Source organism: Cupressus sempervirens, chromosome 1 (genome assembly GCF_028749045.1).
Source record: "Cupressus sempervirens isolate cs-2001-9-10 chromosome 1, ASM2874904v1, whole genome shotgun sequence".
NCBI classification, from domain to species: domain Eukaryota; kingdom Viridiplantae; phylum Streptophyta; class Pinopsida; order Cupressales; family Cupressaceae; genus Cupressus; species Cupressus sempervirens.
In genome coordinates this window covers 656,134,531-656,206,619 of record NC_143118.1, presented here as the reverse complement: position 1 = coordinate 656,206,619, position 72,089 = coordinate 656,134,531, and the positions used below count along the sequence as shown (strand labels likewise).

Genomic DNA, 72,089 nt, shown 5'->3' with positions numbered 1-72,089 from the left:
GTGTGGAGGTCTCAATTTTTGTTTTCCAATCTAGATATCAAGTGGAGAAATTGCACGTTTTACATAACCCATGTATTTGTTTGATAGATAAAAGTTTCTCCCCAAAACTATTAGACTCAATTTTCTAATTGATCTAATAATATTTTGTTTATATAAACATTGTTTGAAAAATGACCCTTATCGAATTCCAATAATCAATTATCATTCCCAATGAATCCAATATTATCAAACAAAATTTGCATATTTCAAAACTTTGATTTATAACATGTTCTAATAATTAACCTTAATTAAACTAAGTTTAATGAAGTTAATTATTAATATCTCTCCATTTTAATAATAACTGATAAGTTATTATTCATATTTTTAAATCATTTATCTTTTACAGAATGATCCATCTATACACATCATTTTAAATAAAATAATTATTTATGACTAATATACATATACTTATATACATATATATATACACAAAATATACATATATTATAATATACGATAATAACATTTTATAAAAATGAAATATAAAAAAATTGAATTATCAAAATCGATTTCCATCCACATAACCCCCAACGTCCATATTAAAAAAAAATATATATAAATATAATTTCCCCCCCCTGTCGTGGTACACAGTACCTGCGGCCGTAGGCACTGTGCCGATAGTGGTTACAGTGTACCCCTATCGTCACAATCCTGCGACTGCAGGCCTCTGTGACCCGCGGGGGGGTATGGGGTACCATACATGCCCCTCAATGTGATTTGCAATATTTTTTTTTTATATAATGTTTTTAATAAAATGTTTCTCATTGATGCAATTTGCCATTCAGAATTTTAATAAAATTTTATCACTGCGATTTAAAATATTCGATTCATATATATATATATATATATATATGTATGTATGTATGTATGTATGTATGTATGTATGTATGTATGTATGTATGTATATGTATATGTATATGTATATGTATATGTATATGTATATGTATATGTATATGTATATGTATATGTATATGTATATGTATATGTATATGTATATATATATATATATGTATATTTATATATATATACTTGCAGAGTTTAATCAAGTATCACAGCATAATATATATATATATGTATGCAGATTCAAAAATATAAACATGTATATTTTACAATGAGCATATACACAATTTTTTTAAAGGTTTCAATATTCAGAATTTTCCTATAAACTATTTGATCTCTAAATTTATCCAATAATTTTCTAATGGATTTGGCTACAATTTAAACCCTAGCCCCGTGTTCTCTTCAAATCTATGCATATAAGTTGTTTTCAAATAAATTTTAACCACCCATATTGAGAATGCAAACAACCAAAATAGGAAAATCCTCAGAAGACATATGGAAGACACGAAGACGACAGGAAGTGCAAGATGCGGAAATAACATAAGTAAAATCACAAGAGTCTACCCAGATTCTGATGCTAATTTGTTCTTCTTCAGAAAACCCGCAGAGCAAGCTCCTCCCTTCTCCAAAGTTTCTCGAGTCCTCTAAAGCTCCAAAACGCTCTCCAAATGCTATGTCTAAGCTTCTAGGAATGCCTAAATATAAAGAGTTCTTAGGAAGCACCTAGAATGTCTCTAGAAACAACTAGAAAGTGTCACCAACTAAGCATGTGTCTTTTCCCACCTTCTAGATGAGTCATAAGGCTGTAGACACCATGTGCTTAATTGGTGCACTAACCCCTATGTTGTTGACATATGAGAAATAAAATGGGTGCGTTAACTCCTAGGCAAACTTATAACTCTAAGTTAATTTTTATATAACTTCTATTTAAATTTTTATAACTTTCATTTTAATTTTTATAACTTTTATTATTATTATTATTTATTTATTACTTTATTATTATTTCATAATTATTATTAATTTCTAATTTCTAATTTTCTTTTATTTAATTCTTTTTTCTCAATTAATTTTTATTTAATTAATTATAATCAAAATATCAAAGATCATGTTATTATATTAATTTTCTCCAAATAATTAATTTATTAATTAAATCTATTTATTAAGACTTAATTAATAGAAAATTCACCATAAACCTCCAAGATAAAATATAAAAACCCATCATAGAACAATTCACACAAAATCAGTCTAAAGGGTTAAAAATCATGAAATATGTCATCCGACACATTCGATGGGTAAAATATCCAGATACTTGTCCTACCTCACTAGGACAAATGGTTTAAGGGTTTGGGATTTGGACTTGAGAATTTATCTCCCTTCTCTTATCATTGAGATAGTGTAATAAGGTACGCTCATCCTGACAATTCAGGGATGTCGATACTCGGTACCTGCAACCTACATAAAAACTATGCATGTACATACAATATATATATGATACTAAGCTAAACAAGAAATGGCAAGAAGTGGTGCATCATGTAGATCTTGACTAGCAGGTGACTACGACTCCCTTCTTTAACCATATTAAGAAAGCCATACAATAAGAGCAAACATGCACACCATACACATGCAAGTATGGGGTAAGTATCCATAATAAAGCACATGAGATAATAAACCATCTAACTAATCATCATCATAACTGAAAGCAATGTAATGATCATCATGCATACATGAAATGTAAAGTCTAAATGATCTCATCGTATATCCACTGAATCCATAACATAATGTCTAATAGTCTCAAAAAAATACTACTAATCCATCAACATAAAACTAGTCTAACATAGTCTAATAATAATAACAAAAATGTCCAAAAAAGATGTGAACAAGGGCAGGCACTACGAAAGACAACCCTGTTCAAGGTAATATCATTCCATGTATTTTGTTAATCCACACCAAAATCAATAATAGGACAATGAGAAAGAGAATATCATACTATTAATTTTAAAGATTACATTAGTTTTATATGTATCTCATTCACTCGGAAGACTTACTTGGAAAACCTGTGTCCTGCATAAAGTTTTGAAAAAGGAAGGGTCCCAATAGGCCATATCCAAATACATAATGATATCCAACAACTCTCAAAATATAGCCATGTATAAGAACTAAAAAAAGAGAATTGAACAAAAAGAGTACCCATGCTTACAAACCATTACCTTCAAATCACATTTCAATATGAAAGCACATTTACATATGTACCTCTTCTCACCCCTTGAAGAAAATTGCAAAGCAAGTTCAAGTAGATCACAAGGGCATGACATGACAATGAAATCATAGAGCAAGGACAAGACACGACAATGAAATCACAGAGAAAAGACACAACATGGTAATCAAATCATAGAGAAAGGGCACGACAACGAAATATAGAGATCATGAGGGTAGAATAACCAAATGCACTGTTCATAAGGGAATTAAAATGTTCATAGTACCCACCCTCATTTCAACATTGGCCAAAGTTTCTAAAAACATTCATTAGTGTTACAAATTCACTACAATCCCTATAAATATCTAAGAATTCAAAGTTTCAACATTGGCTAGAGTTTTAAAAACATTCATTAGTGTTACAACTCACCGAAGAAGAGAATCATTTCATAGTCCTGGGGAAAGGGGAATTTGTAATCAGCCAGCTAATTAGCAACTAGACCAATTTAACTAGGTTATGGCTTGTTTCTTTCTAGAAATATCTGGTATGATATGTTTTTGTAAAATTTCTTGTGAACTCTGCCCATTTTTCATGGTCTGTATTATTTTTGTGCAGGATCTTAAGGTAAGTCACTTAGCATAGGTTGAGTGAGTTTTATTGTTTTATTATTTGGATTCTAGAATATGTATGTAGCTAGATCATTTTTGGTAAAGTTGATTGTTTATTTTATTGTACCTAATCTAATGATAGTTCTATAGGAATTTGTAATCAACCCAGCTAATCAACAACTAGACCAATTTAACTACGTTATGGCTTGTTTCTTTCTAAAAATATTTGCTATGATATGTTTTTTTAAAATTTCTTACAAATTTTGCCCATTTTTCATGGTCTGCATTATTTTTGTACATGATCTTGAGGTAAGTCACTTAGCATGGGTTGAGTGAGTTTTATTGTTTTATTATTTGGATTCTGGAATATGTATGCAGCTGGATCATTTTTGGTAAAGTTGATTGTTCATTTTATTGTACCTAATTTGATGATGGTTCAACAAGAATTTGTAATCAACCTAACTAATCAACAACTAGACCAATTTAACTAGGTTATGGCTTGTTTCTTTCTAAAAATATTTGCTATGATATGTTTTTGTAAAATTTCTTGCAAACTCTGCCCATTTTTTGTGGTCAGCATTATTTTTGTGCAGGATCTTGAGGTAAGTCATTTAGCATGGGTTGAGTGAGTTTTATTGTTTTATTATTTGGATTCTAGAATATGTATGTAGCTGGATCATTTTGGTAAAGATGATTGTTCATTTTATTGTACCTGATATGATGACAGTTCTACAGGAATTTGTAATCAACCCAGCTAATTAGTAACTAGACCAATTTAACTAGGTTATGGCTTGTTTCTTTCTAAAAATATCTCCTATGATATGTTTTTGTAAAATTTCTTGTGAACTCTGCCCATTTTTCGTGGTATGTATTATTTTTGTGCATGATCTTGAGGTAAGTCACTTAGCACGAGTTGAGGGAGTTTTGTATTATTATTATTTGGATTTTGGAATATGTATGCAGCTAGATCATTTTTGGTAAAGACAATTGTTCATTTTATTGTACCTAATCTAATGACAGTTCTACATGAATTTGTAATCAACCCAGCTAATCAACAACTAGAACAATTTAACTAAGGTATGGCTTGTTTCTTTCTAAAAAGATCTACTATAATATGTTTTTATAAAATTTCTTGTGAACCCTGCCCATTTCTTATAGTCTGCATTATTTTTGTGCAAGATCTTGAGGTAAGTCACTTAGCACAGTTTGAGTGAGTTTTATTGTTTTATTATTTAGAATCTGGGATATGTATGCAGCTAGATCATTTTTTTGTTGTGAGATAATATGTAATAAGCACCTTAAAAGAAATCTCTCTGAATATATAAATAGATACATGTTTAGAAGGAAATATAAAGACATACATGTTTAAAAGGAAAATAAAAAAATATTTACATACGTAGCTCTTCTTGCCCCTTGAAGAAAATCATAGAGAAAGGGCACATTGATCACAAGGGCATGACAGGACAATGAAATCACAAAGAAAGGGCACGACATAACAATGAAATCACAAAGCAAGGGCACGACAACAAAATTTAGAGATCATGAGGGCACATCAACCAAATGCATTGATCACAAGGGGAAGACAATGTTCACATCTCTCCACCCTCATTCAGAGCTCCCCACCTCTTTCTCGCACAACTCTCCATAATCAAAACAAATGGAAAATGATTTATATCATTTTTATTTTTTTTGTTTATGCTCATGGGGGCATCATAATTGTGATGCAAATGTCAGTATTATGATGACGTCGGGGAGAATTGCAAAAAATACATTAAAATCACTACAAATTACACCATCGTCACAATTTGACCCCGAATGTTGTAGTGACAGAAATAATTAGGAGTGTTATTAAATTTGCAGAGATCCTTTCCCTCAACAAGTATCCAATAACATATGTTGATTTTATTGATATTTTTAATTAAAAAATCAATAATGCATTTTGGATAAATATCAGGTATCATAAATATTAATTTCCTTTACTTCAATAAATTATCAGAGATCTGTTGCAGGATTTATGTCTTCTTGGGAAGAAATTCACTTCATAGAAACCTTGAAATTCTTTTGTTTGTTATCTCTTATAGACTTTACACATACTCCAAAACCATTTTTGCCTCCTCTATTTGAACCCCTCCTACAAATTACTTCAATCCTTCATCAGGTAATTGCTTCAGTGCTTCTACTTCTTCTTCTACAACAATTTTATTATATAATTTGTATCATTATTAACAATTTTAATTAATACTTTTTTATTAAAAAATTTGATATAGTAAAACTTGTTTTCATTAAAAAGTCACAAAAATAATGAAATATAATTGTTCTTTGATTATTATTTTCATCTAATGTTTTGGATAATCATTATCATTAAAGGGACAGGCTAATCTCCAGACAAAATGCACTAAAGACAAAACAAAGTCAAACAATTTTTTTGCAAATTCACGAAAACCGTAGTGATTTTGTTTCCAATTTTTTTGTTGTGTTCAACTACAAACCACGCAGATCATGAAGATTAAATGCTGAAATTTTCAAAAAAAATCCATGATGTTTTCAATTTTTTGAAAATTGGTCAACTGTACAGTTTGTCTAGAGGATAGCCATGTTAATCATTAAATGACTTCCTGTCACTATTTAATTATATTTTAGAAATTATTAATATTAACTGTATTTTTTAGTTTTTAATTTTTTTTTTTCAAAATTTAATTATTAAAAGATATAAACATAGTTACAAGACAATAAATATGATATATAAATTGTTAAATCATAAGTTGATATTTTGTATTTTTAATCTATTTTAATAATTATTATGCTATATTATATAAATAATGAACTTGAATATATACAAAAAATTTAATATAAAATTATTTAATTTTTAAATATAAATAATTATGATAATTATATCTAATAAATAAGAATAATATGTATTATATATAATTAGTAAATTATGATTATATATAATAACAATAAAAAATTAGATAATATCACTATTTAATTTTTTAAAATAATATTAGTAGTAGTTGTTACAATATAAATAACTCGAATTAGAAAAATTAATAAACTGACAATTATTTCATTATATTATTAAACATTTCAAATCTATTATACAATTTAAGTTTTCATAGTAATTTAAGTTTAAATAAAATAATTTTATAGGAAGTATTTTGATATTAAGATTTAAAAAAATTAAATTATTTTTATGATCTTTACATGACCTTATGTATTGTGCACATATATACAAAAGATAAATTAGCATCGTCTTTAATTGACCTTATTTATAACTTTGATGAAATGTGTGAAATATTTTGGGTCATTTGTCTATTATTCTACATTTTTCATACATCTATGATTTCACATATTACATCTATGAATAGAAAAGCATTTCCAAGGGTAATATTTGAAAAAAAATGCATTCACTTATGCTTTCATGAATGTAAACAACTTTTTTTTCAAAACCTCCATTTGTGCCCAGGTAACAAGGACATTGGAAAAGAATTTAATTCTACACTTGCCGATTTCATTTTCTTGAAAGTTTCTAAAGCCTTTTCAACAAATTCATTCTCTACATATTCTACATCATTTCGTTCAATAGAATGACAACTTTTTGAGGCATTTTCTGAAACAATCCACATATGGAGTATACTGAACAAAAATCCACTTTCCATATTACTTATGTCCCAAAGCTCCCATTTTATCATTAGTAGGAATCTAGTTTTTTGCTTGCCAATTGCCTTTTCTTGTAAATCTTTTAAACTTTTTCAAAAAGTTCATTTTCTACATATCCTACAATAATTGTAGTCCTTGACATCACATTTCTTTTAGGGATAATGTCATCCCTTATTTGCTTCCACATTTTGCATACATTGCTACCATATAAATTGCAACTACAACATTTGACAAAATCCTCTATCGTTTATGCTTTGATGGATGTCCATACTTGTTCCAAAGATCCCATTTTGGAACAAATAGGGAGGATGGATGCAACAAAGGTTTTTGAATAATTGGTCTCCTTCAACACGTGTATGAAAGATCGCATGCCACATGTAGAAGAGAGTGCAAGATGTGGAAGCACAGGTAAGGCACACACACTTTTGAGTGAATGCCACAACTTCCCCTTATAAATTTTAATTTGGTTGTACATCTATAAACTATTAGAAAATGTATTGATGTTTTCTATTTGCATTGACAAGTTTCCCTCTACATCATATACTACTAGATCAAGGAACAAATTCAAAATGAAGAGGCACAAATCAAACACAAATGATGACATTTCCTTCATTGCATGATTCTCTTCCATATATGTCCCTAAGATGGAAAATATTGTCCATTGGTCCATTTCAACAACCTAGATAATTATTGTGTACTTTCAAGCACATCTTACTAAAACCAATATATTTCAAACTAAATGCATTTTGAATGACATAGATAAAACAAAATTCTAATTCCTTTACTCTACATTTTTCGACTTTGTCTCAGATTGACAACCATTTGGCTAAAGGAAGGAATTATGATGCCACATGTCTCTTCATGTTTATATTGTATCAATAATTTAAATAATAAAACACAATTACTTATTTTGAGACAACCCCAGTTTGATGAGGCAACTTGGGTCCTTAGGTGGGCTTGATTTATTTTAATCAACTAAATATTTGAAATTGGACTTTTAATGACCCAATTGTACATTCTCGATTCAATTTCCGAAGTGAGAATCTTTGTAACATTATTTCTTTAATTTTTTAATATTTCCCAAAATAAGCATATGACCTTCTTACATGCCTTTAAAAATTGACTTTATGTCATCGTGGAACCTTGAGAACTGGGAGACACATCCATATATACAAAAACCTACCCTATAAAATGGATTAAATTGATACTCCCTAGAGCATGATATTTCAATCCTCAAAGTTGATTAATTTTTTTCTCTATAATTGGTAGAGTAGGATTATTTTGAAACCTCATTTATATGTTGCTTGTAAAATTTTGAAACATTGCTTTAAAAGGACACCATTAGGAACATCAACTCAATTAGATACAAGGAAGACATGTTCTAGATGGATTTGGAAAATATTTTCACATTTACAATATACCAATTATTAAAATAAGTTATTTTAAAACTTTCTTAAATAGGGTATGTGTAGATCATGGCCAACCAAACTATGGCCTAAGTGATGGCGAAAAATCAACAAATTAGGGTTATGTCAACTTGATGCATTATTTTAAAGTAGTTATGAAACTTATATCAAAAAGTTGTAATAAAATAATATATAGGAAATTGAATATAGTTTGTAAACTACTAGGCCTTATTTGGAAAAAAAAAAATGATTGGTCAAATTTTTTAATTTTAATGCAGTATTACGAAATTTTAGGACAAAAATAAAAAGTAGGTGTGTGTCTGACCACCTTAACCAAAATCAAATGATAATATTTTTTGATATAATTTTTAATATAAGAAGTTTACTCATCCCCATATGTGATGCATATTTTTGGGTATTTTTATTTTGAATAAGTAATTAACTATGAATTTTCTACTAGAAAATTTTTAGAATAAAAAACTGTTGTGTTTGACCACCTTAACTAATTCAAAATTGTACAAAATTATTTTTTCTTTATTTATCTTATAGGTGAGGCATAAAATGTGATGCATCCATTGGATTTCAAAAATGTTATACCATTTGAAAGTTATAAATGTTTTTCAATAGATATCTCAATCAACACTTTACATGCATCTTCAATAGAAATTAAGTAATAATTACTTATCAAACTCTTAATTTGACATCAATTAGATCAATGGAATCTTGAGAGTGTTCTCAAGAAACCCTTTTTGTTTGATTGAATTTGGATGAAAAAAGAGTCGTTAGATGGTTAATTGAAGTCTGGATGTCAGATAAACATGGCTAAAACACATTTTTTGAGTTGAGCGAATAGACTTGATAAATATCGAGCCCAATCAAGTACCCAAAACCATATCAAATACCTAAAAAAATTTGGGTACCTTATCAAAGATCGTTTACCCAATTAGTGGTAGCAAAATAATAAAGTTTAATTTTGAGATATTTGGGACCACATTGTACATTTTTTTAAAAAAGTTTTACAAGCATATTTAAATATGTTTGTGTATACATAAGATATAATAATATCTAAATATTATTATTTTGTATTTTATAATTATATATTAAATAATAAATATTATTATTATGATTATATTATATAGTATTAAATATAATGACATACTATATTAGGATAATGGTATTATATATTAACTATAGTATTGAATCCCTTGACAAGCTTACTAGCATGTCACACACAGTTGTTAGACCATTCAAAGTCTTCACCTTTTCTTTTGTGAAGACATTTCCCCCTTTGTTTCTTTCTCTTGTGTGCTTCACAATAAGGCCCACAAACCTTATTGGGAAAGTAACTACACCCCTTTGTGTAGTGCTTATCCCTCTTATTATGATTTTGGATGTGACAAAGACTCAACTATGTTGAGGGCTTGATGATTTATTTTCCTCCTAAATCACAATAAGATTTTCTCTTTCACTCTCGATCTACTTTATTGTGAGTTTGAGGAAACTTATATGCCCGCTAAAGTGGGGGCTTAATATATCATCTTAAAATGGACACACTTGCATTTTAAGACCTTTGAGCTCACCCTTCATAATTCCTTCTTTAAACCATGGATATGTTTTTTCTCGATCGCCTTTTACCCCTATCTTCTTCCTCTTTCCACTCTATCTCTCTGGCATCTACCTCTTCTTTTTATGGAACTTGGGACTAGACCTCGAGGCCTAGGTTGACTTAGGTTGACCTAGTTTGGACTAGGTCAACATAGGTCGATCTAGTCCTCCCAGGTTAACCTAGTCCCTAGTAGTCCTAGAGCTCAAGGATCGAGAGGTCCTAGGGGTTTAAAATGTTAATTACCATTATCCAGTCGACCTGTAATATTTTTCCACTAAAAAACTCATATATAAGGAGACTTAGAGGCTTCATTTTCATAAGTCATATTCAAAATTATTTCATGCACTCAAGCTCTAGCTCTCAAATCTAGATTTATGCCTTTTGCGTTCAAGGAGTTCAGGTATTCAAGAATTTCAAGCAATCAAGCAAGGAGATTTCTATCTAGCATTGAAGAATCCTTTGTGAGCATTTCCTCTTCAAGATTTAGCTTATTGTTGACCATCAAGGGAGGAGATCTACATTGAATCATTCATCATCTTCTTCATTGATACACTTTTATGTTCATGGAACCATGATGAAATTACACTAGATCTCTTGCAAAGAGTGGAGATACCTGTCACAAGCCCAAATTTAAGGATATATGAATATTTGAATAACATATTATACAATGATAATAATTAAGAATAAAAAATAAGGGTTTCATGATCACATCAAATGGGCTGAAAATCATAAGTAAGGAAAAATATAAAGGAAAAAAGAGGAATGATCTGTGATCTAAGAGAAAAAAGGAGAAAATATATTTACAGTAAGGATATAAACCCTAATGCTCCAAAAGGGGACATTACAAGTGGTATCAGAGCCACTTTCTTGCCATCCTGTGGAAAGTAGTTAGTGAAAAATCATCAGAAATGTTCTTGTCAGCCTAAGGAGATGAAGAAAGTAAACAATAAAAGATTTCATGTCATAATCCACAAGTAAATAGAGGGAGAAATAAAGGCAAAAATAATAAAAGAGTAATATCATCCACTATAACATTTAGAATTCACATAGTATTTAGCATCCACTAAGCAAAGAGCATGATATAGACGATGGCCTCTCGAGACACAGGAGAAAAGCATTGTACAAATAGCCATGGATGTGGAATCAAAATATATTCAACTTAAATATTGTAGTTTCAAACCATTTATAATCAGGAGTATTGGAGATTTGGGAGGTAAATTATGTACAACTCCATATCAAGTAGGTGAAGGCATCAAACTATAGGTCAAACTAATTACCATATCAGTAAGAAAATTTGGGAAATCCTAATTCAAAGATATATGAATAATTAATTGAACATTAAATCAACTTTCCATCTTGAAACAATATATATTTAACAGTAAAAAAGAAAGATTGCAAAAAATGATCATGAGGTGTGTTTGATCGGGATTCATAGCAGAAAGGATTTGCTAAAATGAATGGTTACTGCCAATTAATTTAAGGAACTGCAATAAGATGTTATGTATGGATTTTCTCAGACAACACAAAGAGAAGATAGACATAACAATTTTCATTGAGGAATAGAGTCCCAATACTGCGGAAAGCAAAATAAGTCCTCCAAAAAGAACTTATTTATGTATGATACACTGTTGTTAGTTAATAAACTGGCAGATCATGCTCATTCAATGATGAATCCTCCAGTTAGCTTTAATAGTGAATAAGATGAAAGATCCATTTTATAATTAGTAGGTTGATGGTCTAATCATGAAGGGAGTCATTTTTTACTATCGCAAGGATGTACTCTTAGCAAGAGCAAATGTAATTTTATACATCATCATCAATCATGGAAATGAAGTGTGTCTACAGTCAGACCTCTGAGATTGATGATTATTTAAAAGGAAGTGGAAGTTCTTTCTAATGAAAAGTAATTAAAGGAAACAAAAAAAGAAACATAAACCAAACCTGCACGAAGGAAAAAAAGCAATCTATGAAGAGCACAAACTAATAAAATGGCAGATAGAAATAAAAGTTAGAAACAACCAACATAGTAATGAATCCACATAGAAAGTGGATAAGGAATAAGAAGATTGGGCATTAAAAGCATAGGACAAAGTATCAACACTAGATCAGTCATGTTCAAAAGATGAAAAAACCCTATTAAAGTTGCCATCTAAGTTATACATGAACGGAGTGTTAAGAAGATAATTGTGTGGTAGAGGGTGCTACATACGCAAACAGGGTCACACTCCTCCCAAATAGTGACACACAACCCCAAGACGATGTTGACATCACAAGAGCAAGAAAAAAAGTTAAAGACCGTCCAATGTGAATGGAGATATAGAAAGACAAGAAGTTAGTAAAAGTTCAATATTAATTAAAGACACCATATATGAAAAGCAAGGGACAATCGAAATAAACATCGGATGCATTGGTAGTAATCCATATAATTGACACATTCAGAATAATGTGTATGAAACCTTCTTAGTATGGTCAGTGATTGAAATGTTAGTTTTCAGATTCTACACCTGTGAAATGACAAGATAGGATATTACAAAAAATAACATATTGGGTAGTGACATCATGTCCTTCCATTAAGAAGGTAAAAAGATAATAGTATATTCCTTTGAAGGGTACATGAGCGGTTTGGATAATTGAAGAATATTAGGTATTGTTGGTGTAAATAAGTATTCACTTATTACACCTACTTAAGTTTACTTAGGTTAATGCATTATTTAATTATTTTGCATCATTTTATTATTTTTATTTGTGAGACACTTGAGAGTTTGCATACCTTGTGAGTTGTCATGTAGACAACACAGGAGTACACAACTCTATTTAAGCACATGGTGTCTACAACACTATTTTGCGTGTCACACCCTTGTAGGCTTATCCTCTCATCACCGCACTTACTTCCATGCTTAATGGAGGATAACCCATATCTGGTGGACATGTGCTTGGTTGTATGACACATCATGGTGCTGATTATGAGGCATTCTAGATGTATCTCAGAAGCCTTTATATTCAGGCACTCCTAGTGTACTCATGAACAAATTATTGAATACATTGTTATTCTAATCATACTCTCTCTCTCTCTTTTTGGTCTACTATGTGCTTGTGTTTGAGTTCTTAGTTCCTGGGTGAATTTTTCCCTTAGGAAAATTCTTACATGGTATCAGAGCAACTTGGAGACTTTCTCATCGCATAGTCATTTGAGACCACACTTGCTTCATCAGCTCAGCCCGAATCTAGAGTGCTGCAGAAATTAGGAGCATCTAGAGCCAAATTTGACCTTGCCATTGTGTCTGGAATGTTGAACTGGTGAAAATCGACTATAAACTTGGCTATCTTGGCCTAAAGTCGACAGTGAGACAAAAAAAATTTGCAAATCAGAACCCGGAGGCCCTGATTTGCTGTATGGGTATGATCATTTTTAGCAGATTCATTTGATTTAATTCAGATCTGCACATTTTATATTTCTCTGCTATTTTATTTTTTGTCACGAATATTTGCAAAAATTTGTGGAAATTTTTTTTTTTTGCAGACCCGGGCAGTAACACCCCAGATCTACCATTTGGAGGTTTATTTGTTGTTGCAAGAGGGTATTTTATTATTTTTCCCAGGGTATCTATACACCCACTAGCCGGCTTGCCAATCATTTTGTAGAAAGGGAAATCTAATCAAATTTCCCCACCGATGCATCTTTCCAACCCACCGGCCCGGCAACAGCCCCGCGACTCTTTGTTTTACCGTTCGTAGCCTTTTAATTTAAAAAGTGCACATTCCACATCCCTGGTTGATGTGGGATTAAATTTTGCAAACTCGGCGAATGTTATTTCACCCCAGCGTCACGGTAACCTTCGGTGTCATAGTAGATTGCATAGATTTCTGGCAAGGGTTTCTAATTTTCTTTGTAGATTTCTTGGCCCATGCTCAGACTTTTGGCATAGCTACACACATTCAGCTTGCTTATTTATTTCCCAGTGTTAGCATTGTGACTTTCATCTGCACATTAGCAAGTTTGACCAAGACCCTGGCGTTGCAGACAATTTTTTTGTCCTGTGCTACTTTTTTCGGATGATTCCTAGCGTAGTAGTCAGATCTCAATGACACACAGGCATCTAGCATCATTTTTGAAGTCTTCTAGCACACTGACTATTCCAGTCCGACCGCGACTGTGATTTTTTTGCACCCATAGACTTCATTTTTGGCGCGTGTGATGTTTCACTTAAGGTTTCTGGCAGTACTGTTTGAATCGACACTTTTGGATAGTGGTTTCAAACTCATGGTTTTGAAGACTGCGATTTCAACTACTCATGCCCGTGGTTTTCAAAATCCACGTGAGTTTTCTTGCTTTTCGCCACGTGGATAGTATCCCATCCACAGTGACACGCAAGAGACATGTGGATAGTATGATAACGTGGATGCATACTAGTACTACCACTTTACCAGTGGAAACCAGTCTTCTTGCCATGTCCTAATACAAAATTTTTCCAAGTGTACTTTCTGTACAGTACGGTCAATCCAGTCAGCTTGCCATGTCACCCAAGGGCGTAGATTTTTTGCTGATGTCAGTAGAATGCTAGGTTAAATTTGATCACCATTTGACTGTCATTCCTAGACAATTTATAACTACATTGACGGTTGTTTGACCGTCAAATTTAGACTCGCAGTTTCTCCTCCAAACCCCTCTCCAGATTGCTTTTTAGTTTGGCAGCTTGACTTTTCGAGCCCATATCTTAGACATACGGACTCCGATTTAGGTGCAATTTTTTTTGAAATTAGGTAGATATTTTGAATTTTCCAGTGGTGTTGTTGTTTTCTAGTTTTGGTACACAAATTTTGTAGAAATTGCATTTTTTGGTGACAATACCTGCATAATCTTGCGTTTTGCAACTTCAGAAGCTCCGTACGAGCACATCTAGTCACTTTTACAGGTTCCATTTTTTTGAAAGTGCGTATTTTTTTGTCTACTTTCTAGATCTGAAGTCAGATTCTAGGGTTGTGTGGACCAATTTCTCACTTTCAGAATTAGGCATTCTTTTGCATTGTATTGCTTTGATTCTTTTCAAAATTCTTGTAACTACAATGCTTAAGTGACAGATTTCAGCCTTATAAGGTAGTTGTAAAATCAAAATCAGCAAGTCCACTTTGTTCATTTTGACAAGTGGCCCATTGTAAATGCACTACTTATAAAGTGCCAACAGCATCTTTTTTGGGGGGGTCTTTTGATTGAGTGAAAAGGGGGGGTGTGTACTATGTTTTTGGTGTCTCTCTATTGTGCTCTTTTCATTTCTACATCATGGGTTTTAAATGTCCTCCTCTAACTTCACACAACTATTCTACATGGAAAGATATTGCATGGAGTAGATTAATGAAAAAAGGATATAGTCTTTATGTTGATGGTACAATCACTAAACCTACTGATGCTAAAGAACTCATTGATTGGAAAAGACAAGGCCAATAGGCTTTAGGTATTATCAGAAGTTGTCTACATGGGGATCTTCTCTTTCACATTAAAAATTGTTTAGAATCTAAAGAAGCTTGGGATAAACTTGAACAGTTGTATGGTAAAGTGGATGAAGAAAAGGGATTTCAAATTGAGGATGATCTACTTCTCTTGGATCCTAATAATTATGACACAATTTAGGATTACATCATTAAAGTCAATGACTATAGGGCACTTCTAAAAGATTGTGGAAATCCCATGAAGGATGATAGGTTGATTCATCACATCTTGAAGCGGTTACCTTCTAAGTATGCCAACTTTGTTTCAAGTTGTAATACTCATAGGTTGACCATGGGATCTGCTTACCAAAAGCCTTCCTTTGATGGATTTGCAGACATGTTGATTGTTGAACAATCTCACTTGGTGGATTTTGGACTTCTCAAGTCATCAAAGACCAAACCCTTGATGGCTAGTGATGATTCCAAATCAAGTCAAGGGGGGAAAAATAACAACAAGAAAAAGTAGTGGAAGCAGCAATCACAATCTAAGACACAAAAATCCTCCTCTCAACAAGGCAGTTCTTCTTCAAACAAGAAGGGAAGTAATGAAAAGAAGGACAAACTCTTTTGTGCATATTGCAAAGAGCCAAATCATGACGAGCATCATTGCAAGACAAAAAGAATCGATGAGTTAGAAAATCTACTCAAGAAGAATAAGATTCAAGTGCTAGGTACTTCCAAGGATTCTACTCCTACCTCTTCAAAAGGTAAAGGTCAAGCACTTGTGGCAAACACAAATTCTTCTTCGGAATGGATACTTGACTCAGGTGCCTCCTACCACATGGGTTCTTCAAAGGAAGACTTTTCTTCATTAAAGCAGTCAAAGGTACCACACATCTTCATGGGAGATGATACTAAGATGGATGTTGAAGGGAAAGGACATGTGGAAATGGAAGATGGGGAATTCAAAGACATTCTCTATGTTCCAAATCTAAGCTCCAATCTCCTATCAGTTTACCAAATCACTCACCATAGAGATGGTCATAAGGTTGAGTTCCTTCCAGATTCAGTGATGGTGCGAAGTCTCAAAGATGATTCATTGGTAGTAGTTGGGAAAGTCAATAATGACAAGAGGCTTTATTACTTCTCCCACTTTGTGCCTAAGAGTTCTTCCCAAGCCTTGTTAACTCACTCTACTTCACAAATCAACTTATGGCATGAGCGGTTTCGTCACCTTGACTTTTGCTCTCTTCAATAGCTTTGCTCAAAACACATGGTCAAAGGTCTACCTAATATCAACTTTTCTAAGGGAGAGTGTTCATCTTGTTCAGTGGATATGAATCTCAAGGAGAAGTATGATAAAGGGAAGTCTTCTCGAGCTCCAGTTGTTCTTTAGCTAGTTCAAAAGTATGATAAAGGCAAGTGTTCTCGAGCTCCAATTGTTCTTAAGCTAGTTCACATGGTATTAGTAGGACCCTTTACAATGACTTCAGTCATCGAAGGCCACTACATACTCACATTTGTTGATGACTTTTCAAGATTCGGTCTTCTTCCTTCATCACAAGAATGAAGTAGTTCATAAGCTTCAAGACTTCAAGACTCATGTTGAACACAAGTCAAGGAAAGCCATCAAAGTATTAAGGGTGGACAATGAGAATAGATATGTTGACAGAAGACTTAAGAACTTTTGCAAAATTGATGGTATTAATCTTCAAAACTCATCAGCATTCAGTCCACACAAGACAAATGTTGCAACAATGAGGATTAGGACTCTCAAGACCATGGCAAGTTGCATGATTAAGGCCAAGTCTCTTGATCCTACACTTGAAGTTGAAGCCATTAGCAGTGCTACTCACATACTTAATAGGTCTCCTCATCCAACCTTAGATGGCAAGACTCCTTTTGAGGCATGGTGTGGTAGAAAACCAGTTGTGAGTCACCTCAGAGTCTTCAGTTGTCCAGCATGGGCAAACCTTTCTTCTAGGAGTTGCAAGGCACCAGCACCTAGGCCTTGTACCTTTATCAGTTATGAAGACACATGAGATTTTTGTGGAGAAGGATGTTCATTTTGAGGAAAGTTCACCAAGCTTATCCTCTACTCCTCTCCGCACATCATACACAGTGGAAACTGATAGTGACACTAGCAATAGTGCTTCAACAGGTTTAGACACGTGGGGTTCTATCGACAGTTGCAGTGAGAGGTCACATGAGTCAAGTCCACATGCTTATATTACCATAGTGAAAGGTCCAACACATCATGGTACATCTCGTCTTCCAGCTCCAACTTCACTTGACTTGGGAGATAGACTTGAGGACTTACGTCTTCTCATTGATGATGATTCTTCTACAGTTGTTGCGAGGGCTCACTCTGACCCTCATGTCCATTCTCTACATGATCAATCTGAACAGGTTGGCATGATTGTGGATCTTTATGAACAACAATTAGTGGAGGTCTCTTTGTCAGTAGAGGAGACATATGGTTTAGTGCAATAGGTTCAGCAGACATCCTTGACAGATCTGCATTCATTCTTTTTAGCACAGTTGGAAGGGGTGAACTTTAGCATCAATATAGGGATACTTGAGCAGGTTTCAGTGCCAGCATACATCTTCAGGACTATACCTTTGCCTCTATTTCTTCCTAAGGGGAGGAACACCATTCTGCATTCATGGACCAGCTTCTTCATTGAAGCAACTTTCACTTGTTGGCATTCTTCTTTTGGAGGGGAGCCTATTCTGTCTCTCTTCCTTCTCTCTTTCTCTTTTGTATATACTAGATGTATGTCATAATGGGGGGGTCTTTATTACTCCATCCATCGATGCATCCTTACTTATCTCTCTTTTTGGGGGAGGGTTTTTCCCATGAGGTTTTCCCTCTTTCCCCACTTTATGGGAGATTGCATTTTCATTATGTACCTGGGTACCTAATATGGCCTAGTAGTTGGGACCCATTATGCATCTTCATTCTAGTTCATAAGCTTAAGGGCATTCCCCTAAGTTGCACTTAAGGGGGGGTGTTGGTGTAAATAAGTATTCACTTATTACACCTACTTAAGTTTACTTAGGTTAACACATTATTTAATTATTTTGCATTATTTTATTATTTTTATTTGTGAGACACTTGGGAGTTTTCATACCTTGTGAGTTGTCATGTAGACAACATAGGAGTATGCAACTCTATTTAAGCACATGGTGTCTACAACACTATTTTGTGTGTCACACCCTTGTAGGCTTATCCTCTCATCGTTGCACTTACTTTCGTGCTTAATGGAGGATAACTCATATCTGGTGGACATGTGCTTGGTTGTATGACACATCATGGTGCTGATTATGAGGCATTCTAAATGTATCTCAGATGCCTTTATATTCAGGCACTCCTAGTGTACTCATGAACAAATTATTGAATACATTGTTATTATGATCATACTCTCTCTCTTTGGTCTACTATGTGCTTGTGTTTGAGTTCTTAGTTCCTGGGTGAATTTTTTGCTTAGGAAAATTCTTATAGTTGTAAAGGATTAAACTAGAGGAAGATCTTAAGTGGATATGAAGATTATTTTGTTTTCCTAAATCACTACTTCAATAGATAGAGGTAATGAGGGATTTCAAGTAGCTTTCCTATGGAGTCTACAATCAAGGAAGGTCTATAAGATGCCTTATTGTAGTACTAGTTAAGGGAAAGACTATATAGAAACCCTACCATATTTATCTTTCCTATGGGGTCTACAATTAAGGAAGGTATGTTAAGACACCTTATTATAGTATCCGTTAAGGGAAAGGCCATATTTAACTTTCCTATGGGGTTTGCAATTAAGGGAGGTCTGTTAAGACACCTTACTGTAGTATCAGTTAAGGGAAAGGCCATATTTAACTTTCCTATGGGGTCTGCAATTAAGGGAGGTCTGTTAAGACACCTTATTGTAGTATCAGTTAAGGGAAAGGTCATATTTAACTTTCCTATGGATTCTCCAATTAAGGAAGGTTTGTTAAGACACCTTATTGTAGTACTAGTTAAGGGAAAGACTATAAAGGCATCTATCCTTCCTATGGAGTCTACAATCAGGGAAGAGCTGCTATGATACCCTATTGTAGTACTAGTTAAGGGGAAGATAGTAAGGGAATCCTACCACTTTCCTATGGAGTCTACAATCAGGGGAGAACACCCTATTGTAGTACTAGTTAAGGGGAAGATAGTAAGGGCATCCTATCAACTTTCCTATGGAGTCTGCAATCAAGGGAGAGCGGTTAGGTCACCCTATTGTAGTGCTAGTTAAGGGAAAGATAGTAATGACTCCTTTTCACAAGAACCTTTCTAGCCAAACAAGCAATCCACTAAGTAGACCATCTCGTGTGGATGCCTAACACCTACCACCGAGGCCAAGGGGACCAAAGTTTCACTCTTGGGCTTAGCATGGAATTGGCTTGGATTAACTTATTATCATTCAAATTTCTTTGAAGTTTATATATATGCATGTACTGATGCTTATTTTGTGGTTCTAGGGTTTATAATCCTAATGAAGAAGTATAGTCATTGTGCATTTTAGGATCTAATCAAGGTTATGTATGATGTTTCTACATCATGTCTACTTTGTGTCTTCATGCATCAATGTGTATGCTTCGTGTTTTCTTTGTGTCTTCATACATTCATATGTATACTTTGCATTCAAATGCATACTACATGTGTGGCTCTTTATAGAATAGAATGAAGTAATCTTATAAGTAAAAATTTGAATGGGATTTGGTAGTCAATTTTGTTATATAAGGTGAAACAAATATGAAAACAATTATTGCTTGAGGACAAGAAAATTCAAGAGGGGCGAACTTGTCATAAGCCCAAATTTAAGGATATATGAATATTTGAATAACATATTATACAATGATAATAATTGAGAATAAAAAATAAGGGTTTCATGATCACATCAAATGGGCTGAAAATCATAAGTAAGGAAAAATATAAAGGAAAAAAGAGGAATGATCTGTGATCTAAGAGAAAAAAGGAGAAAATATATTTACAGTAAGGATATAAACCCTAATGCCCCAAAAGGGGATATTACAATACCCTACACTCCTAATTCAAGATCTGCATTACATTTACATACATACAAGTAAGGTGAATCCTAACATTAATCTTGTCTTTTAGTAATTTACATTTAAATTTCTCAATTATGTTTAATTCCTTAACCTAGGGCTTTACCAAGGCAAGCCCTTATCAAATTTCAACCCCCAAACTTTTGTTTTCTATGTTAATTTGTAGGTTGGGAGTAAAAATGATTACAGATCTAGAAACTACATTTCACAAGCTTTCTAGAGTTGTCAAGTGTAGATCATTAGACTATGTCAACCTAGTTCTTTAGTCTTAGATTCTGGGGAAACTTATGGGTTTTTTTGCTTTCATTGTTTCATTCTAAGATATGTGGATAGATTTTCGGATACAATTTAGATCTGCAAGTTTTGGAGTGAAAACACATCTTCCTCAACACATTTCAAGGTGATTATTTTATATTTTATTTCCTTTCATATCTCCACCCTAGATTTACATGTTAATTGGGATAACTTTCTTTATATAGCATCTAGATTTACATTATTTAAACAATTTGTTCAATTCTACATTTACATTATCCTATTAAGGGCCTAAGAGAGTACATTTCATTGTATTGCATTCCTCTTTATAATTCAAATTTATTATTATCCCCCTTATTCCTTTGGGTCTTAGCTAATCTAATTTGGGTCATAAGTGGAATCATATTTGGAAATATCCCTATTTCACTCACACATGTATTTGAAAGGCTTAGAGATCCTATAAAATGGAGGTCTACAACCTTATTTAAAGTGCTTCCATTTTACCACTAAACACTACCGAGGAAGTACATGTATAGGTGGAGTTGTAATTATTATATTAATATTGTTTTTGCCACTAATGTCAAATGTGGAGAATGTTACTCCCATAGATTATCATTTTGCCAATTAGTGACAAAAGTTAAGTGGAAACATGTGTAGTAATCAAGTCACCATATTGGTCGAGCAATGAAGAAAGATATTACAGTTATAACGAGCTCAATCCTTACTAAGTGACTACATGCCTACTAAGATGAATAGAGCTTACTGAGAAAATGCACACCAAGCAAGTCATAGGTCACTGAGCCAAGATTATACCAAGTGGAAGAATGTAAGAATACTATATTTACCAATTGATACAAAGGTTATATTAGAGTTTGAATTGGAACAAAATATGATGCATCGCAACAATTCCAAATGAGAAAATTGGTTTACACTGATTGAGGTAAAGATGATAAATAATTTTCTTGAAGAATGTGAATTGATTGTTGATGATTACAAGGTTAGAAGAACCAATAATGATAAAGGATGAAAGAGGAATGCAATGAAAAATAATTCTAACCATTGATTATGATCAAAGTATAATTTGAGAAAGTACCAAAAACCATAATTAGGCCAGACAATGAAAAAGGAAAAAGAAAAATATATAAAGACATGTTAAGAATAGTTTAAAGTTGTTGATGGTAAGGTTAAGGTTATTTGTGAAGTAATGGATGCTGCTAAATGAAGTATTGTAGCAATAAAGAGAGATCAAAGATTAGTATATAGATCAAAGATTAGAGATAAATAAAAAATAGAGAGGAAGTGCAGATCTATCATAAGATAAAGTTTTGGTTTGAAGACTAAGAAAATTGTCTAAGTATTACAAAATTTAACTATCAGCACAAATACCTTTTGGGTTGGTCCACTTCATAAAAAAAGTTTCGGTACATGCACAATTACCTAGAGTAAGTATAGAGTGTCAAGATTACATACTTATTTGCACAAGTCATTATGAGCAATACGAATAGAGATATTAAGGTTTTACTAGTAATAGGTATGCATAGGCAGAATAGGATAGAGTTAAGGATATTGGTGATTTAAGTTAAGAAATTATTTGTTTTACCAAAATAATTACTTAACTAATTAGGGATGACATCCTAGATGTTAACTTTAAGTAAGGAAATGTTAGTTTTGCATTTTGGGACATGTTTGAAGACATGAAGGCTAACAAGACCAAATAACTTGGAATAAAGGACACATTTGGATATGCGAAGTTGTGTGATAGTATTATAATAATAATGTTATCATTTTTGTGATGTGAACTTGATATTAAAAGAAGTAAAAGGAAGTACATGTGATGATTGTACAGAAAGATACAAAGGTCAAATTAGATATTGTAGGATATGAGCATTGGCAAAAGGTTTTTGTGTCTATACCTTATGTGTACATAATTTCATTATATATTGCATGTTTGGGTAGTGGGCTCATCTTGCATACATTTTGTAATTGTAATAAAAATTCTTAACAGGCCCAGTTGAGGCTTCTAACAGGGCCTAGTCCTCTAACAAGGACATAGACACTATACAAATGTACTAGACTCCTAACAAGGTCAAATTATTTAACAAGATACTTTTGATTAGTGGATCATTTTTTGGATACCATCCCTACCAAGGTTTTCCCTTGGCCAATGTTTCCCTACTTAAAAAATAATGGTGTTATGTGTTGAATTGATTTATAGTTGTATTTACTTCTAGCTTAATTAGTTTAATCTCATTTACAAAGTTATAAGATTGTTAAAGATATCCATAGTTGGGAAAAAGTTTGTGAAATATTGATTCACCCCCCACCCCTCTCAGTATTACCTATTTCTAATAGAAAGAAACTACATTTCAAGATGCATTATTTACCCTAGTTAAGGGTTTTTTAATAGTTTTTATCCAAAACTAAATGTCTCGTTTGTTTATTAACCAAAAAAATTTTGTCAAAGACCAAAATGTAGATGGTTTAATGCACTAATATTCTAACATGATGAGTCTTTAAGATAGAAACATAAGATTTATGAATATAGATTATAAGCTATTGTGAAAACTATCAAAACATAGAAATAATGTAGGAAACTAATATTTTATTGATTCAAAATGCCTTACAAAGACAATCTTAGTATCATGACATCCTTGACATAAACCATTACATGCTTATATAGCCTTCTTCATCAATTAAAGATTGATCAACTATATATGAAGGTGACTACAACTATTTCAGACCAACTATCATAACTACTGATAGAGTGTGACTAGATGTAAGTTATTGAAATTTTTCAAGTAGACAACTAAGTTGTCAACTTGAAAAATATACTCCAATAAAATATTGTTTCATGGTTTAAAACCCTCAGACACTTAGATTTATCATTTAACAATCCTTTATTGTCCTTATAGACCTTATTACCAACTTAGGCACCTATTATACTATAGTATCCTATTAAATTGTTTCATGATCATACTGGTCATATTACATGTTTTGGAAACTACAATTGGAACAATTGTTATATTATCATTGATGTCAAACCTACTGGAGAGACATTTACTAATAGTAAGGAGTGCCATATCATTTGATTGATGAAGAGACTTGAAAAGAGGAGAAATAAAGGTGAGCTCGAGATATTATTAAGAAGAGAGAATTTAAGTATTATGGAGTTACAATGGGCATTTGATAAGTTAGTCACTGATAAGATAATGTATTGTTTGATTATTACATGAAGTAAATAAGACAAGTGAATTTAAATGTATAAGTGAAATGACAAGACTTGAGTTAAACTCTAAGCTTGATCGACTATGAGTGTTAGTCAATCAATGAAGGAGCTAAAGCAGAAGATTAAGGAACTTAAGAAGAAGTCAAACAAATAAGTATGAGCTAAGTGATAGTTATGGCTGACAAAGTTATAATAGTGACCGAGCATAATAATGGTCGAGTGAGCTAGTGTATGATAAGCTACATAGTGTTGACCAAGTGGAAGGACACAGTGATTGTTGAGTGACAACAAAAGTTATAGTTTGAGAAAGAATCAAGTTTGAGGCTAACACAGTTGATTTTCTAGATTACTCAAAGAATGTGGATGATAATGATTAATGAATTGGTGTATTTAATGTACAAAGAGAGTTTGTTATGCGATTAAAGGGAAAGTTTTGATCAAAAGTTTCTAGAAACTTTTCAAGAAAAGAGAAGAACATAATGATGGAAGGATTAGATGAAATGAATATGACCTAACCTTAAGATCTACGGTAATCATTAAGTGACAAAAGATCAAAATTACCTATTTGAGGAGGGATAAGAGATATTTTCTAAGGTTGGTTCAATGTTGATTGGCATTCTTAAGGAGAACCTATGAAGATCATAGTAGAAAAGGTAAAGTAAAGAGATTAGTAAGTTGTGATTGCTTGAGGAGGTGCCAAGAAGCCGGTGATGGAGATGATAATGGAGGCTAGTCAATGAACCAATAGATGAGTGAATGGAGATTTTAATTTGTAAACTAAGTTGTATTTTTTACATATCAAACTCGATGCTACATTCTAACCATTATGATAGTCAAAATCATTTAATCAAGGTTCACCTAAAAGTCATTTTGTAAATCCTTTATTCAATGTGATATTTTAATGGAATGATCTAAAGTCATCTAACAAGGCCAATCCTAACATGGTGCTTAAATAATTTAATAGGGTCACATTTAAAAATGTATTTTGTAACCTTTAAAAGGGTTGGATATTAACCAAGCTCATTTTAGAAGAGTGAAAAAGTGGTAGCATGTTACTTGGTTTTTCCCAAATTGGGTTTCCACGTTAAATCTTGGTGTCAAAGTTTTATTTACTTGTGTGAATGTTACTCTATGCATTTTATTTTTACAGTTGTTTATTTTACTATTAGTTGGCACATATATACAGAATAGAGAGCTAAGAATTATAAGTTACTAATATATTATTATATGGACCGAGTTGTTTAATGAGAGTATTGAAAATTTAAATGGTACATCTGGACCTGAGGATAAAGGATTCTACCCCCCTCCCCTCTTAGTTATTATAATCATTTTACCAACATGTTTTACTCCCATTAAACCTCTTAAAGACTACAACCTCGTTATCCTATTACATAGTGTTCCCTTATAGGGATTTTTATTGATGAGGGAAAATTTGATCATATAGACTTATCATGACTTCAGATTACAATTGATAAGCACTAATGAATAAGATTACAATTCTTTCGAGACCCTTTAGGTCCTTTTAGTCTTCAATCATTCAAGTTCATCCAAGAAACCCCAATGGTGTCCTTCCAAGCCCTAGGTTTTCCTGCACCATACTCTCTAAGTTTTAAAATTTCCAAGTCTTAGTATACACCTGCAAAAAAACATGCTAGAAAATATGTATACTTCATCTTGACTTTAGGCTTGAATAAGTCTTCAAAATTGACCCTTCTACTCCATGTTTTTTTCTTCTTCCTTTAATATCTCATTTTAACTTTAGGTTTTTTATACCTCGGAAATGCAACTTCATCATGTAGCTTGCTTCTCTTGAAGATTCATCCTATCATGTTTATTATCATTAGAATTGTTGCACACACTTGTAACCCAATTCCCTCATTACACAAAGGTGTTTCTTTACCTTACCAACCACTTCATACCACAACTTAGGATCCTTTTCATGGCCCACAAACTCCATTTCAGTCTCTGCATATGAAACTAAATCAAACATCTCCATCTTAACATCATGGCATTCTTCTTAGATTTCTAAGTCACCATCTACCTTCAAAGATTCATCATGATTCTCACCACTCACTACCAAAAGAGTACCTTGCATGGTATCCTCCATTTCTTCTTCTACCATCTTCCTTCATACTATTGCTAGCCTTTGCACAATCCATTTGATCTTCTTCTTGCTAACATCCAACCACCAACCAGTTCTAATCCTCTCTCTCTCTCTCTCTCTCTCTCTCTCTCTCTCTCTCTCTCTCTCTCTCTCTCTCTCTCCAAATTTTTGTATTCCTATTTGTTAAGGGGATAATGTGAATAAATGATCTAAAATCCTATGTTCATCTCATCACATAACCACACTTGCACAAATAAAAGAGGGATACAAGGAAATTGATCCTTTCAATTCCAATTTTAAGGGACTAGATCAAGAAAGGTCAGTGTTAGCCAAGTGAAAAAGGAGCACCAAATACAAGCTAGATCTATTGGGGTAGAATAAGGGAGAGATACAAAAGATCCTTGAGATCCATATGAGATGATGATAGCTAGGGAAATATATGTAAATAAAATAAGTGGATAAAGTAAAATGACAAAGAATATAGAAGGCACACCTTTTAGATCTAATTTTATACTTGTAGTGTTATTCAAAACTAATAAATAATGCTCGATTTGGGCATGAAATAAGTGGAAACACATGTAAATGAAATAAATGGATAAACTAATATAATAAAGAAGACATAAGGTGCACCTTTTAGATCTAATTTAATGCTTTTAGTGTTATTCAAAATTGATAAATAATGCCTGATTTGGGCTTGCATTGTTGAGATATGCAAAACCCATAAATCATTCGGTGATCTAACAAGGTGACTTATGTTGATAGAGGTGACCCATGTAACACTAAAATCAAGGGTGACCTCTTCAAACCTATAAAATTGAGTGTGATGTCGATTTTGATTTTGGAGTTCCAAAGAAATCCAAAAATGGTATTTGAATTTGCAACTTTTTCCCCAATCTGAGATCCATGACCTACAAAAAAAATGACTTTTTTTTTGTTGATAGGGGTTTACCTTAGTCAAACCCCAGTTTATGAATTAATCTTGAATTGCAAAAATGTAAAGTAAATATATGAATTCACCTTAAAATAGTAGGATCTCTCAAATCGAATGCAATATGATTACTTCATCTATTGATTTGGATCAAGAAGATGGAGATGAGAAATGGAGCAAATGGAGGGGATTGTAAAGTACTCAAAATTGACTAACTCTTGTTGGCTAACCCACTTAGGGATCCAATAAATGGACCCAAAATAGGGCCCAAAAATAGATGCACTACGTCCCTAATTGGATAGGGGTACACTACATCCCTGATTGGACAAGGGCACGCTGCATGCCTATCAACTAGGGCCCAAAACCTCCTGAATTTCTTTGAGATCTTGAAATAGGTCTTAGATCCTAGAAATGACATAGTGAATCCAAAATATAGTTGTTTTAGTGTGGATAAGAGATTTTGAGTGATTGGATGAAGGAAAGGGAGGACCTAGGAAGTTAGATCCTGCCTCAAGATTTATGCCATGAAAATAGGAGCTTTAAAGAGGATCAATTAGGTCTTAACCCAATTCCATCTAGGAGAAATGAGAAGAAAGAAGGATAAATGCAAAGAGATGATGATATCACATTAGATAGGTGCTAATCATCATAAAATTGAAGTGCTTCTAATTTAAGATGGTACAATTTAGCCCCCACTTTAGCGAGAGTATGGGCTCAATCCAAACTCTTGGTAAAGTAGAGCACAAAGCATAAGATAATCTTATTACAATCAAGGAGAAAAATAATCCATAAAGCCCCAAAGGGATTGAGTCTTTTCTAACCCCAAGATCATAATAAAAGAGAAATCACTAACTAAAAGAAGCAGAGAGAGAGAAGCAGTGTGATTAATTCACCAATACGAAATATACATCTCATTATAAATCATAGAAAAATAAAAAATCAAAATGTATTACCCATGTATTGGACTTAGCATGATGTACTTGAATGCATTACCTATATATGAGATTTAGTGAGTTTGTATGCATTACCCATACATAGGATTTAACATGTATGTTTGGATGTGTTACCAGTGTATGAGACTTAGTGAGATTGTACATATTACTCATATACAAGATTTAGCATATGTATGTGCAAAGGATGGAAAGAAAAAATGTCAAGGACCCTGACTTACTAAATTGCAGGTGTGCATGGAGAATCCTTTATTTAGGGTTGTGCCTAATCCATAAAGGGATTAATAAGATGTGTGCAAAAAGCAGGGATTGAGTAGCAATGCATAGATTTGAGGATAACTTAGGAAGCATACTAAGCATCCAAGGATAAAGTACCCTAAGCCATATTTAGAATCTAATTTTACTATTACACGAGGATGGTTTTGGAATGTGCAAGGATAGGTCAAATGCTTTAGCAAGTGTGTGTATCTTGCTAGTCAACCAAATCTAGGACATATGATAATAAGGAAACTATGTACGCCCCCCTTTAAGATGGGAAAATAATTTCTTATTTTGGCATCTTAAGGAAGTGATGAAGAAGGATAAAGAAAATTCAGCATCAAGATAGTATCCACAAGAAACACCCAGTCCAAACTAAAGAGGTCATGACTCCTATGAGGTCATAGAAGGGTAGAGTGGAAGAAGTGAACAAGTAAATCCTCAAAAAGTATAACACATTATTACGAGTCTCCAAGGTAACTAATCTATTTACCATGAAAACCCACTTGCTAATAATATAAGATTGGATGTGACATGATAAACAAATAATACCAAACCAAAGGAAACTGTGGATCCTTAAGAGAATGAGAAAGATAGATAGGCTTCCCTTACCCCCTAAGTGAAGGAACAAAGAGGAAAAGAGGACCTATTATGATAGTAAAAAATCATACCATGTATGATAAAGAGCCCCCAAGAGAGAGGCTAATAATTTTACATAGAACATAGCAACATAATAGAGACGCATTTGTTATTTAAAGAAATGAGGATTAACATAAATCTCATCATAAGGAGATATATGAATAACCTTACTATAAATAACTTGTTGAATATTATATTGTAAAGCTTGAAAATTATTAGTAGAGTGATCATGATAATGATTATACATGCAAAATAAAAGATTCATAATTTTTTACTATGTCTCTTTCTACGTTTAGATCTGGTAATCACCTTAGCATGAAGACACCTACGAAAAACAAGTTCTTGATTAGTAGAAGATTATATAGGAGAGGATGTGGACAAATAAAGATATTGTTTCACACATCCTAATGTATGAGAAATAATGGTGTTGAAAGTATGCTTGTGGCCCCCATCCCCTAAGGGAATACTAGGTTTAATAGATGTATCATGGCTAGAAGTAGAAACAAAGTTATCAAATATAAGAGAAACTTGATTTCTCATGAATGAAAGGTCATTAACTCTATAATCTCCAATAAAAATTGGATAGATCTAATGTACCCCAGTAATCTTCAGATAGAGAAGAAGAAGAAGCTTCTTCTTTAGATTTAGGTTTCTTTACTTCTTGTATAGGAGGAGAAACTTGAGCATGCTTAATGTTTAAATAATGCTTAGGTACATTGTCAGCATGAAGGATATACATAGAATTTTTATAAACAAACCTAACCTTACAATGAAGAGTAAAAGGAACAACATGCATAGAATGAAACCAAGGTCTTCCTATGAGAAGATTATATGTGAGAGGTCTAGGCATAACATGTATAGGAGTATCCAATATCACCAGACCAACTTTCATAGGTAGCGTTATAATACCCAAAGTGCTCTTATCAATGTTATCAAGTTGAATAATAGAAAGATCAACATCCATAGCCTTTAACATATCCATATTACAAATATTCAAACTAGATCCATTATCAATCAAAGTGAGACATATGATAGTTTTATTAATAGACATTGCAACCTCATCATTGAACACAATTGTAGGTGGGACAAGAATAGTATGCATGCATTTTATAAAAAAAGGCATTAATTTTATCTTCATTAGGAGGTGGAATAGAGAGATTGGATAAAGGTTTTTTCAAGGCTTCACAATATGTAGGAGATGTTTGAAGAAGTTCCAAAGAGAAATATTGGTAGGGGTATTATGTAATTGTGAAACTAAATCACAATCCTACCCAAGATTTTGAGAAAGATGGGGTGGAGGAGGAAAAAAAAGTTAAGAAGGTGAAAGAGAAGTACTAGGTTGAGGATTACTCCTTGTACAGTAAGGTGAGACACCACAAAATAATCTAAAGGATCACGAGGTTTTCCCTTAACTATTATTCAAGGACAACCTTGAGGCTTACTAAAAGGATCATGAATATTGACAATGTTAACTTGGTGAAGCTCTTGATTTTTCATAGAGTAATATCAAGAAGAGAGCATAAGGATTGTGATCTTTCACTAATGCTTCATCTCTACTAGGAGAAAAGACATCTCTACAAGGAAAAGAAGAGCCATGTTAGAAAGAAAATATATCAACACTGTCATCCTTTTCACGAGGAAGGGAATAATCAGCATTTTCTTCTAGAGGTTCATTCAAAATAGAAAAACCATGCAAGAGTGGAAGAGAATACACAATTGAAGAGGAAGAAATATCTCTACCAAAGGTCCCACCCCAAATAGTAGTATTATCATGACTAAATAGAGGTGGATCATAATCATCTTGAACAAGATGAACCTCAATAAAAGAACATACTTGACTACCATTGTATTCATGAAATGGATAATATTGGAGATAATGAAGAAAATATTGGAGATCCATTTTAAAAATTGAACAAAGAAGGCAACCTAATCACCACAATCAAAAGTGGAAGTGTCTAATCTCGGGTTTACCTAAGATGTTAAGGGGGAAATGTGAATCAAGGATATATAACCTTAAGCTCATCACTTAAGCACACTTATACAACTCAAAGAGGAAGTTATAGAAATTGATCCTTTCAATCCCAATTCTAAAGGACTAGAACTACAAATATTAGTGCTATTGAAGTGAAAAGGGGGCACCAAATACAAGCTAGATCTAGTAGGGTAGAATAGGGAAAAAAATACAAAAAATCCTTGAGATCCCTATGAGATAATGATAGATAGGGTGAGATTTGTAGATGAAATAAGTAGATATGCTAAAATAATAATAAAAAATAGAAGAAAAACATTTTAGGTTTGATTTTATGCTTGTTGTGATGTTTAAAACCAATAAATAATGCCAAATTTAAGCCTAAAATGTTGAGATCTGCAAAACCCAGAAGTATTTTGGTGATTTGATAGGGGTGACTTTCATCAATAGGGGTGACCTTGTATTATGTTTAATTCAAGGGTGACCTTTTCAACCCTTTAAAATTGTGTGTAATGCTAATTTTGATTTCACAGTTCTGGAGGAAGCCAATCTGGGATCTACAACCAACAAAAAAGGGTTTTTTGTTGTTGTTGGGGGGTTTGGTTTGGTCAAACCCTAGTTTAGGAATTAACCTTGAATTGAAATAATTGAATCGCAAAAATGTAAAGTAGATATATGAATTCACCTTACAATAGTAGGATCCCAAGTTCAATGCAATGTGGTTACTTCACCAATTGATTTGGATCAAGAAGATGAAGATGAATGGATGTAGAAGATGCAACAAAGGATCTTGCTAGATAAACTCCTTCAATGACTTGATGCCTGAATCCTTGATCTTGAATAGAGGAATTTCTTGAATGATGCTTGAAGACTTGAATGCTTGAGTACTTGAAGACTTGAATTCTTGATTGTTGCTTTCTTTCTTGTTAGAATGGAGAAAATAGAGGTTTTTATAAAGCTTTCAAAATTGACTAAATCCTACAGGCCGACCCACCTAGGAGTTAACACCCCAAAATTATTTGGACATAGGACTTGAGTAATGAACCCAAAATAGGGACCAAACAGGGACATGATGCATCCTTGATTAGCCCATCAAGGGCACGCCACATCTTTGATTAGATGGAGGTGCACTACATCCCTGTCAACCAGGGCCTAAAACCTTTGGGATCCCAAAATGGGTAGCAAATCCCATAAATTGGATACAAAATCCAAGATATAGTCATTTTGATGTAGATAATAGATTTTGAGTGATTGGATGAAGGAAAGGGAAGACCAAGGTGATTTGGTCCTACATCAAGCTTTACACCATGAAAATAGGATCTCTAAAGAGGATCAATTAGGTCTTACCCCAATTCTACTTAGGAGAAAGGATGGGTAAGTGCACCAAGTTGTGGTGCCAAAAACATGACACACAAAAGTGGTTTTTTAAAAATACACAAAGCATGTATGCACTATAGCATGCATGCACTTTGTGAAAGCATAAATTTTTATATATGGGCTGCAAACCCATGGCTCATTTTATTGTTGTTTTTTTTTACATTCTTTCTCCTCAATAGCATGCATGCAGGTTGCAAAAGTTGAAGAATTTTGTCACCCGCCACCTCAAAATGCCTCCTCGTCACTGAAGATCAAGATCAAGATCATGTAGTATGTTTTCTACTCTTGTTTTTGTATTGTTTTATATGTTTTTGCATTGTTTTGTAAGTTTTTACATTGTTTTGTAGGTTTTTTTAGTTTTTCTTTAAAATTGTTTATTTATTTAGATTGCAATTGGTTTCTTATCAGGAAATGTGAATAATGAACCACCAAATCTCCAGCCAGATCAACAAGATCCAAATCAAAACCCTCCACAAGAAGAGCAAGAAATTCCTCAACCTCCACTAATTGGAAGACTTCCTCCTGGCACCCAAGACAACATTTTGAATGAAATAGAAAGAGGTAAAAATGAATTAGAAGCACTCATTGGTAGGTTGAAAGCTTTTGGACAAACCAATCTGATGAGAGCACAATTGGCATCCTCCCTTGAGTCCATTAATGACCCATGTAGCTTTTGTTAATGGTCAGTTGGATATTTGGCATGTTAAGAGGAATGGACAAAAAAGATATTATGCAAACAAATTATCATATAATGATGTAAAAAAAAAGGAAATAGAAAAAGGTAGCATTTGTGCATTGTTTAAAAAGCCTGGAGAACAAGACACTGTTAAACATACAACTAAAAGGTTTCCCATCCATTGGTGCGTATATGATGATATTAGAAATAAATTTTGGGATTGATGGTGGATGGTCTTTGATGCCCCTCCCTGCAATAATCAAGAGGTTCCAATGTATTTCTTAAAGAAATTGTATTATGAATTTGTCCTTGGGGAGATCCCCAATTATTTTGATAGATTAGAATCTCAGGGTAGAGGTGGGGGGTCATCATTTGAGAGGTCGAGGGCATGTTATGACCTTAATGTAGTTAGGACACATGGTGTCAAGCCACAAGGTGAGCATGTGATTATTCCTTCAGTTGTGAAGGAACATGTAGAGACCAGCACTCTGGGGACTATCAGTACTTTGACGCAGACCCTCATTGATTGCACCAGTCCATTAGTTGAGGGGGAGGCTTTATGCATCACGGCCACATGTGCAGATCATGTGGATCCTTATGCACATTTGGCAGTCATGTCAGAGATAGTATCGATGATGGGCTAGTCACTAATGAGTTTCTGAGTGACACATTTGGCATTGACACATAGGTAAATTACAATTATAATAAACTAATTTGATCACATTTCGTATGTATAGTGAATGACTAATTAATTAGCATGTATTGACACTATTCAAAATTCAAGGTAAGAGTGTTGATGGCCCTAGTACAGATTCCCCAGCCCTATTCTATGTCCTGTCAATGAGTCAAGACGTATGTATCAATTTAATCATTTAAATTAATACATATATTTATTAAGTAATCATATGAAGGATTGACAAAAAAAATTTATCCATGTGCATCAATTCTCTACTGGACCATCAACATTCACAAGGGACTCTGAGCCTAGGCATGATACGAGCTTCGTAGAGGTACATTTGTTTCATGTTAATTTAATTCATTTGATTATATTTGTTTCATGTTTCATGTTACATGTAAATTGTATTATATGACATGAAGTTGTTATCCTTCTCATCTTCATCAGTCCATTGATCGTGGAGTTGTTGTAGCGATGGCTAGTTTAGAGTCATTGACTGAGGTATGAAAGAATTTCTTTAGTTTTAGTTTTTGTTTATAATAATTAGTATCAAAATTTTAAATGTTATTTATAATTGATTATATTGATTGAATTGTTGTAGGGTCTTATTACACTCGATCTTCCGCAAGCCTTTGAGGTGGACGTACAGGGTGACTATTTGATGGTGGTAAGAAAATAATTAATTTTGTGTGTACATATATTTGATTTCAATGTATAATAAATATTGATTCATATTTACTTTTTTTGTATCAGCTCAATTTAGAGAAGAGCCTAAACAAGAGGACAAGTGAGTGTGTGAGGAAGACCTCATCATCCCCATTATCTCCCTCCACACAATGACTAAAGACCTCTAGGGATTCGTTTCCTTCCCCTCGTGGGAAGGAGAAGATATAGTTGATAGAGACACATACATAGGCATTAGTGGACATATATGTTGGATTTTATGTCAGTGGACATATTCGATATACATTTTATGTATAGATGACATTTTATATTTGATGTATGACATATATTTGATGCATGACATTATTGGACTTTTGCCATTATTGGTTAATATATGATATGTTTGTTCATGTATGACATTATTGGTTATCATAATTTATTATATGTTTGTTAATGTATGACATTATTGGTTATCATAATATATTATATGTTTGTTAATGTATGACATTATTGGTTATCATAATATATTATGTGTTCATTCATGTATGACATTATTGGTTATCATAATATATTATATGTTTGTTCATGTATGACATTATTGGTTATCATAATATATATCTTGTTTTCTTGTTTATGTTTTAAGTACATTTCATGTATTTCATTGTAATGTAAATTGCATCCAAAATTATGCAAAGTGCTCACACCAAAAGCTAGTGGATTTCCAACAAGAACACTTTTAAGGAAAAATACCTTTCCCACCTTCCTAAGTGCCTTCAAAGACTCTTTCCAACTTGGTTACAACATTGAAAAAACTTATACCCAACTTCACAAAACTACTTGATCACTTTCCCTATTGAAGACTTGGGAAGCAATAAGGGAAAAATGAGCAAATTTGAGAAATGGATCATAATCAACTTCTTGCTTCAAAATAACATCTTAGACACTTCAAGGAACACCTAATAACTATCTCATAAACTTCAGTCTGTCATCTATTCCATCCTCCCAAGAGATTCTTCAACATCCTATGAGTGAAAACAATCTTCCAACATCCTATGACTGTATTTTCTTTGCAACAACATATAATTTGTTGATTTTTGGACAACTCTTCACAAAGGGAAGTGATTATGTTTTAAACCCATGAAATGGCTATTAAGACAACCAAGAAGATCCTTAACATCTTCCACTAACTCCATTTAGTAATAACATTAAGCTAAAGTGGTTTTTCATTCTGACAAAGTATGAGTTTGTTGTTCCAAACAAGAAGTAATGATATTTGACAATAACTCAATGATCCTATATACAAGTTTAACATCAGTAGTGATTCCTTGCCATAAAAAAAAAAAATTAATAATCACCAACACCTTATGCCTCCTCTAAATTCATAGAGGGTATTTTCGTCATTTGACATCCATTCCAACCAATTACCTATTAGTTTGATTGGTTACAAGGTTAATTTCAAGGTTTTCCAAAAATTACTAAATTTGCCAAAAAGTTGTCAGCAAATTTTATTGTAAAATATAATTTTTGCACTAACTCTTCCTAGAACTTAACCAAGTGTTTTTGGTAACAACATAGGACCTATATAAGGTGTAATGACTCTCAAAACACTTATTGAGTCAACTTATTAACAAAAACAAAAAAAATCGTTAGGACTAAGGCAACTTGGGTTTATAGGTGACCTCAAGTTCCTTGACCTTACAAACAAGGATTACCTTATTACCATAAAAAAATAACATGTTCAAAATGAGGTGTATGATCACCCCTTTACCTTCTATCATGATTCTCCATCATTGGATGAGATGACATATCTAGTTGCCATAGTCAAAGATCGTTGCCCTATGGCATTTAGTGACTCTTAGGGACAATTTAGTTCGGCATGCCTGAGAATGTTCAAGTGCTTAAAAATATAAGAGGAGCTTGGGGCTAGCATTTACCTAGCCACTTGGAGCTAACAAAACAAACAATTTGATCCCACGACAAACAATGAGAGAGATTTGGCGGTTGGCAACTTTGTACTAGCCAACACTACAAGTTTCAACATCACTTGAGATGGGGTTGCAAAATCAAAATGGAATAATATCTCCAAAAAGAGAGAGAGATTTTATTTTATTTCTTTGCAACATGGTCCTATAGCACTTGGAATCGCATCCATACCTCGCGCAAGCTCTGAGATATGCCCTGTCAAATATCACTGCCCTATGGCATTAGTGACTCTTACGGATGATTTGGTTCAGTGTGCCCAAGAATGTTTGAACACTCAATGAGATGGGAGGAGATTGAGGCTAGTGTTTACCCATCCACTCGGAGCTAACGGAATAGATAGTTCGATCCCACAACAAAAGGTGAGAGAGATTTGGTAGTTGGCAATTTTGTACTGGCCAACACTGCAAGTTTCAGCATCACCCAAGATGGGGTCACAAAATCAAAATAGAATAAGATCTCCAAAAAGAGAGAGAGTTTATTGTAAGTCTCTGAAACATAGTCCTGTAGCACTTGGAATTACATCCATACCTTACACAAGCTCTGAGATATGCCCTGTCAAAGATTGTTGCCCTATGGCATTTAGTGACTCTTAGGGACGTTTCGATTTGACGTGTCCAAGAACATTCAAGAACTCAATGGGATGGGAGGATCTTAGGACTAGTCTTTACCCCACCACTTGGGAGCTAATGGAATAGACAGTTTGATCCCATGACAAACGGTGAGGGAGATTCGGTAGTTGGCAACTTTGTACTAGCCAAGACTACAAGTTTCAACATCACCCGAGATGGGGTTGCAAAATCAAAATAGAATAAGATCTCCAAAAAGAGAGAGAGGTTATTGTAGGTCTCCATAACATGGTCCTATAGCACCTAGAATCACATCCATACCTCACACAAGCTCTGAGATATGCCCCGTCAAAGATTATTTCCCTATGGCACTTAGTGACTCTTAGGGACATTTCGGTTTGGCATGCCGAAGAACATTTGAGTGCTCAACGAGATGGGAGGAGCTTGGGGATAGGGTTTACTCATCCACTTAGAGCTAATAGAATAGATATTTTGATCCCACAATGAACGGTGAGGGAGATTCGACAGTTGGGAACTTTGTACTAGCCAACTCTACAAGTTTCAACATCACCCAAGATGGGGTCGCAAAATCAAAATGGAATAAGGTCTCCAAAAAGAGAGAGAGGTTATTGTAGGTATCTATAACATATTCCTATAGCACCTAGAATTATATCCATAAATCACACGAGCTTTGAGATATTCCCCATCAAAGATCACTGCCCTATGGCATTTAGTGACTCTTAGGGACGTTTCAGTTTGGCATGCCTAAGAATATTTGAGCATTCAATGGGACTATATGAGCTTGGGGCTAGGGTTTAACCAACCACTTGGAGCTAACAGAAAAAACAGTTTGATCCCATGACAAATGGTGAGAGAGATCTGACAATTGGCAACTTTGTACTGGCCAACACTACAAGTTTCAGCATCACACAAGATGGGGTCACAAAATCAAAATAGAATAAGATCTTCAAAAAGTGAGAGAGGTTATTGTAGGTCTCCACAAAAAATTCCTATAGCACCTAGAATCTCATCCATACCTCACATGAGCTTTGAGATATGCCCTGTCAAAGATTGCTACCTTATGGCACTTAGTGACTCTTAGGGATGATTTGGTTCAGCATGCCTAAGAACGTTCAAGCACTCAATAGGACGGGAAAAGCTTGGGGATAGGTTTTACCTAGCCACCTAGAGCTAATGGAATAGATAGTTAGATCCCATGATGAATAGTGAGGGAGATTTGGCAGTTGGCAACTTAGTACTGGCCAACACTATAAGTTTCAGCATCAACTGAGATGGGGTCACAAAATCAAAATGGAATAAGATCTTCAAAAAGTGAGAGAGGTTATTGTGCATCTCTAAAATATGGTCTTATAGCACCTAGAATCACATCCATACCTCATACGAGCTCTGAGATATGCCTCGTCAAAGATTATTGCCCTATGGCATTTAGTGACTATTAGGGACGTTTCAGTTCGGCATGCCCGAGAACGTTCAAGTGCTCAATGGGATGGGATGAGGATTTGGGGTAGGGTTTACCCAACCACCCAAAGCTAATAGATAGTTTGATCCCATGAAGAACGGTGAGGGAGATTCAGCAATTGGCAACTTTGTACTGGGCAACACTACAAGTTTCAGAATCACCCAAGATGGGGTCACAAAATCAAAATGGAATAAGATCTCCAAAAAGTGAAAGAGGTTATTGTAGGTGTCTAAGCATAGTCTTATAGTACCTATAATCACATCCATACCTCACATGAGCTCTAAGATATGCCCCATCAAAGATCGTTGACCTATGGCTCTTAGTGACTCTTAGGGACGATTCGATTCGACGTGCCCGAGAACGTTTGAGTGCTCAACAAGATGGGACAAGCTTGGGTCTAGGGTTTACCTGGCCACCCAGAGCTAACATAATGGACATTTTGATCCCACAATGAATGGTGAGAGAGATATGAGCAAGATATGTATGCTTAGGCCACTTTGTACAAGATATGAGCAAAAGTTGCTAATTAGGAAAAAATTGGGTCTTTTTGAGTTTTTGGTCAAGATAGCCTAGGATTAGGTGTTTTTAGTTGTTTTTTAATAGTTTGGAACCTTTTCCAAGTCCTAGAAGTGAAATCTAGTGAACTTTGCAAAAGTTGTAAAAGTTGCTTAAAAATGCAAATATGACTGGAAACCTTCTAACCTTTGAAAATATGTTTCCCATGCTAACCATGAATATTGAAAGGCAATGAATAAGCAATTGGCTACCAGCTACAAATATTTCAAAGACATTGAAAACAATATATATTATTCTTTCAAGAAAAATGAGGTACCAATTTTGAAAATAAGATTGAAATGATTCCCATCAGTGGCATGGCCAAGAACTACCCTTTTAATATAGTGACCAATAGTTGGCCTCACTCCCCATTCCTTCTCATTCCTATGGAGGAAAGCTTAATATACAGAGGAATATATACAAAGGAATTATAGCTACATCTATTAAATATACAAAGGAAGATATAGAAAACCTACTTAATAGAGAGATTAATCTAAGAGAAAAGGACATTTCAGAAGAAAATGGTTATCTTAGTGCCATCTAGGGTATGCCAATTATTTAGGACGAATAGACAAAACCTACAGCTATTGAGAAAGAGTGCACATGTACATAGACACAAAAAATTTATATAGAGAAGTAACAAGTGCTATAGAATTATTCACAGAGCAATGTGAAGTGAAGCCTCAAATTGGCTCATTAGTAAGCAAAGAATCTAGTCACGCACTTCATTCCAGCACCATAGATGCTTCAATTAGAAATGCATACTCATCAATGGCCTTGCATTTACAAGACTTGGGAAGCTAGGATACTCGAGCTCAACATGATCCCTCAAATTTCTCATCGAAATATATTAATGATCTTAATAGAACAACAAAAAGCTCATTGGCACCTTTAAATGGAGACTTGAATTTAAATGGAGATTTTCAGTTCCCAAACATGTCCTAGTCAAGTAGATGGCTAGTGTAGGAGCACCCATTCTAGACTCATCAAAGAAGGCAGCTAAGGATCCTAGATAGTTCACTTAGGATAGGTTGTGATGTAGTAGTGCACAAGGGAAGCTTCTAAAAGGCAAGCCACTAGGAAATTAGACAAGGTTGGAATCCTTCAAATTTTCCAAAAAGAGGGTTTAGTGTTCGGACACTTATCACAAGCATCAATAATGAACTTATCACAGGTTATCACAACCCAAACAAGGCAAAGAACCTAATCACTATTGTCAATGTAAGTACTCATCTTGTGATATTACTATCTTTGGTGAGTGATTTAGAACCCACTTTGTCATAAGCACTCATTAGATTCTTTACAATGCTTTTTTCATTTGAATCGTCCATCATTCTTAGCCCAAGAATCTTCATGATAGGCCTAAATTTAAAATTCCTCATCATTTCAACAAATAATTGGCATTGACCTATAATATTTAATTCTTCAAAGAATAATCTCCACATACAATCAACTTTTCTTTGACAAGTACGCTTGCTAATCTTGTCAGGCATTGATTTCAAAATGTTAGTATCAATATAAATCAAATATTTTGGTCTTCTAAAATGAATTCTAGAAGGTGTTATAATCTCTTCCATTCCATCAACATTTTGAACATCAACATAAGGTTGAGTGTTTTGCGTACCTTGAACCGAAGATGATGTGCCTTGGTAATACGATGCAAAAGGTGGAATATCACCTACTTGATATGTTGATGTTGTGCCTTCAACATGACATGATGGAGTGTGTATATTGTCAAATGTACAAATTAGCCTCTCTTCAACATGAGATGATGATATGACTTCAACATTGGAAGATGGTGTAGCTTCACAATTCAATTGTCTTCTTGAGCATAACAATCTCATTCATTCTCTTTGTCTTTCCAATTCTTCCTCTTTGTTTCTTTGTATCAGCGGTTCTTGTTCCTCTTCGAAAGAGAATTCTTCATTATTACTTTGCAATTTTCTTTGTTCACGTAGTACTTTTATTTTATCTCTTTTAATTGCCAAATCTCTCTCCCTCTCTTCCATTGTTTGAGTTTTTGGTTTCTTCCTTGGCATGATGATGATTTCTATATGTCAAATTATTCAAACATCTAAATTACTTACAATTTGTAAATTACAAATCATTTAAATACATATAAAAATTACAATTATTTCAATGAATACACAATATATATTAAACAACTTGTCAAATTTCTAACCATTTCCAAATAACAATTCATTCAAACATACAAATTTCAATCAATTCACTATATATTAAACAACTTGTCAAATCACAATCAAATTTGTCTCTATATAATAACAAAGAATATTTAAAAAGGATTGCACTAACCTTTTCTATAGAAATAATATTCAAAAAGCCTTCAAATAGTGTATCCAATGATTGAATTTGTGTTTGCTAGCTTCAAATAGAATGAAAGAATGTTCAAAAAGCCTTCAAATAGTGTATCCAATGATTGAATATAGTGTTTGCTAACTTCCAACAGTATGAAACCCGTGTTTTATGTTGGAAGAGCAGAATACATAATAGACAAAAAATAGAATGTGGATCAGTAGGGACCCAAATTTTCGTTATGACCATTTTTTGGTGTTTTCATATAGTGCATACGCACTATAGCACGTATGCACTATAAAGAGCGTGCGCACTATAGTGCGTATGCAATATGTGAAAAATAATCTTTCCCTATCCCACCATCCCCCATCCCCTACTCTCTCTCTCTCCCTACTCTCCCTACTCTCTCACTCTCTTTCCTCTCCCATCTCCCACTCTCTCTCTCTCACTCTCTCCCTCTCGCTCTTGCTCTCCCACCCCCTACTCTCTCTCTCCCATCCCCTACTCTCTCTCTCCAACCCCCTACTCTCTCTCTCTCACACACACACACTCCCATCCCCCCGCTCTCTCTCTCTCTCTCTCGCTCTCTCTCTATCTCATTCTCCCACTCCCACTCCCTCTCCCACCGCCTACTCTCTCTCTCTCTCTCTCTCACACACACACTCTCTCTCCCATCCCCTACTCTATCTCTCTCCCCCACTTCCTACTCTCTCTCTCCCATCTCCTACTCTCTCTCTCACTCTCTCTCTCCCCTCTCGCATCCCCTACTCTCTCTCTCTCTCACACACACACACACACTCCCATCCCCCCCTCTCCTCTCTCTCCCTCTCTCTCTCTCTCTCTCTCTCTCTCTCTCTCACTCACTCACTCACTCTCACTCTCCCACTCCCTAATCTCTCTCTCTCCCTCTCAACTCTCTCTCACACTCTCTCTATCTCCCATCCCCTACTCTCTCTCTCTCATTCTCCCACCCCCTACTCTCTCACTCTATCTCTCTCCCACCCCCTACTCTCTCTCTCTCATCCCCTACTCTCTCTCTCTCTCCCCCTCTCCCTCTCTACTCTCTCTCTCTCTCATCCCCTACTCTCACTCTCTCTCTCTCACATCCCCTACTCTCTCTCTCTCTCTATGCCACCACTTTCTCTCTCTCCCATCCCCTACTCTCTCTCTCTCTTACACACGCTCCCATCCCCCCCTCTCTCTCCCTCTCTCCCTCTCCCACTCCCTCTCCCATTGCCTACTCTCTCACACACACTCTCTCTCTCTCCCATCCCCTACTCTCTCTCTCTCTCAAGCTACTCTCTCTCTTCTCCCATCCCCTACTCTCTCTCTCTCTCTTACACACATACACTCCTCTCTCTCTCTCTCTCTCTCTCTCTCTCTCTCTCTCTCTCTCTCTCCACGCCCTCTTCCACTGCCTACTCTGTCTCTCCCATCCCCTACTCTCTCTCTACCACCCCCTACTCTCTCTCTCCCATCCCCTACTCTCTCTCTCTACCACCCCCTACTCTCTCTCTCTCTCCCATCCCCTACTATCTCTTTCTCTCTCTTTGTCCCTCTCTCCCTATCCCACCTTCTTTGATCCCCTACTCTCTCTATTTCTCCCTCCCTCTCTTCCTATCCCACTTCCTACTCTCTTCCCATCTTCCCATCTCTCTCATTCTCTACCCTCTCTGCTTCTCTCCTTCCCTCTCTATTGAAATTTAGGCTACTAAAGCGCATACGCGCTATTAAAACCTAAATTTTAAAAAGCTTAAAATAGCTCGTACACGCTATAGTGCACACGTGCTATTTAAAGCTTTGAATTCTACTAAGCCAAAGGCTTGGTTTTTCCTTGGGTATCTAACCCAAAGGTTTGGAGTCTCTAAACTAGTCTGAGACGTGTTTTGCTGCAAACATACAAAAAATGATTGAATTTTCTTTTGTGCTCTCCTTCAAGTTTCCTCGTAGTTGAGCATCGATAAAATCAGGTTACATGACATTGTAGGTCTCTGTGTTAGCTATATAACCATATAATTTATTTTTTATTTGAACTATTTCAAGCCTTTCAACTATAATTTCTTTTGAATGTATGTCCATTTTCTATCAAAAACTAACATGTACTAATTGGACTGTAGATTTTAGCTCATTCATCGAATTTTGCAACAACTTAGTTTTTTAGAGACTAGACTCCATTCTACACACTTTGAAAGAAAGAAGTTTTGATTTTAAATTAGTTTTCAATCATTTCTAGGGGGAGCACACAAATATTTCACACTTTTGGGATGTGTCCAATTAATAAATTCATTAAAAAAAATACACATTATAAAATTACCCAAAAAAATTAGGATAAACTACAGTGTTAGGTAACTTTTGACCAGAGCAATTAAAGAATTTCAAAAAAAAAGTTAAAATTTTAGGGGGGCCACACTTTGTACTGTGTTATGTTTTTTTTGAATAAACAATACCACTTTCTATGGCCCCCTTTTTTGAGGACCTAAAACTAAACCATTTTGAAAAAAATTAGTAGTTTATAAACTAGATTCAAAGGACTACTCATTTTTTTTTTGTCATATCTTAAAATTTTGAGCATAACTATCTTCAAATTCTTGTCGAAGTTTAGAAATTTTTGATTTCAGAAAAAAGGTGTCCAGTTATACCCCCCTTTTGGCACCACAACTTGGTGCACTTACTCGAATAAGAAAAGGGAAGAAATAAGGAGAAATGCAAAGAGATGATGATCTCACATTAAGTAGGTGCTAAACCATCATTAAATTTGAGTTCTTCTAATTTAAGGTGGTACATTATCCAACCATGCTCCATATTCTTTAATGTCTTTCCTCAAATTCTTAATCTTCTCTTTCCTCTCTTTCTCCCTTTTCTTTCTTCTTTCTTCATGTTCTCTTATCTTCTTCCCCCCAAACAAGAGTTAGATTCCAACTCTTTGTATGCCTCTAGAATATCTATCTCTAATTGTGTTAAACCCATATTCTCATCCTAGACCTTTCTTCATCCTAAAAATAGAGTCTTATATTATATCCTCCTAAGGTTCTGCCCACACCTTTAGCCGCCTTTGACTTACTAGATTTGACCCTGCAACTTTCTTTGTTTTAACCCTATCACTTGTCTTCTATGTCCTCTTCGAGACCTTGAACATGTAAAACTCTCTCCTTACATCCTTTTCATAGCCTTCATGTCCATCTCCTTGATTCAACATCTGGATAAAGCCTCATTGCACTTTTTCATTGTCAAACCCTTCTTTGTGATAGTTTACTAGTCACACTTATTGGATCAATGCATGTTTCATCCTTTACATGGTTCTTTGTAACACATAAAATAGGTTATTTAAAAGGTCTCCCATATCCCTACCTAATATGGAGGATTATTCTATGTGAACTATGAAATAAACTACATTTCAAGGCTCACTACTAGTATTTAACCTAGCTAAGGATTTTAACAATTTTTATTCAAAACTAATTGTCTTTTTTGTTTCTCAACCAAATAAAGTGCCTCAAAGACCAAATGTAGAGTGTTTAATGCACTATTATGTTGGCATGATGGATCTTTAAGAAAAAAGATATTACTTATGAATACAAATTATAAACTACCGTGAAAATGACCAAAACATAGAAATAACACAAGAAACTGACTTTTTATTGATTCAAAACACTTTTCATTGACCATCTCATACCATTAATTGACCATTAATCTTCTTCATCAATTAAATATCAACCAACTATATTCCAAACCGGCTACAACTATTTCAAATTGATAGTCATATCTGCTAACAAACTTAATGACCAACTTTTTATTTATTACACAAGGTATAGAAAGTTTTCAAATTGACAACTAAGTTGTCAACTCAACAATGGTACTCTTATTACATTTTCTTTCATGCTCTGCCACCCTTGGATGCTTAGATTGATATTTTAACCATGAATTTTTTATCACTCTATACTCTAACCCTTATAGGCCTTATTAGCAACTTAGGCACCCATTATGCTATATTTCCCTTATTATATTGTTTCATGACCATACTAGTCATATTATATGTTTTACTTCTATAAAAATCTTAAAGACTACAACCCCATTATCCCATTATATAGTAACCCCTTATAGGGATTTTGCCTTATGTGAGAAACTTTGATCATATAGAAATTTCATGACTTCAGATTACAACTCATCAACACTAATGGCCAAGATTGCAATGATTTCAATGCCCTTTAGGTCCTTGTAGTCTTCAATTGTTCAAGGTCATCTAAGTGACCCCCCTAGTGTCCTTCCAAGCCCTAAGTTCTCCTACACCACAATCTAAGTTAAATAGGGTTCTTAACTCCTCATCAAATATTAGACCCTCCCATGGATACACACCTAACAGTGGAGGCAAATAAAACCTACAATTTTTGGTTAGTACCCACTGCTACATCTGGACCTGAATTGTGATGTCTAACCATTGCCCTAGTGCTAGGACCATGAATTGGCTCTCGTCAGATGGGCATCAGACTTTTTCTATTACAAATTGTGACGAGGAGGTGATCTGTCATAATAGAAATGATTGACACTGTAGTTTAAGCTTCCAGTTAGTCATTGCAAATGTGATGTCAATCGATAACTGCATTGTAGAAGTGATGTTTATCCATTAGGACTAGTTGTCATAATGGAGACGTTGTTGTGATGGTTATGTTGTGTAAGTGATGGCTAGCCGTCATAATATCCATCACAATTGTGAGGACTAGTCAAATTATTAAAAAATAAATTATTGCTACATATGACACATATTGTGGTATTTATTTCAACACATACAGTGGCCTTTACTTCAACCAAAATTCCTCATATCTATTTTTTGTTGTAGAACATCAACATGGTTAAAAGCATTGCTACCTATGGGACACCTAATTCATAGTTTATGTGAATCACCCAAACAAATTAATATATGAGCAAAAATTAATATTATTTTACTTTAAATTAAAATTATTTAAATATTAAAAATGTTTTTGATAGCAAGAAGGAAAAAATGTTTTTTTCTTACAGAAGGTGAAATTTGGCAGAGGATCAGGATATCTTAGCCAAGTATAAGAAATAGAAATGAGATAGTTTGGCAAAGGTGATTGAGGAAATTCAGTAGATAATTGTGAATGAACTCGGTGATAGAGATGCCAGATTCATCTATAAATTGTTTAGCATATAAATGTAATAGCAAATGCAAGTATGCCAACTTTCATGTCAACTGACATACCCATGATAGATTACAAGCTTACTGAAGCAAAAAAATTGTAGATCAAAGAATGAATTGAAATACAGTATACCAAGAAGTGTAAATATTACCATTTTAGACTATTTGGGAAAATGTTATTTTACAACTTACACCATGTGAATTTGGAATATTTAAAAAATAGCAACTTGTTGGATCCCCTAAATAGATAGAAGCCTTAATACAGTTTGTCTGTCAAATTGCATATAGTCTAAAGTCAGAGCTACAATTAGTGGCATATAAAACAAAAGGGCGAGACTTGGCAAGGTTAGTGGCTAGCCATCTTGAATCTTCAAAAATACACAATTTGTGAGAGGGAGACAAATGAGAACTGAAACCAAGGTTGTAAAAAATGCACGTCAAACAGAGTATCAAGATAGTGGAAGTAGAGATCTTTGAATTTCCTAAGATAATATTGCTAATGTAAGTCATGAAAATCATAGTGGAATGTTGCAATTTTTTTAAAAAGATTGAAGGGATTGACAATCTTGCAAAGCTCCCTGTCAATTTCAAAATACCCCAACTGTTGAAATTGTACTTAATTAAAAAAATTAGAAAATAGTTATGAGTTTTGTTAGTTTATTTTCAATATAAAATAGAGGAAATAGGTAGGAACATGTGTGAATAAAAAGTATTCCAGAAGAAATAAAAGTCAACAAACTCCTACATAAGGTCAGTTGTAGTTTTTCTTCATGGGCCTTATAACCTCATGTGGGTTGTAGCTATGCACTCACAAAAACAACTAAGAAACAGTGACCATGAATTTCTAAATGAAGTTGCAATTCTCTCACAAATATAGGGAAATTCTCATAGTGCTGCAGCCAAAATGATTTACCATTATTAGTATCAAAATTCATTTCCAATGAAACATTCTTTCAACATCTACATTCCAAAGACAATTCTTAACCCTTGGGCATCATGTCTACATGTTGCAATTGAGATTGGAGAAAATCATGACTTCTTTTCACTAGAGTCACCTATTCCACTTGTAGTCCAAAAAGTCTTACAAAATTTTATGCCTTGCCAAGTAACTCTTACATAAGATTGTGAAAATGTATTGATGATAAAGAATACCCTAATTTCATAATAACCGATTAAATGAAGGCACAACTTCTGAAATAACCCACGAATTGTATTCAAAAATCCAACTTACTTAATCAAATCTACCAAGTACTTCTTCTCTACAAACAACTTCTTCTTGACTTTCATACAATCCAACATCGATAAGGAACTATCATCACATATATACATTTCAATAGCCACACAATATTCCAAATGAATATTTTGTATTCCATTTCTAAATTTTAGTAGAACAATAACTACAACAAAGCTTATATTTTAAATAAGTGACCTAGGCATAATATTCATGATAAATTTATTTTAAAACCTTCTCAAGCTCAGTAGTTTTGGTAGTATCTAACTCAGTAGGGCCTCCAAGAGATATTGGTTCTGTCACTCCGAGGTACTGAGCTATGCTCTATGTCATTGTTTGAACAAGGCTTACCATCAACCTTACAATAATTTATCTTAGAACTTGTATTTTTCTATAAAAAAATTAATTTATCATTTCTATTCAACAAACTATTGAAAAAAAAACCTCTAATACAATGTAATACAGGAAAAAATACAATATTCATTTTCACTATTTTGGCTATTAGAATCATCTCTCTTAAAGAATTCTCTAATATGTTTAGAAATCCATCCAATCAATATAAAAAATTGATACTATGATGTCTGAATTTTACAATAATGGACAGTTCTAAGAACACCATTGAGTAAAAAGGCATATGAAACTGGTGTTACAATACAGTGAACATACATAAGAGTAATCATGCAACAAAATACTACATTAGTGTGACTACTTCTGAAAAATGTTATGCAAAGATTGTGATGGAAAAAGTATGAATATATTACAATATAATATAAGATTATATCCACAATCAACTCAGTATCCTTCAATTAGAGTAAAAAAATGAGCACATATAAAGTGGGAGAATGCCTTACTTGAAGCAACTATTACATCATTTTTCCGTCTTCTGGTGTATGTTATTTTTTTGTTGTATCCAAAATAAGATTCTGCCACTCTAAATTGAGAATGCATGTACAACTACGTTATATGTGCATGGACAATAGGTGGAGCTGAAAAAATGCACCATGTTCACATTTATTTAATAGGTTTATTAAGTTTTTAAAGTTATAGACCATCATGAACATTAGAACTCTAATTGCTCTGGTTGAGAGAATGTCCTCAACAAGCCAACACATAGAAAGTCTTGATTTTCTTGCATGTCAAGGACATTACCCTTGCCAACAAGAGTCAAAGTTACAATGTTCATGATGGTCTATAACTTAAAATACCTAATTAAAGACCTCTAACAAAAATGAAAACCTGTTGCATTTTTCATGTCTACCTGATGTCATATGCATGTGAATTGAGATTGCATATTGAACTATGACCTCCTTCTGCATTGCCTAAAACTGAGAGATTCACACAATTAGTTGTTATGCAATCATAGGTTAATGTTGAGCTTCACTTGGTTTTGAGAATAGTTTAATATTTTCTACTAATCAGGGCCAACCACATAAAGGTGGAAGCTCATTTGCCCCCTCCCCCCCCCCCCCCCACCCCACACACATCTAAATTCCCTATTAACATCTAAAATCTGTAAGAAAGGATCAATCTTTAAAGTACCTAGAAGTTGGGCTACTCTCAAGCGAAGTCCATCTTCATTTCTCGTGAGAAATTCATCACAATTATTTAGTGTTCCCATACATCTAACACAGGTACATCTAGGAATGTCCTCATTGTCTCCTGAATAAAATTAGTCCAATATTACAAAATGCCCTCTAAGAAATAATAGTTCAAGTGAAATAAACACATGAAAAATGAGAGAGAAAAAGAGGAGTCTACTTACCACTAGGCATTGTCATTGCATCTGTGACCATGCTATGTGTTGAGTGAGTTTTATTATTTTATTTTTTGGATTTTGGAATATGTAGGCAGCTAGATCAATAAGCACCCTAAAAAAGATCACTCTGTACACACACACACACACATATGATGAAGGGTGCTCCCCTTAATACCATAAACTCATAACAGAAACAAAGAAACAATAGCAAATGCTAGAACAAAATATAGACTTCTATTATCACTGCAAATGTGGAATTACAGAATTCATAGTTACAACATGCTAACCCACATGGGTGCCTTCATTACAGTAATCTACAAGACTATGTTGCGAACTACCACCCAGAGTTGTTCTAAACAATGTTCGGGCCTTTCTTAAATAGGCAATTTTATCTCGTCCAAAAAGGTTCTAGACATTAAAACTTAATACCTAGGGCCAATAGACCCTAACAATACATATAGAGTCAGCCAAACACATCTTTGACAATTATTTTAGAAATTTCAGGTAGCTCAACTTCAAAAGGCCATAACTCTCAAACCATTGCTCTAATTGGCTATTATAACCACTTTTCAAAAATGCCAGCTCCTACTCTACAACTTCAAAATTGCACAAGCACCCTTTTGTCAAATTTTTAGACCTCATCCGAGAACTCTAAGGCCTCCAACAGTGAGTCTAGAGATTTTTTTGCAAATTTTTCCATCGAAAATCTACAATAACTTCTCTGATACTTAAGCTAGAGAAATGATATTTTTATGGTAGGCTTATAATTCTAAAATGAACCTTCATGTATAAAATGAGAACATTCCAAGCTCATATGACAAAATTACTAAAAAAAGCAAGTTCCTAGAAATAGTAACCACCCTATCTACTAGTCCTTATTAAAATAGAAAAGACTGAAAACAATATATTTTTGGGTGATGCAAGATTTCTCTTACACCCAAGATGCTCCTACATCAATATATATGCATACATACGTACATGTATAAATACATATATAGATATCACAAGGGCACGACAACGAAATGTAGCGATCACAAGGGCATGACAATGAAATCCTAGATCTCCACTAATCTCCACCAACATTCAGATCTCTCCACCTTCATTTGGAGCTCTCCACCCTCTTTCGTGCACAACTCTCCACAATCGATCAAAACAAATGGGGAATGATTAATGTTGTATATTCATTTTTGTTTCTTTATAATCCATAATCCACAATCCACAAGATCTCTTTGTATATATACATGCATACATACATAGACACACACATATATGTGTGTATGTATGTATATATATGTACATACATGCATACATACATATACACATACATATATACATACATACATACATACATCTATACATGTATACATACATACATACATACATACATACATACATACATATACACATACATACACACATACACACATACATACATACATTTGCATATGCAATTTTATCACCTTGGAAAACTGTATTTGATCCTGCTAGTTGGGAACAATTGATTGTTTGTTTTATTGTACCTAATCCGATGACAGTTCTATAAGAATTTGTAATCAACCTAGCTAATCAACAACTAGACCAATTTAACTTGGTTATGGCTTGTTTCTTTCTAAAAATATCTACCATGATATGTTTTTGTAAAATTTCTTGCGAACTATGCCCATTTTTCTCGGCCTGCATTATTTTTGTCTAGGATCTTGAGGTAAGTCACTTAGCATGGGTTGAGTGAGCTTTATTGTTTTGTTATTTGGATTCTGGAATATGTATGCAGTTGGATCAATTTTTCTATTGTGCTAAGATGTAATATGCACCTTTAAAAAGACCTCTCTATATATATGCATACATACATACATACATAGACACACACATGTGTGTGTATGTATATATACACATATATATACATATACATACATATATATGATATATGCATACATACATACATATGTATAGATACATGCATACATACATATACACATACATACATACATACATACATATATACATACATACATTTATATCTCCATCTACCGCATAAACACAACTCCCATTTCATATTGATTACTTATTTGGACTATCTTTCTCTCATTGATAAGTTTACAATTGTTTAAAAAAATTAATGTCTTACAAGAAAATGCACCTCAAGAACTATTAGCTCAGAAGCAAGAACATGGTGTTGAAACAGTACATAAAGTGCTTGACATGAGAGGTTCGCAAGTGAGGGTGTTGACCAATCTTGAACAATTGAATGGTGAAATGAAATCTATTGAGGATCAAACACTTATGCCATAGTTAGAACACAATGTGAAGTTGATTTTAGATATGGTAGAGGGAGCTATTTAGAAGTTTGATCAAAATTTAAGGCACGAGAGAGAGTTTGTGGCAATATACTAGAAGGAGAAGGAGCAGCTTTAGAAAGAGACTACATGAAGGAAACAACAACTAGACAACATAGAGGATATTATGGGAGCACTGAATAAAATCCAAGAAAGTGTTGTGGTAGGTACGATGACATTGGAATCACTTGCAATTGTCTTTGAGAATTTACAGTCCAAATATTGGGAGGACTACAAGTTGTGCAATTTGTCATGTATTGCATCTGCATTTTCTTTTTCATTTCTTATAAGAGTATTTCAAGGTTGGGAACCACTTCAACATCCTTTGCATGGCTTAGAGGTAATTTCATTGCGGCAGAGGCTTTTAGAAGGAAATGAGCCTCGTGATTATGGCATTTACATAGAAGCATAACTTGCTTCTTCAACTCCTTACACTCAACTCTTCATTGAAGTTATTCTTCTAGCACTGAGAATAGTTGCTACAAATTCCTAGGAGCCAAGGGACCTTGACCCTATGCTACATTTTCTTGAGACATGGGAGAAGTTACTACCGGCTTCAGTACTTCATAACATTATAAATCATATAGTGATGACCATATTAACAACAACAATAGATACTTGGGATCCTCCTAGGGAGACTGTGTCAATACATACATGGTTACATCCTTGGCTTCCATTGTTGGGCTAGTGTTTGGAGCCTTTATATCCAACCATTCATTATAAGTTGGGGAATGTGCTTCATCCCTGACATGCAAGTGATGCATTTGCATATGCAATTTTATCACCTTGGAAAATTGTATTTGATCCTACTAGTAGGGAACAACTAATTGTTCATTTTATTGTACCTAATCTGATGACAGATCTACATGAATTTGTAATCAACCCAACTAATCAACAACTAGACCAATTTAACTGTGTTATGGCTTGTTTCTTTCTAAAAATATTTGCTATGATATGTTTTTGTAAAATTTCTTGTGAACTCTGCATATTTTTCCTGGTCTGCATTATTTTTGTGCAGGATCTTGAGGTAAGTCACTTAGCACGAGTTGAGTGAGTTTTATTGTTTTATTATTTGAATTCAGGAATATGTATGCAACTGGATCAATTTTTTTGTTGTGCTAAGATATAATAAGCACCTTAAAAAAGATCTCTCTGTATACATACATACATACATACATAGACACACACATATTTGTGTGTATGTATGTATATATACACATATACATATGTATATATATATATATATATATATATATATATACCTACATGCATGCATGCATATATATACATACATACATACATACATATACACATACATACATACATTTATATCTCCATCTACCGCATCAACACAACTCCCATTTCATATTGATTACTTATTTGGACTATGTTTCTCCCATTGATAGCTTTACAATTGTTCAACTAAATTAATGTTTTACAAGAAAATGCACCTGAAGACTTGTTAGCTCAGAAGCAAGAACATGGTGCTGAAACAATACAAAAAGTGCTTGACATAAGAGGTCAGCAAGTGAGAGTGTTGACCAATCTTGAAAACTTGAATGCTTAAATGAAAGCTATCGAGGATCAAACACATATGCCAAAGTTACAACACAATGTGAAGTTTATTTTAGATACGGTAGAGGTAGATATTCAAAAGTTTGATAAAAAATTAAGGTAGGAGAGAGAGTTTGTGGCAATATACTAGAAGGAGAAGGAGTAGTTTTAGAAAGAGACTGCACATGGCATAAACAATAGGTAGACAACATAGAGGATATTATGGGAGCACTAGATAGAATCCAAGAAAGTGTTGTGGCAGGTACTATGACATTGCAATAACTTGCAAGAGTCTTTGAGAATTTACAGTCCAAATATCGGAGGACTACAAGTTGTACAATTTTTCATGCATTACATCTGCATTTTCTTTGCCATTGCTTGTAAGCGTGTTTCAAGGTTGGGAACTACTTCAACATTCTTTGCATGGTTTAGATGTAATGTCATTGTGGCAGAGGCTTTTGCAAGAGATTGAGCCTCTTGATTATGGAATTTACACAAAAGAAAAACTTGCTTCTTCAACTCCTTACACTCAACTCTTCAATGAAGTTATTCTTCCAGTAGTGAGAATAGCTACTAAAAATTCTTGGGAGCCAAGGGACCCTGAACCTATGGTACATTTTCTGGAGACATGGAAGAAGTTACTATAGGCTTCAGTACTTCATAACATTCTAGATCATATAGTGATGCCCAAATTAATAGAAACAATAGCCACTTGGGATCCTTACAAGGAGACTATGCCAATACTTACATGGTTACATCCTTGGCTTCCATTGTTGGGCTAACGTATGGAGCCTTTATATCCAACCATTCGTTATAAGTTATGGAATGCACTTCATGCTTGGTATGCAAGTAATGCATCTGCATATGCAATTTTATCACCCTAGAAAATTGCATTTGATCTTACTAGTAGGGAATAACTGATTATTTATTTTATTGTACCTAATTTGATGACAATTCTACAGGAATTTGTAATCAACCCAACTAATCAACAACTAGACCAATTTAAATGGGTTATGACTTGTTTCTTTCTAAAAATATTTGCTATGATGTGTTTTTGTAAAATTTCTTGCGAACTTCACCCATTTTTCCTTATTTGCATTATTTGTGTGCATGATTTTGAGGTAAGTCACTTAGCACGGGTTGCGTGAGTTTTATTTTTTTATTATTTGAATTCTGGAATATGTATGCATCTAAATCAATTTTTCTGTTGCGCTAGGATGTAATAAGCATGTTAAAAAAGATCTCTGTATATACATACATACATAGACACACACACACACACATGTGTGTGTGTGTGTGTATATACCAACATATACATAAAGAGAAGCTTCTCTATATCTACATATATACATAGACACACACATATGTGTGTTTGTATGTATATATACACATACATATACATAAAGAGAAGCTTCTCTAATCACTTGCTAGGGGAAATATAAAGAGATACATGTTTAGAAGGAAAATAAAAGAACATTTACACAGGTACATCTTCTCCCCTTGAAGAAAATTGTAGAGCAAGGGCATGACATGACAATGAAATTGCAGAGCAAGGGCATAGAAATCACAAGGGCATGGCAATGAAATGCAAAGATCACAAGCAAGGGCATGACAATGAAATGCAACAGTCACAAGGGCTCGACATTGAAATCCTAGATATCCACTGATCTTCACCGAGGGCATGACAAAAAAATACAAAGATCACAAGGGCATGGCAATGAAATCTCCACCAACATTAAGAGCTTAGAGATCTCCACCAATGTTTAGAGCTCCCTACCCTCGTTCGGAGCTCTCCACCCTCTTTCACGCATAGCTCTTCACAATCGATCAAAACAAATGGGGAATGATTTATGTTGTGTTTTTTTCGTTTTGTTTATACTCATGAGGGTGTCACAATTGCAACGCCAACATTGGTATTGCAATGACATCAAGGAAAATTGCCAAAAAAACATGAAATCACCCACAAATTACCCCATCGTCGCAATTTGACCCCAAATGTTGTAGTGACTCTATGACACATGAAATTAATAAGATGTAGATGACCTAAAATTAGAGAACCACACTCGTTCATAGTTTTGTGAATACCAAGAACAATCAAATTTAAAGGGGGGAAAGAAAAAGGATAGATATGGAAATCACACTATATCACCTTCCACATGAACTAGATGATGTGAAATGACAAGCTTAAAATTAACTTGACTTCATTTTTGTGGATAGTACAAAAACAAAAATGGTACCCAACACAAACCTTTCCCATATGGAACACAAGAAAATACTAAAAAATCCCTATTGTCCATGTCCTCCATCTATAAGGTTTTTAGCAAAGATGACCTGTGGATAATGCAAAACGTTTCTGAGGTAATAGAAAAGGGCAGCGGTGCCTATGCAACCACAAAAGTAGAAAGCATACCAAGGGGGTTTTTACACTTAGTTTTTTTTTAAAAATGCGTGATTTTTTTTTAAAGTGCCCCTTGGCATGCTTTCTTTTTTCATGTTTGCATATCCATTACCCTTAAAAAGCCACACAATATATTGACGTCAGGTAAAGTTTGAACAAAAAACAACACCTAGAGTCCCTTCATAACATGATTGCCCATCTCCATACTTAGAGAATTAAATGTTGATCCCCTAAAAATGGTGAATATACTGCACATTGGATGCCTATAAATCTTTCACATATCAATGTGTGAACCCACATTTCTAGCATGATTTTTTAATACCTTTCAAGTGCCCTTCATCTCACAACACATGAGCATTCAATGACATGAGGTGCCTGCTAATCAAAAGCCAAACTGTCCAACATGACCAATCTGCATAAGTAAAAAATATAACACAACTAACATATTAAACTTAAGACAATTAATTGCCAATCACACTCTTCCTCATAAATTTTGAAATACATTGCCAACACTTTAATACAAACCCAATGTCGTAGGAGCCAAAAGCACAACAAATCCTACATAATAAAGATGTAGAGAGGATTATAATATACTATACCACAAGAACCGATCAAAAAAATATACTATGACATAAGCACAAAATAAATTGTAACATCCATACTTCTCACATTCCAAAATATAATTAAATTAAAAAAAAATATTTAAATGATTAACACAAAAGAAAAAAAAAAGAAAATTCATTTAAATAAATTAAAATAAAATATAACAATAAATTTATGTAATTCATATTATAAATTTATCTTTTAAACAAATAAACCTATTTTAAAAATGTAAATTTACATAGTCAATATTGTAAATTAACTCAAAATAGAAAAATGTTTAACATAATCAATATTATAAATTTATCTTATTTTCTTTAAAATTATATTTATCTAAATTGATAAAAGGGCATGTTAAACAAGTGCCACATATGGCTTGTATTTGCCTTTGAGAAATAATTTTAGATTGTATTGTATCTAAATAAGTTTTTAATTATAAAATTTGTTTATATTATAATAAAAATAATAAATATTTTAGAGTATATAATTCTAATATATTATGATATTATGAAAAATATAAAATATAATTGTTAATAGATTTATTTATTGAATATAATTATATATGTATAGTTTTATATAAAACATATTATATTAATAATTCATATAGTTAACAAAAATATATAATAACATCAATTCATATGATAAAATTAAGACAAAACGTTATTATATGCATCTTCTTTTACATCACTAGTCACTGGTAATAATATACATTTACAAATTAGAAGTCACCCCATTAACATATACATTGTACATTTATCTCATGTAGAATATTACATAACCAATGTTAATACACATCAAAATCATTATTCATGTGATGTTGCATAACAATATACAATAAATCATAGGAACATGAAGCAATGAAAGACTTAATAAATCATGACTAAAATATTTTTCACCCAACTACATATAACCCTCAGATTACAATGACAACTTTGGGGCATGACTCCTATTGTGATATATGCCATTATATATTGAGAAAGTTCTGTAAAGATTTAATTAAAAATATTCTTAAAGAAAAACAACACTCATCATACTTTATACATAAAGCATATGATACTTAATAGTTAAACCAATGTCATATAAATTTCTATTGAAATAGAGTGTAAATCTTGCTATTTATTTAGTTATTATAAAAAACTTAATGAGAGTTTAAGAATAACATGGAATTACAATTAAGATAAATGAATAACCATCTAACACAAAAAAAAAAAAACTTAGTATGAATAAATAATTATATATTCAAAAAAAATTAAATTCCAATTTCCCTTTATTTCATGATAAAAATTTATAGGCATAGATTCATAGAAGAGTTAGAAATTACCTTAATTTAGTAAATATATATTATTTATAATATTAAAATAGGGCATGTTTGTAGTTTTATAGTAAAACTAGATTACATTAACATTTCATATATATAATGGTTAATGGAAATTTAGCCAACAAAATGCAAAATGAAGAACCTCCAAGAAAAGGGCTCTTATAATGCAAAACAAATTGACCCAATCATATCTAAGATAAATAAATTAATAAATATATATCAAAACTTTAGAAACATAAAATTTATGGAAAAAAACTTATTTTTTATTGGTGCAAAACAATATAGCTATTGGAGTGATGGTTAAGAGTGAATGCAATAGTATATTGCCTATGACAAATAAATAATACATTAATTCGTTGATTTTCTTTTTTTAGTAATGTTCACTATTTTTTAAAATAATCTCCTATGCTCAGTTATTGTATGTGGGCAATGCCCATGGGGCACCGGCTACGGTGGAACATATTTGCACTGGACCAGTAGCTTGTGTCGTTAAACATAATAGTTCTATCTTCACCGTTTCATCTGATATACATGCACAATCCATTTTACCATCAATATATTTATATATTCAAATTAAGTTTGTATTGTAATAAATTATTAATACATTTAAAATATTTTCTAAAATATAAATTGTCTAATTAATTATTGTAATAGGTACAATATTAAATGTTAAATTCTTATAATTATTAAATGTTAAATTCTTATAATTATGATTATTTTTATTTTTAAAAAATTATAACTAAAACTAAAATATTGATTTTTGATTAGAAATTAGAAATTTTATTTATTTAAGAGCTAGGTTATTTGAAATTATCATTTGAATTGTAAATTTTGAAATTAATTATAGTGTAATTGTTTTTCATTAGAAAAATATATACTTATAACTATTTAAAAAATCTAAATTCTCACCACATGAAACTCTAACAAAGTTTGGAAAGTTTTAAAGATAATCATTAATTTTATTAATAAATTACTATAGATATTAATTTTTTTTTGGATCTATATCAATTTTCAATAATTATATTTCATAATAATAATATTCTAATCATTAAGTTATTTTTTCTTTATAAAATAATAATATCATTTTTTAAATTAAAATAATATTGATATTAATAATTAAATTAATATATATTATTTAATGTATCTAATTCAAATATCTTTTTAAGAAAATGTTTATTCTTATTATAAACATACATGATTTATTTAAATTATTTTTATATAAAATATTAAATTAGTAATATTGAAATATTCATTTTTTAAAATTAACAAATTAATTGAACTTATGAATTTATAGATAATAGCTTTTATTGCATTATTAAAAATAACTTTATTTCTATTAATAAATAATAGAACAAATACTGATTTCAAAATAAAAATAAATACACTACATCATTTATTTCAATAATTTATTTTAAAACTTTACAATATTAGAGTTTTCATCTAATGAGCATTTAGATTTTTTAAATACTTATAAGTATATATTTTTCTAATGATTGAGAGAAAAATAATTAACTACAATTAATTATGATATTAATATCATGATTTAACTGTGTGATACTCAAAATCATACAGTTAAATCCTGATATTAATATCATAATTTGACTTGCTGTGGAAATTATCTTCTACTTATTAACTACAATTAATTTCAAAATTTACAATTCATGATAATTTCAAAAAACCTACCTCCTAAATAAATAAAATTTCTAATTTCTAATCAAAGATCAATATTTTAATCTTAGTTATAATTTTTTAAAAATAAAAATAAAAATGATCATAAGAATTTAACATTTAATGGTAATACTAATATTAATAATAGACAATTTATATTATAGATAATATTTTAAATGTATTAACAATTTATTACATATATAAATGATTGGGATGGATGACTTACGGAAAGAAAGTCGCGTTCTTCATCCCTGTGAACATCACCTAAATCGAATGAGTGCTAAGTGTTCCATTTATTCTCATTAGAGATGGATTCATGTTGAATCACTACTCATGAAAGGCACTGTCTATATCAAGACCAAAATGCACTTTTATTAATTAATTTAAAAATTATCGTATAACACTTTTATGAATTTTAATTTATAAAAAAATACAAACAAATTGAAGAGTTGTTCTGAATCAGCTGAAAATGGCGAGCTTTCACAGAATTGTCCGGCGGAAAGAACGAATGACAAGTGCAGAGCAGGTGGAATGCTGTAATGACCTCATTACAAACATACTTTCGAGGGTTTCAAAACAGATGTGATCAAGATGTCCAGAGTCTCAAAGCGATGGCAAAGCCTCATTTTTGACCCAGATTTTGTTTATACACATTGTAAGAATTGTCACCGAGAATCAATACTTTGCTTCATGGATAGATGGACGATTTTTAACGGCAATAACAGATTGATGCCAAAACAATATGAGTTTCGCTCTTTCAATTCCCAACCAGGTAATCTTTCCATTGTTCCTTTTTCTTGTGAGGGCTTAGACACTTCTTTTCAAAATGGAGATTTCAATCTCATTACCGCATCAAATGGGTTGTTGTGCTTGTATCCACGTCATCCTCTGAATCCCCTGTTGTGGGTGTACAACCCTGTGAAGAAGGTTTCGAAAAAATTGTCAATGCCTTTTGAAGTGGATATAAGTTGGATGTATTTTGCTGAAATTTGCTGTGTGCAGAATACTTTAAAATTTGTGATGGCAGGCTTCTTAGTCTCTCAGAAGCGGCGGTATACCCTGGTGTTTGATTCTCATTCAAATTCCTGGTATGAGGGTCCGCCTCCATTGATTGATTTATATGATTACAGTCCTCGAAGGGGTCATTGTGGAGGGACTCATCTTTTTTTCAATGGTGTCAATTATTTTGTTGCTGGAGTAAAATACATAGATGACCAGGAACTTAAAGAAATGAGAGATGTAGAGGCCTTGTCTAGAGACCTATTGGGTCGTTTACATATGATTAAAGGTTATGATGTCGAGGAAGACCAATGGACCTTTTCCATTTTCATTCCTTCAATAGGAGGCTCTATACATTGCCTCACTGAGTGGGAGGGAAATCTATTAGTTTGTGCTTCTGGCAGTGATGGACGTTTTGTGTTCTGGATATTGGATACAGAACATAAGCTGTGGATTAGAGAACGGGATTTAGATTTATCACATCGGGTTCGCACTTTCTGGAAGGTATCTGCAGGTGGTGGTGTAGTGTGGTTTAGACTTGGTTACAATTCTGTTAAAGTTTACCACATGAAGAACAGACATTGGTCAACTTATCGACTAAACGATGCTTTTGCTCCCCAGAAGAAAATATCTCTATCGCTTGCAACTTTCGAGCCTACCCTTTTGTCATTTTGAAACCCTTTGGTGAAAGTGGGAGTTGGATTATAATTTTGGTGTTGTTTGCTTTCAAGTAAATTTAATTTGTCTGTGTGAGACAAACAAGCCGACTTGTAAATAACTTTTGGGATTAGTTGTTGACATCTCAATTAGTTTATCATAGTTATCAGTACTGTCAAAGTGTAACAGAGGGTTGCTTCTTGTCTATCTCTTTTCTTTCATATTTTTTTCAGTCTATGGATATTTGAAAATTTTGCTGCATGAATTGAGACTTATGTAGACAAGAACAAAGCTCGTATTCAAAATTTACGTATATTGATGGTAAAGTTTTGAAGTCATAAATTTAGCATTATTGAGCCATAAGTAGCGTGTTGATATTTTAGGCATGGTATCTATGAGTTGGTCTTAGACGATTAGTCCTGTGAGGTATAAGTTCAACACTGAATGAGAGCTATGCTGGTAAGACATGAAGAATCTGGATTAGAGATATTATACTTGTGTTTAATATATCCAGTAGTGGTGATGATCACACAGAGCAGCCTTGAGTCTGAACATATTGGGAAGCCTAAAGATTCTCATCTGACTAGGTATGTTGCTCTGAAGGTGGAAAAACTGTAATATTTGGGTGCAGCTCCTCGTTAGCTTACTACCATAAAAATACATGATATAGATTCACCTTAAGAGAGGGCTATTTTTACCAAATATATCCACGTCTCATCCAAAACAGAAAGTACCTCATGAGATTAAAAACTCTGTTCCCTTGTTGGCAAACAATTCAGTGAATTGTTTTTTAAGAATTTGTAAAATTGATCATGATGGATAACCATGTTTACCCATTCAAAGAGAAGAAATCCTGAAATAATTAGGCACATATGTGGCTTCAGAATACAACTCAAAAGGAGCCTTAATATAGGAACTTGCTTGTCTTGTCATTTTGAGAATTTAGGAGTGTATAAGTGGGAAGGGAAGTGTTAAGTCACCCAATTATCATGTGCTGCAACAGTTTAATGCAACTTTTTGATATAGGTAAAGAATGAAAAAAGACACAAATTCTCTTGCTTGCTCCAAGAATGAGTTATAATATTTTAGTTATATTAGATAGAACGATAGTTACTATTAGCATGGGTGAAGCAGTAAAATAAACTCCAGTGGAAAAAAGTGTTGCTGAGGCCTCATTGTTGAGGAGATACTGATGTCAGGAGCTAGAACCCCTTTCAAACCTGACGCAATTAACACTCAGAAACACGCATGCCACAATCAACACTCTATATACACATACAATCTGAAGTAATAACACCAAGATTAGATGAAAAATGGACAGCAAACTGATTCAACGAACATCAGAAATTCTTTTTAAAACCCAATAAATATTTGCATTACAAAATTGTGGGCCTATTGACTTTACAGCATTTCCATCTGATTGGTCCTCACAGACCTACATTCTCAATACAAATCTGATTATTATCCGTTCTCAGACCTGCAACCTGATATTTTGTTTTTCAGCCAGAGATGGCTACCCCTCCCTCTATTCCTTAAATCCCTTCCAATTCCCCTCAAAACAAAATTCAGAAAACTCCCCCCCTAAAATCTGCCCACTTCTCTGTCTTTCACACTATACTCCTTAAAAAAATAGAAAAAAATCTCCAAAATGGAATCCTACTAAAAATTTCCCACTTGTTGACCCACTCCCATTCTCCCATCCTAAACTTAGAGTCAACCAAAGTGTTACTGACACACTCCCATTCTCCCATCCTAAACTTAGATTCAACCAAAATTAAGAGGCAATGTAGGAGGAAATGGCATTGGAAATTTTGCAGGGCCCCCTCATGAGGATGACCATGCATCAGACACCCAAGTTAGATTGAAATGTTTCATGAGGGAAACTCGGGAACATTTATAGGTCTTATTCTTGTTCTGAATCCACTTCTCTACCCTATTCATCTCTAATATGCTTTGTTAGTTTTCTTTGTAATTTGATGTCTCTTCTATCCTTCATTTTTCCTTTCTCCCTCTTTTTCGACAGTCCAACTCTGACTAATATGAACTAGGAAACTCTGAAAAGTCAGAAGTTTTAAAGTTATCATCTTTTATTAATTAGTTAAATTTATGTGTTATCTCTTTCTTTGTGACTTCTTCAACAATTTGTCCATCAATTTTCTCTTTGTTCATGTCTTCCAAGAGACATTGTTTTGTGTGAAATTTTCTTCTTCTGCTTCTACATCAATGTCAAAAAAAGAGCCAAGGAATTCTTCTTTCTCATCCTACAACAAACTATCAGTTTTGAAACCTTCAACTTCAACAACCTCTTTTCCAAGGAGGATATCGTCCATAAATTCACCCTTCACCTGTACATCTTTGATTTCATTTATAACTTTATCTTTCAATAGATTATTTGCTGCAACTTTCTCTCCTATACCAATGTTTTCATCCTCAAACAAATCAGATACAACAATGTTCTCTCACAAAAATCACATTTTACTTCTTTTCCCTTCTCCACTCGACTTGTTGCCCTTCTAGAAAGCAATCAATAGTGCTGCAATTTGCATGAGCAATCCATAATCTTCTTTTTTATCCTCGGTGACTTACTCTTTTAACTTTTTTAATGAAAACTTACCAGTGTTCTTATTTACCTCTTCATCATTCTTACTTCAACTTATGCCTAACCCCATCCTTAATCAATGCGTACAAATTAGCATATCCATCATGTATGGCTTTCCTATCAAATTATCAAGGCCTTCCTAATAACATATGACATGCATCCATGGGGATCACATTACTTTAAATATTATCATAATATCTTAAAGTTAACTAAACATTGTTCATTTACCAAAAGTTTTTATCATTTTGCACCCATGCTATCTTATATCGATTTGGGTGATTCTTCCTCTCAGACTTCAACTTACTGTTTCATTAGACACAAGGCTGTCCATGCTTCCTTTGTCAATGATGACATCATATCATTTTTTTCTTCACATTTGCACCTTGTTTTGAACAGTTTCTCTCTCTAATCAGGTTCATTATCTTCACTAGTCAATGCTCTTCTTGTTATTAATACTTCTCCTTTCCTAGCTTCATCTAACTAAAATGACTGGACTTCTTCATTCATGTTTGCTGCCCTATGTTGATTTTTCATCCTCTGAAAGTTCCTCTTTCAAAGCCTCTACTTGATCTTCCTCTGCCTCTTCAACTTTGATCTTTTGTTCCATAAGGGTCATCATTCCTCCAACTCTTGATGTTGCCTTGGTCTTCATTTTTCTGATTTGAATCTTCATCCCAATCTCTATATTATCTTCGCTCTTGTCTTTTTAGCTTGGCCTCTTTGCTTAGTTTCAAATTTCCTGTTTATCTTTATTCAAATTCTAGAGCATATTGGAATGCATCCTCCATGGTATAAATTCAAATTGTACCCAACTCTTCTTGAGTGCTTGGTCTTGGCCCATTGACGTAACAAGCTATATTCTCCTTGTTTTCTTTAGAATGGCATGTTCTGGTTAGAATTTTGTGAAATTCCTTTGTATATTCTCTCACTATCCAACTCCCTTGTTTCAGACTTTGCATTTTTTCTCAACAAATCTAACACATAATCAATAGGAATAAATGGACTAATCATTTTCACCAGTTCATCTTATTTGCAAATCTTGCTTTTTCCTCTTCCAATTTGTACCTATTTCAACTAGCTTTTAGCATGTCCTTTTAGTTCAGTTATAACAAACCTCGCTTTCTCTAGATCCTCTATTTCTTCAGACATGAAGTGCTCTTCCATATTGTATATGCAGTCTAGTAATTCTTCCAGATCCAAGTTCTCATTGAAGAAAGAAACTTTAACCTTCAATCTTTTTCTGTTTCTTGTCAATGCTTTAACAAAGGGATCATTTAGAGCTGTTTTTTTTGTTTCATCTTTCACATTTTCTTCTTTTCTGAAATTTCTCCAGTCTAATTATTTTCACTTTCAGGTGCTCTACTTTGAGCAATTTTGATTTCTTCTTGCAGGGCTTCAGCTTTCTTACTAAGGGCATCAAAATTGTTAGGACAAGTACCATCTGGAGGATTTCTTCCTCCACTCCAACTCTACCCAACCATGTGGGGCTCCTCTAGAATCTTTTTCATGGCACCCACAAGCTCGATCCTGGTGCAAACTGCCTTTGTTTAGTGAATCTGTTTGTACACTCAGAAGCTTCCGACACTGATACCACCGATGCAAGGAGCTATAACCCCTTCAAGCCTGCCTTAATCAACCATCGAAACACACATACAATCTGAAGCATATAACATCAAAATTAGATGAAAGTGGGCAACAAACGGATTCAACAAACACCAGAAATTCTGAGTAAAACCCAAAACAAATTTGCATTACAAAATGGTGAACCTATTGGCTTCACAACATTTCCATCTGAATTGGTCTCGTACAGATCTACATTCTCAATACAGATCTAATTATTGATCTGTTGTCAGACCTGCAACATTATTTGTTACAACCAGAGATGGTGTTTTTCCCCAAAATCCCTTTCAATTCCCTTTCAAAGAGTAATGAGAAAACTTCTCTCTAAAATCTGCCCCCTTCTCTCCCTTTTACACCATTAAATAAAACCCCCACGTCTTCCCCACTTGCATTCTCCCTCCCTAAACTTATCAAGAAAAAATACAAGGTAGTGTAGGAGTAAATGGTAATGGTATTGCAAATCTTGTCGGGCACCCTCATGGGGATGCCCCTGCGTCAGATACAGCCCATGTTTTCAGTAAAAAATAGGTTTTCTTTTTGCAACATTGAAATCACATCATGGCTACGAGGTCAACAGAAAATTTCCCTTAGTTATGAAGCAACTTGGACCAGCATGTTCTAGAACTAGTAGGATGACTGGACTGACTAAGCATTTGACTTTCCATTTGGCCAAAGAAAATGAGATGCATATTTTCATGAGTATTAAAGCATCTGACTTACTAGATTTGTATGGAGTGCTGTGATAATAACCTTATGTGATGTGCTGACGATAAACTTGATACCAGAGCTATGGAAACTATTGCATTGAAGAAGAAAGGCAATACCAACTATTGAAAAGAAAACACCACTGAGAATGGCAAATAAAAGGGGCATTTTGAAGGACAAAAGTGAGCCTAGTTGAAAGCATCCAATGATACAGGGATAATGTCCCACTTGAAGTTTTGGTCATGTAGAGAATTCCATTGAATAAGAAGTATTTTGTGACTCAAATGGATTTCATTGTTCATATGAGAAGGTGCTACTTGAAGGTTTGGTGATAGAGAGTGTTCTGCTGAATAAGAACTATTTCCAGAGTTAAATGAATCACTTGTAGAAGTTATGGTAGTAAGATGGTTCCACTAAATAAGGACTATTTCCTTTCCAAAGAGATAAAGATATTTCCAACTTATAAACTGGCTTTGTGAAAGGCATCATCACATGCATCCATAGGTTCTAGTATTCAGACAACCATGACAGCCATATTTTAATATTCAGACAACCTTGAAGCAAATGCAAAGCAGTGCAGACATTTGTAGATAACAAGAATGCATACAATACTTCAGGAAATTCAGTCATGGACTCATGAACATTCTGTGATAACTGAAGAAAGCATAGATCATAGAAAAGAGACTAATGTGAGGCTTTAATCAGGCCATTTAAATTTGCAAGGTCAAGACACCAGATTCAACATTGTGAAGTAATCTGCACCTTTGTTCCTTGCACACGCTTGATCTTGCTATTTCTGTACATGCAATTCTCCTTAAAAGGAGACAGCTTCCTTATCTTTTATGGCCTTCTCTAAAAGGGGTTTGAGATCCACTGTAGCATTTCCCATCTTGACATCCAATCCAAACATGTCATTCCCCACCCCGCCCAATTCCTGCAGATCATGATTAACTTTCATTTTTAAATTTATTTCACATTTTTTAATCAAATAGCACACTTGGCTTGCTTAAAATGAGCACTGATGACTGTCTTTACAGCTAAACTATTCTCTACTTCCAAATATGTCAATTGGTCAACCAATTCACCGAAAAATGTTAAATGAGGAGTTCATACCACTTTGAATAGACAATCATTCCTACTTTCTTCGTGAAATCTAAAAATCTTCATTACTTGAGTTATCTCCACTTGTGAGAAAAACAGGGTTAAAATTTCATATATTTTGAAACAGAGTCTGGACATATTTAGAAGCCTAAAAATTCTTGCCTTATTCTCATATCAGGTGCAGCTCCTCGTTAAATTATTATCATAAAAAGACAAGAATTAGATTCACCATAAGAGAAGGCTATTTTTCTTAAATAGATCCAAGTCTCGTCCAAAACAGAAAGTACCTCATTTGAGTGAAAATGCTACTCCCCTTTTGGCAAACAACCTGGTTTGTTTTTTAAGAATTTATAAAATTGACCATGATGGATAAACTTGTTGATCCCCCCATTTTGAAAATTTCAAATGGTAGAAGGAAGTGGAAAGGAAAGTTGTAGTAACGCAAAAGAAAATTTCTGTTCCAATAAATTATTGCAAAAGTTAAATGCTAAAAAAATACAAAAACTCTCATGGCTGCTCCAAGAATGAGTCACAATAGTTCAATTAGCAAAGGATAGAATTGTAAAACTGACCATCATCTTTAGATAAGGTTTTTGACAAGATTAAAGACCATGGGAAAAAATGCATTGGAGGAATTTTGCATTAAAAGATGATTTACTGAAGTTGTAGAGTCTGAAAAATTATTGCATGGGTTTCTATCTTTGTTTCACTTTTAGATCTCCATTTCCATAGCCTTTTCAATAATCAGTATGAAATCTTTGGGATTCAACAAACATCAGAAGTTCTATCAAACAGTTCATTTGTTTCAATGTTGATAATCACATTGTGCAGCATGGCTATCAAAATATTGCCAACCAGACTATTTTGCTGAAATCTATTTTTCCACAGTGCTTTGATAGATTCTATTACATGCTCTAAATCTCCCGGTTGGACATGGAAGGAGAGATATAGGCGAGGAATTTTGATATTTAGACAGCGATAATGCAGGACAATGTCATCACACCCATCAATCATCACATTTCGTTGAACGACAACTTTGGAAGTCATTTTCTCAAACACTTTTCTTGCATTCGTGATCTTTCTACACTTGGGCACCGTCGATTAAGACATCATTTTGCAGCTAGTTATTTTGGCAAGGATGTCACTCCTTTGTCACTGCCAGTTGCACTTGCTTGGAATTTATCTCTAAAAACCTTAGAATCTCTGCAAATATACTATTGGCTTCATATGATTCACAAATTTCTTATACAAGAGAAAATATTGAATGATGAATTGATAGAATCTAAATATCACTGTGATTTGATTAATATTATTCATGAGCTATTTGCCAGACACCTACCAACTGCAACAACAGAAGTCAAGTACGATATACATGGTTTCACATTTTGAATGCATATCTACTAGAGGGCTCGACTGAACTCGTAGTTCATGCAACTTAAGCATGATAAGGCATTTTGTCAAACAGTTACTGTGTTCTCTCTATTGTATAGAATTTGTGCTCACGTCAGACAAGAAAACAATCCACAATTACACTGTGACAAAGCATTAATCCAATTCGATTCTATCAAATATGAAGCATGCTGCTTACTATAGAAACCCAAAAGTCTCTTATTACTTGACCACCTTATGTGATACTGCGATCATTACATTTAGTGAGATAATATATTTTCATGCAGAATTTTGTCACATAGGTTACCTTTGTCGCTTGTGAGTTCATAATGTCACATGCTCTTTCCTCTAGCATTCAACCAAACATGTGGTACGCATCCCAAACTGGAGAGCTTTCATTATGGTGGCTTCAGAAACTTTGTCTTCATTATCTCACAATATTATTTCACCTTCTAGTTGGCAATATGAATACTGTGACCGACACCATGAATGCATTTTGATTTCAAACTGTTGACAACATTGGAGTGCTCCATACACGACACTTCAACAAAAACAAAAATATTCACTACCTTTGATGCTTCAGAGTAGTCTATACATTCTTCATAGACCTTCATTATAAAACCCCATGAAATATCAATTTAATGATTGTGTTGCTGTTAGGTATTTGAAGCCTAACAGTCGCTTGGGTTTTCCCTCCAATTTATTGTGTCTCTTCAGCTGATCATTTGTGATCTATAAATGCTGATAGCATCTATTGTAAACTTTTTTTCCTTTCGAATCAATATAATTCCTCTGCTCTCAGTGTGGACATAGCCACGATTTGTGGTGAATCTCGATAAACATCTGTGTTTATGTGTCTTGCTGTTCTGTATTTTCATTTGCACTTTCAAATTTTCTTTTCATTTGGTATCAGAGCCTGTGATCGATTTCGGCGACCGAATTCCAGAGTCATGGAGGAATCAAGAGTGCAGAAATTCTCAGGGAAGAATTTTAGTCTATGGAAAGTACAGATGCATTATTAATTAAGTAGGATTTCACAGCGGCAATCGGAGGAAAGGCAAAAAAGCCATCCTCTATGATAGATGAGAATTGGAATCCAACTGATGAAAAGGCAATGGCAGAAATTTTTCTTTCACTATCTCAGAAAGCTTGTTCAATGTAAACAATGAAAAGACAACAAAGGTGGTATGAGACAAGCTTCAAAGCATGTATGAAACGACATCTGCTGCATACAAAATTTTCATCATGAAGAAGCTTTACAAGTTGAAGATGAAGGATGGGACAGTGATGTCGAGTCACATAAATGAATTAAATACTCTTTTACGTCAGCCAAACTCCATTGGTATGCCTCAAGATGATGAAAATAAGGCTGTTAGCTTGTTATGCTCCCTACCAAACAGCTGGGATGGTGTAGTCATGTCAATCAGCACTTCCGTTAGCGGCAAAAACACGCTGGTCTATGACGAAGTAGTAGCTACTTTGCTTAGTGAAGACATGAGATGAAGCAATAAAGATTCTTCATCCACTAATGCTCTAACGATGGTGAGCACAGAAAATAGAGGAGAAACTCATCAAAGAGGCAAAAGTAATTACAATCATAGATCTCAATCAGCTAGAAGATTGCAGTTGCAGGGTAGACAAAACAGTTGTTGGTTTTGTCGAAAGGCTGGTCACGTTAAGGACTGTCAAAAATATAAAAGGGCTCAAGAAAAGGTTTTGGACAGCAGAGAAAACGTTATTCATGAAAAGGTTGATGGCATTTTGGTTCTTGCGACAAGTGACACAACCTCAAGTTCATGGGTAATTGATTTTGGGGCTTCTTTTCATGCATCTTTTTGCACCGAAGCCTTCACAAATTACAAAGAAGGTAAATTTGGGAATGTCTATTTGGGTGACAACAAAGCTTGTGAAATTGTAGGAAAGGGTGATATTCTATTATCATTAGGAGGTGCTAAATTATTGCTTAAGGATGTTAGGCATGTTCCCAAATTAAAAAGGAATACGATTTCCGTAAGTCAATCATATACCCAAGGCTTTCTTACACTTCTCACAAACACATGGAAAATTACCAAGGGTTCCATGGTTATCACCAAAGGAGATAGAGTTGGCAGCCTATATATATGTTTTAGAAACTAATGATGAGGTGGGAGCTGCTATGACTGTTGTGGATAGTGATGCCGTACTTTGGCATCAAAGATTAGGCCACGTGAGCAAAAAGGAGCTAGAGATTATGCTTAACCGTGATCAACTTTTGGGTCTTCAATCTACAGATTTAGAATTTTGTGAACATTGCCTTCATGGGAATTATGGTCAATTTATGAACCACTACTTTGATGCATTTGTTATACAATTATAGCTATTCCTAAGGTGAATATCCTTTTATGGATTCTCCTCCAAATCAGATTTTATTTGATTTTAGGTATAATTAATCGCTATTTTTTCAAGCATTAAACTATGTTTGTAACTTTGATTAGATTTGTGATTCAAATTTGACTCTTTTTTTCTCACCAAGTGTCCTAGTTTTAAGGAGATTGCTTCTGTGGCACTTTGTTTAATATGTTAGTCCTTATAGGATGTTTTAGAAACTTTCAAGCATTTAAAAAATGACAAGCATATACACGAAGGGTAGAAAAAATAGCAATCATGTGAACTACTATAGTAGAAACCCATCTCATAGAGATTTTTGTATCATGAAATGTAATGACCATGGATATATGGACTTGTTAAGCAAGATTTGAAAATTTAAAGAAAATATGATTGGTTGATGTAAAGCCAAATTTACAACCTTTGCCAACATTTTTGTTGTATCTACTTGATTGGAAGATATGAAATGGATATTGATATCCATAAAATGATGAGTATATTTGTTAGATATAGGAGAAATGCTCTAAAGACATGAATGGAAAATGCGAAAGAACAAATCAAGGCTATGTAGACTATTTTTATCAAATTTCCCTAAAGAAATGTGTTTTGTAAGCACAATTTTGTTGAAAAACTAAAATATATCTCCCAACAAGTGCAATATGTAGGTATAATGTTAAAGCCCGTAATCTTTGTCGATGTCCCTGGGCCTGTGCAAAATGGGGGTTGTGAACAAGGTATGAACAACCATCAAATTAATGAAGTGTGCAAAAAGGGGAAATGACCGATTGCGAGGACAATGTACAAAATAGTTTTAAAAATCTTTGAATTGGTGCACTCATCGAGAATTGTATTCTAGCTAAGTTGTGGATGCAATATTTTTGAGCCAAGATTCAATAACATTTTTTTGCGTAAAATGAGATGTATGTGTTTTATTACTAAGTGTTGAATCACTTCCCAATCCTTCACATGGTGATCACAAAGATAAATCTATGTATAGAGTGATGTGGGAAATGTTGAATGTTTGGGAAAATGATTAATTTCACAACGATGTTATCTAAAAGAGAATAAAAAATTTGAGTGAAAAATAAAGACTCTAAGTGAAATTGTTTTCACTAGAAAGGTTTGAATTACTGATGAGAAATAGCCAATAGTGGCATGTTATGATGGTTAA

General features: G+C 33.6%; 1 pseudogene; it reads left to right on the top strand.

Annotated features, from left to right (window-relative positions):
* Window positions 1–70,093: 70,093 nt before the first annotated feature.
* The window catches only part of LOC149579606 (scopoletin glucosyltransferase-like), a 55,108-nt pseudogene continuing 53,112 nt past the window's right edge, over window positions 70,094–72,089 (top strand).